This window comes from Tenrec ecaudatus, chromosome 11 (assembly GCF_050624435.1).
Source record: "Tenrec ecaudatus isolate mTenEca1 chromosome 11, mTenEca1.hap1, whole genome shotgun sequence".
NCBI classification, from domain to species: domain Eukaryota; kingdom Metazoa; phylum Chordata; class Mammalia; order Afrosoricida; family Tenrecidae; genus Tenrec; species Tenrec ecaudatus.
This window is the reverse complement of record NC_134540.1, coordinates 83,210,922-83,271,869: the sequence shown is the minus strand read 5'-3', so window position 1 is coordinate 83,271,869 and position 60,948 is coordinate 83,210,922. Positions and strand designations below refer to the sequence as shown.

The following is a 60,948-nucleotide window of genomic DNA, read 5'->3' as shown; positions in this document are numbered from 1 at the left end:
GTTATACCAGTATCACAGTATTTTGACCACCATGGCCATATAATAACATGCTAAAGTCAGGTAGAGCAAGCCCTCCCACTTTGTCCTTGAGGAAATCTCAATTCGGTGGGATCTTTGCCCGCTTTATGTTTCAGAGTTATACTAGCTTAATAGAAAGAGTTAGGGAGTTTTCTGTCTTTTTCTATGTTCTGGAAGAGTTTGTGTAGGATTAGTGTCATTTCTTCCCTGAATGCTAGGTAGAATTCTGCTGTGAAGCCATCTGGCCCAAGGGATTTTTTGTTGGTAATCCCTTGATAACCTTGTCTGTTTCCTCTACTGCTATGGGTCTGTTAATGTTCTTTTTTTGTGTGTGTGTTATTTGACTTTATTTCACACTAGGTGGTGTGGGCACAAGCAATCCCCTTAATAAAGTTGACAATGAGCTTCACTCAGAACATTTTTAATAATGCACACTAAAAAAGAAAGTATTCATCTTACAAATTGTTTTGCAATCCAAATATACAACAGCTTGGAAAACACCAGTTAGGGAAGAAAAGCCCATGTAAAAGACAGGTCAGAACGACGAGGAGAACGGCACAGGGGGTATGGCTCAGGCCTTACAGTTTTTTCACTGCGTCATCAATGTCAGAAGTCTGTTCCTTCAGCTGGCTCCACTGCTCGGGGTTTAAAGAAATACCTTTTCTTCCTGGTTTCATTTCACCTTCTTGGTCCATCCAATATTCTCTAATATCAATTAGGACTTTCCCTTTGAAGTCCCGAACACTGACATACCGCATTTTCCCAATCTGGAACATGTTATCGTCTCGGCTGCTGCTCTGCTTGGAGGACGACAGGGCTCTGGAAGTCTCCCCCATCTTCTGCTTCTTGATGGGCTTTTCTGGAGCAACCTGCTTTTTCCTCTTTAGCTTTTTGTCGACTTCACTATCAGAATCACTGCCAGATGAGCTTGAAGAAACAAGTTCCTTTGACTTAGGCATTGCTGTGTCCGTGCCGCCGAACGGTCTCCTGCCTGCTCGCTCGCGACTGACAGAGAAACGGAAGTCGGGTCTGTTAATGTTCTTGACGTCCATCTTGGATAGTCTAGGGAGGGATTGTTTTTCCAAGTATTTATCCATGTCTTCCAAATTGTTGAATTTGTTAGAGTACAGGCCTTCATAGTACTGTGTACTTATCCTTTTGATTTCATTAGGGTTTGTTGTAATGTCTCCTGAAGAAACACAATATTGAAAAAATTTTAACAACGACAGTATACCTTGAGATTGATGAAGACCTGCATTTGCAGACACGGACGTGGAGAGAAAGTATGGAGAGAGAGAGAGTCATTGTTTAGAAGGGGAATCCCCTTCCATAAAATCAACTGGTTGGATGGCTCCGCCCCCATACCAGCTACATGGACAACTGCCCCTTCCCCCAGAAGAATTTACTTGAGGGGATGGCACTGAAGCTGCAGCTAGGGGACAGGGGGCATGTCTGATCAGAGCAAATGGGAGCAAAGAAGGGGGAGGAAGAGAGAGTGGAGCACATCCTGGCCCATCAGGCCTGGAGGACGATATCCCCGCTCTGAACAGCCAATGGACAGAGTGGACAATATGGCTGATCCCATTGTGAGACATGCCATCCCTTGATGGCCGAGGGCCCTAAGAGGGACAACACTGGAGACTCAGTGTTGGGACTGGCCCAGACTGACCCTGTGACACCGAGGCAAACCACTAAAAGCGTGCGGCAGAGCAACCGTGGGAGCAGAGCAGGGAGCGCCTGAGGGCGTACACAGGACAGACTCGGGCCAGAGCATGGTACCCCATCGGATCTGACTGAAGGACACGTCTAGAGATAAAAAATCAGACCTTGATCTATTTACAGGTTTTCCTTTCTTTAACAATTTTTTTCTTTTAATTCATTTATTCTTCTATGGGTAATTGGTTTCCTTTTTGCTGTCATTGCTGTGTTTTCACTCATCGCCTATCTTGCTATGGCTTGATTTTCGGTGTATATTATTATCTCTACAGTTCTATCTAGATAAGACAGACTGGATGAATAGTCTGGAGGAGAAAACAATGGGACCAATGGTTCCGGGGGGACATGGGAGAGGGAGAGGCAGGGGTAAGGAAGTGATGCTGACCAACCAGGGACAGTGGAGCAACAAGTGATCCAAAATCAGTGACGAAGAGGGTGTGAGAGGCCTGGTAGAGATTCAGCAAGGGCAATGTAACCGAGAGAAATTACTGAAACCCAAATGAAGCCAGATCATGATAGTGGGACAAGAGGAAAGTAAAAGGAAATAGAGGCAAGAACTAGGTGACAAAGGATATTTATAGAGATCTAGAGACTGGAATGTACATATGTAAATATATTTATATAGGAGTGTGGGGAAACAGATCTATGTGCATATATTTATAGGTTTAGTATTAAGGCAGCAGATGGACATTGGGCCTCCACTCAAGCACTTACTCAATGCAAGAACACGTTGTTCTATTAAATTGGCCTTCCAGGATTCACATCTTCCCAACATGATTGCTGAAAAAAAATGTGTGCATAAGAAAATGTGGTGAAGAAAGCTGACAGTGCCTGGCTATCAAAAGAAATAGCATCTGGGTTCTTAAAGGCTTAAAGATAAACAACTGGCCATCTAGCTGAGAAGAATCGAAGCCCACATGGAAGAAGCACACCAGCCTGTCTCACCATGAGGTGTAGAAGGGACCAGTTATCAGACATCAAAGAATTAAAAATCTTATCAGTGGGTGCCCACCTTCCTAACATGATTGCTGAAGACAAAGCAGGTGCATAAGAAAATGTGGTGAAGAAAATTGATGGTGCCCAGCTATCAAAAGATATAGTGTCTGGGGGTCTTAAAAGTTTGAAGATAAACAAGTGGACATCTAGCTGAGAATAACAAAACCCACATGGAAGAAGCACACCTGCCTGTGTGACCACGAGGTGTTGAAGGGTTCAGGTATCAGGCATCAAAGAACAAAAAAATCATATCATTGTGAATGAGGGGGTGGGGACCCAAGACTCATCAGTAGGCAACTAGACATCCCTTTTCAGAGGGGTCAGACGAGCCAGTCAGGGTGCAGTGTAGCAACGAGGAAACATATAACTTTCCTCTAGTTCTTAAATGCTTCCTCCTACCCCCACTATCTTGATCCCTATTCTACCTTACAAATCTGGCTAGACCAGAAGATGTGCATTGGTACAGATAGCAACTGGAAACACAGGGAATCCAGGAGAGATGACTCCTCCATAACCAGTAGTGAGACTGGCGATGCCTGGAGGGTGGAGGGAATGTGGGGTAGAAAGTGGGAACCGATTACAAGGATCTATGTATAGCCTCCCCCCTTGGGTGATGGACAGCAGAGAAGAGGGAGGGGGGAGATGTCAGACAGTGTAACATATGACAAAACAATAATAACTTGTGAATTATGAAGGGTTCATGAGGTATGGGGGAGTGGGGAGGGAGGGGGAAAATGAGCAGCCAATATTAAGGGCTCAAGCAGAAGGCAAATGTTTTGAAAATGATGATGGCAACAAATGTACATATATGCTTGACACAATGGATGTATGGAATGTGATAAGAGTTGTATGAGCCCCCAGTAAAATTATTTTAAAAAGAATCAACTAGTTACTGCTTTTCAGGAGTTTTTTTTCTCTCTTCTTTGCCTTTTTAAAAATTAGGATCTGGCTGCCTTTCTCTAAAAAGATAAATCTGTTTTCATGTGGTCTGATGTTGGTGTTTCCTTAAGTGTTTTCTAAAAGGGTTTACAACATAGCCACAAAAGGTTTAAACAATGTGCACTAACAATGCCAGCTAACTTCTAGTGACCCAAACACAAAGTGCTTTTGTTTACAACAATTACGTGTGTTGGGTTGTATTTTAATGCTTTGCTCAAGATCTGATGAAAAATTTTCTCAACATTTCCGGTCGAAATACGCTTATGTTTTCTACTGATGCGTTCAAGTACCAGGTTCTTCTGTACTGTTTTCGTATGGTTTGTAATGTTTCATTTATTTTTTTACCAGTTTATGCTTGTAGTGTTTTCCTGAATTTTTAAGGTTGTTACAGTTTTTTCTTTGAAAAGCACAATGGGTAGATAAAGAAAGGAAAAGACAAAGCAAGCCACAACAACAAAATCAGAAGGGAAATTAAGGAGGAAAAGAAAGGAAACAAAGCCACCAAAAACCACCCAACCAACAAACAAATAAACAAACAAACAAAAAAAAAAACAAAGGAGAAAACTGGAGTTGGGTAGAACCCATAAGGGAAAGAAAAATGTTGCCCGTAATGGGACAACTGGTAGCTCGGACTAGATGACCGATTATGGAAATATTTCTAGCTGAGTACAAGTTGCCTGGTAGATGGATATAGCATGTTCTAGTGATTACATGAGGTAGGGGTTTATGCATATTCAGCTGTGGTGGCATGCCCCCAAAGTCTGATTCAGGAAGACATGTCTTTGACCTCAGGTGGAATGAATAGGGGCTGTTCAGGGAGGGTCGTGTCATGGGCTATTGGGTGGGTAAGGGTGCTGACAGTGCCTCTGGTCATTAAGAGGGTGTGGGAAAGCAGAGGAAGGCAGTCTGGTCACTAGCTATGAGTGTCACAGGATAGTGTCCTGATAATAATAATTCATAAACCAAACAATTGGGCACCATTGCCTAGCTCAGTTGACACACACAATTAGCTGTCACAAATTATTTTAACTTTCATTAATATTTTATTTTAATCTAATATCTCCACAGGTGTCTATGGTTATTGCTCAGATGTGATGAAGCACAGGATGTGTACATTGCATTTAAAAACTTTGATGTATCAGAAAGTTCCCAAAGTGCATGATTGTCATTCTCTGCTAAAATGGAAATAATGTTGATTTGAGGCCCAAATACATTAATCACCATTTAAAGAGTCTTGGTGATGCAACATGCTTCGTTGTTGGTTTTTTGGCCATAAATTACATTTATTATTACTCCATCAATTCAACATATTGAAGTTTTATATATTATCCCTTCTGGTAGATATATTTTACCTGTTGCATATGAAACTACTGTATTGCCATAAAATTAATTACACAACATTCAATGCATTACTTTACAAGCTTTTAAATGAGTTACTTTTAGGTGTCTCTAAGTGGGTTGGCGATGTGATCTTTAATGAACTCTTCTGCAGGAAAAAAGACTTGGTGATTTGTTTCTATAAAGATAAAACCTGAAAACAACCCATCAAAACCCAAAGAAAGCCAAAAAAAAAAAAAAACCTTGTTGAATTGTTTCACACTCATAGTGACTCTCTAGGAAAGTGTAGAATTTCCACATCTGGTTATAAGGCTGTAAATCCATACAGAAATAGACTGCCGGATTTTTCGCACATGGAGCAGCTAGTGAGATGAAAATGCCAACCTTACCATGAACAACGACGTGCTAAATCATTGATACCAGGCTTTATTCCATACAGGTCACAATCTGAGGAATAGTGTGGGGTAACTCTGTTTATGGTTACTATGAGTCTGAATTGATTCAGTGGCACACAATAATCAAAGTTCAAACACTCCCGAGAATCAGATAAGGGACGGCTAATTTGAATTGTGTAGTGTATTACATGTTGGGCTGCTAACTGCAACATGAGTAGTCTGTAACCACCAGCTTTTCCATGGGACAATGATGATGCCATCAAGATTTATAAACTGGGAACCCAGAGGCAGTTATACTCTGTCCTACAGGGGCACAGTCAACTTGATGGCAGTGCAATTGGTGTTTTTTTTTTTTTTTTTTGAGTTGGCAGTTAGGACTAGTTAAGTATTCAAAATACAGGGATTGACTTTGCTTGCTGTGAATGTGGAGGGTGGTTTAGAGGAAAAGGCCAAAAGACCAATAAGCAGAGCTGAACGCATGTATTTCACTGCCTGAGTTGACTGTGTGTATGGATCCTATTCAAAGTAATAGGGTAGAGTATGGACTTTATTTAGTCTTAGAAAGTGGTACCATGAGCACCAGCTGAGAGCTAAAATACAGCCTCAAAGATGCTGGCATCCCTATCAGGCTCTTTCAGGTCCCCACCCTGCCCAGTTGAATGAACTGGAGATGGAGGGTACTGCGACTGAGGTATAAAGGACAATTTATAGCTAGAATACAGAGTAGAACAGAGTGGGAGGCTGTTATGGTTTTAGGGCTCTGCCTATCTCTGAGCATTTAGCTAATGAGAATGGCATAGGCCTTTTAGTAAATTAGTTTTTAATGGACATAGTTCACACACACACACACACACACATACACACTGTATAATTCAATAGTTCAGTCATATTAAAAAAACGTGCAACCGCTGCCACAGTTTCAGAGCTTTTTTCTTTCTTGTACTCATCTACCCTGCCGGGCCCTTCGGAAACTTGAAATAATAGTTTTATTGCCATGTAAATACTATATCAGATAATTTAATATTTCAGTCACTTTTTAAGCTTCACTTGATCATGACTGGAAAAGAACATCTTGTCGTTCTGTATATTCATTGACTCCTCAACTGGATAGCAAAATCTTCAGCTCTATGTTAACCAGTGTGTACCTGCAGTGATAATGTAACAGGACCAGGAAAGGGGAGACTCCATTGTGAAGCCTCGGACCCCAATGGAAGTGAGTTTGAAGCAGGATTCTACTGTTTTCCAGGAGCCCTAATGAACAATTTTCGTAATATCTCTAAACCTGAGTTTTAGTTCTGACAGCTATAAAATGAGGATGCTAGTGCCAAGCTCAAAGAATTGTAAAATTGAGCTTTCGGAATAGAACTACTTCATAATACGCACTCTATAATATGAACACACATACCCACTTGTCACACGTGGCTATTAAGCACTTGATGATCTTGTCACTAGTACAAATGAGGAGTTGAATTTCAATCAAAACGTAAGGAGTCATACCTAGCTAGTAGCTATCATATCAGACAGCACTATTGATAGGAACTCTCTACTTGGAATATAGTCCGTGGGTGGTGCAAATGCTCAAGAGCTGGGCTGTTAGTGAAAAGCCTGGTGTATGACGCTAACCCGACGTGCCTCCGATAATAGATCTGGTGATCTGCTTCTAACGGTCGTGAAAACCCCGTGGAAAGCAGCTCTACCCTGGAACACACTGGGTTGAAAGAGACTTGGTGACAACTGGTTATTTTACTTGGGAGAGAAAAAGTGAGGTTTTTCAAAGGTTTTATTGATTGATGTATTCTTTCATTTACTTCTTTTCTAGCATGTAGAATGTGCATGTGCCGTGGACTATAGCAAAAATAAACAAATGGACATTTAAATAAACACAAATGATACACTATATGCCATGATACTTTTTTAATATTAATCACAAAGTAATTTTCTTCCAAGTTTAGAGAACATCAGAAGAGCAACCAATCTCTTTGGGTTGAAGTATTCATTAAAAAAAAATCTTCATTGTTTGATGAAAGTGTGAACTGGGAAATGAGCTAGGGAACAATTACGCTAGTCTAGGCAAGAGATAAAATGCTTCGGAACCAGGAGTATGGGAAAGCCTGCAAAGGTAAACCTGTGGAGACAGGAACTGGATTAATAATTACCTGGGTGCATGGCAGAGGAGGTTGGGGAAATGAACTAACAACAAATATGAGAAAGAAAACAAATGTTTTGTCTGAAATTGCTTATGGTGATGATTGCACAACTCTTAATATGATAGAACTTTTGTATGGCATTGAAAGTATATGCCTATTAATCTATTTTTAAATAAAGGTTAACTATTGTGGAGGGAAATCAGATGTGTTGTGGAGGTAAACTGCCAGCCTTCCCTCTTTGAGTGTCTTGAGGTAGGAGAATGAGTCTACTTATGTAGGTTGCAATGAGACGTATGGACACATATTATACAATGGTGGCTGAAATGAATTGGGTTGCTTATTGGGGAAACTGAGTCTCTTGACAGTTACGTGGGTGCCATGACTGTGCTATAAGGTGTAGTCACTACTTAAACATTTTAGTGCTATATTTAAATCAGTTTTCCCCAGCACCTAACTTGAAAACTTTAGTGGATTTTATGTGAGAGCTGAAGCATTAAAAAAAAAAAGATTCACAAGCATATGATTTGTAGAATGTAAATATAGTGATAATTAGCAATCAAATCACAATTGTCACTACTAATTTATTGAAGTTCTTTCCCCCTCCACATTCCCACTCCTGTCCGTTTTCCACTTTGCTTCCAGCCTCTGTTATCTTTCTTGCCTTTTTTCCCCAGGAAAGGGAGAGAAAGAAAACATAAAAAAACACAACTAGTGATTGACTCTGAATACAAGCTCATTTCGCTTGTGTAATAAACTATCAAATATGTGTCTACTCCTTTTTCCTCTTTTACTAGAACTGGAAGTTGAAAGTGAGAGTAGTATTTGCCATGTTTTTCTTGTAGTCTTCATCAAATCTTTCATTTTGCGCTACAGTGAAGTGGTTCTTCCAGTCTCCCACTGTTCCTGAAACAGAATATGGAAGAGAGTTCAGAGCGGTTGGAGGAATTCTTATTTCCCTGGTCTCCTGGTATCGCGTAATACTTCCTATCCTATCTTCTATGCTACGTAGTATTGGACAGCATATTTCTCTTGCTAGCCTGTCACGGGAAGAATTTTTATCTGATTTGTGAGACAGTAAGAGTCTTTTACTCACTGAGCCACAATTATGAGGTCATTGCGTTAAAGTGGCAGATCTGAGGGGTACCACCTATTGCCCTCCAGTCTGTACAACAAAGCGTGCTGAGTGCCTATGCCTGGCGCGTCCATGATGTAAGAAGACGGAGAAATGCCTGTTTTTGGAAGGTCCATAGGAAACGTTTTTGGTAAGCATCTTCATAAAAAAATCTTTTATTTTTAATCATTCTAAAATTAATTTAAGTCCTTCTAAAACTCCTGTTACTGTTTCCAGATTTCTTTTTCTCCGTGGGTTTTTTTAAATTAATAAATCTTTTTATTGGGGCTCATACAACTCTTATCACAATCCATACATACATCAGTTGAGCAAAGCACCCTTATACATTCGTTGCCCTCATTATTCTCAAAATTCGCCTTCCACTTGGGTTCCTGGAATCAGCTCGGTTTCTTTTTTGTTTTTCCCTCCCCCTCTCCATGGTTCTCACCACCATTTATTTTTCTAGGTATTTTGCTTATTTATTTTGTTGTACGAATATAAATTCTGTGGTGGCAGGGATTTTATGTGTTTTGTTCATGAATGTGAGCAGTGCCTAGGAACCATGTCTGGCACTTGGTAGCCTCTCAATAAATATTTATTGAAAAAATGCATATAACTGGTAGCCCAGAGTCATCTATAAAATTCATTCTTTCTTTCATCTGACTTAATTCTGTGTATTTTCACTCTTTCAGCCAGAAATGTGTTGTATAGAATGGGGAGGTAGCAGTTAGGGTTCTGGTTTAGACAGAAATCTCATCCCATCCTTAAATAACAACTAGAGGAATTCTTATTTCCCTATTTTGATTTATGTGAATATTGGAATTTTGGAATATCCTTCCAATTCCATTAGTGATTTCTGTGGTAGTTAGATAATTTCTGTGGTAGTTACATAATTGCATGTCAACTTGAAAACATATAAAAGTGTAGGGGTGCAGTCTAGCCTGTCAATCAGGTCCCGCCCTGATGGTTCCTCTTTGTAGGCGTGGGGCTCTTGTAAGGGGGGTTCTGGGAACCTCCCCTTCTCCCTCTGTCTTTACCTTCTGGCTGGCAAGCCACTCTGAAACCCTGGAGATGCATTTTTGCATGTGACTGTGTGAGCCTGAAGAGGATCCTATGGACTAGTACTGAACTTAGGGACTTGAGTTAGACCAGGCTGGGATGTACGAGTGTCACTGAATTTGTTTCCCTAGTCAACCTGGCCTAACACAGTTTCTTAAATACTTTCCCCAGAATCATTCATTAGGCACTTTAATTTTTCCAAGTCATAGAGAAATCAATTCCCAAATGTTCTGAAATAGTAGACAATTATTTTAGAATTATGACAAAAAAGGAAGCATAAAAACCTTTTCTCATGAATGGAGAAATGGAGTGGTTCATGATTTCGCTAGAGACCATTGAGTAGTTTGCCATCGGATTGTTCTTCATCATATCAAATGAAGTGTGATGGATAATTTTATCTAGAACTTTATCATCTAGGTCTTTTCCCATAAATGTTGCCATCTTCTGAATTTCCTGCTTAGGGTTCTATGGTCAAAGTCAAAAGAAAAGGAGGAATTTAATATAAAATAACTTATTTAAAAAGCATATCAAAATGGATTAATAACAGTAGACACTAACATTCCATGAGTTAAAATGGAGGGGAAAAAATCTTTAAAAGGTTCAACTTTCCACATATTATTTATTTTAATAAGGAGATCTAGATTGTTGCTACTATTAGGTGCTGTTATGACTTACATTGGACCCTCCCTTTTTATTAGTTGGAAGTATTAGCCATTTCTTTAACATTTAAGTATCAACAGGGCAGTATTAGTGGACTACATATATCAGCCACTGTATATACGCCCATATCTTGGAAGAGAAGGTAGCAGAGATTAGGTCTAAAGGTCCTTTTTAAATTAGTATAGGATGGGTCTTAGTCATCTGAATGACTAATGGGCAGACTAATAAGAACCAAGACATTCTAGAAGATTTAATATCTGACAAAAAGAAGAGTTAAAATTTTATTTATTTTTTAAAATTTGAACGTTGATGAGCGCTTCAGGCCATTACAGTGATGGCAGGAGGAGTGGAGAGAGTTTGTTGGAGTGAGTCAAGAGGCACCTCTGGTTCCTAACTATGGTGGCTGGCAAGACCAATGGTTTAGTTGGATCTTTTGGAAAGGAGCTCATTTCCAAAGTAGCAACTATTGTCCGAGGGACACACAAACCCGCAAAGCTGTGAAGGAAGCCCTCTGTTTCTTGAGGGGACAAGTAAGAGAGAGCCAGAAGAGGAATTAGCCCATGACTGTGTCTATAAATGGGCTTCTGTTTTAAAAATTGAATGTCAAAAGTGCTCAATTTAATTGGCTTCACACAGCTGGGGGTGAGGCAGGGTACTAAAAATCAAAACCACTAAGGACCATAAACTTCCTGTGAACGTTTCATAAGTCTACATACAAATCTTTAAGACTGCTTTTAATACTTTGAGTTTGACTCCTTATTTTAATAAACTCTCTTCCTGGCATTCAGAATCGATGATCGACATCAATAAAAAAGGTCCTGCTCCCCGGAATGCCTCATCTCTTTGACACTGAGCCATGGATCCTAGAGGATCCACATAAGATGGTGGGCCGTCATCCATGTGGGATTCTAAGTTTAAGAGTACAAATTCTTCTATGGCCCCTTCAGTTTGGAATATCTCATAAAAGAGTAAACTCTCTCTTATAATCTACAGTTCTATTACAGTATAATACTCCTTAAGTGGGTATCTGTATCTGAGACTCTCCACAGAGATGACTCTTTGAACTAAAACAGCTCATAGACCTACAATACATTCTTCCAGGACATGGATGTAGGCAATGGGCGTCTCCTTTTATAGCTTTTCTGTCATTTAGGGTTTTTTGGTACCTTCTATAGCATTTCAAAAAGAAAAATACAAAAAAATATTTAAAATTTTAAGATGTACAGAAATATCAAAACATAGAATCACTTGTAGGTCACAGGGCGGTGTAACCAGGGCTCTCACAAATCACCTAGAATTATGTAAAAGTAGACTTTAATGTAGTAGACCTGCGGTGAGCTAGTCTATGGACCACTTGTGAGTGTCAAACTTTCCATTACAAATGTAAGAACAGAGACTGTAATCTTTTGTAGATCTGCAGTCAGTGGATTCCTAGAAAGTGGCTGGATAGATGATCATTTACTGTGAACTTCCATCAACATTGTCTCATTTGATCCTGGTACAAAAACTTGGCGAGTGCTATATTACCCTTATTTTTCCATTAAGGACACCAAATCTCCAAAATGTGATGTGTCATTACTAAGAATAATTGACATGTGTGGTCAAGCCAGGTCTTGAATTCAAGAATTTTAACTTTAAATTATAATGTTAAAGCTGTTTCTTGAAACTATGACATTCTTCTAGTACTATTAAGAAAAAAAACAACAAACCAAAATAACCATCAATGATACCAAGACAAAGTCCTGTCGGGTACACATTGGACCTGCAAGATCAGTGGTTTGAACCCGTCGTTTGCTGCTTGAGAGGAAGCCGAGGGTACATGCTCCCATCAAGATTTACAGCCCCACAGAAACCCTGTGTAGGGTTGCCATGAGTCAGAATGGACTTTTCTGAGATTTGGTGGCAATCTTTTTTTCTGTTGTACATGAATTTTAGTATGCACGTGAAATAAAAATATGAGAAAAGTATCATGACTATTTTGCAGTAATCTGCCTAGAAGAGAGAAAGTAGCAGATCCCAAGATACCAGGAAGTTGCAAATAATGCCGTGTGATACACAAACGTATGGCGTCCCATATATACTTTGATGCGCGGACAACCTAAACAATCAAACACATCAATTTGTTTGCTCTCTGACTTAATCCATGAGTCCCTGATGGCTTAGTACATTATGACTCAAATGCTTCATGGTCAAACAAGAACAGTTTAGCTGATACTGTCTCCCACCTTCTTCATATCTTCATAGAAGAGATAGAGAATTTGATATTGGTCTTTGATGTCCCACCATCCTTTCACGTGACTGTACCACGAACCCCAGCACACTGAAAGACAGAGATGAAAAATAAGAGAAGTCATAGACTCCAACCAACACAAATCATCCACGGGAAGGAGAATTCCTGAAGAAAGAGAAAGTGTTATGCGCACAATTCCTTTATATTAAATAAGGCGACACCTCTGTGATTTTAAGGAAATGACTCCGTCTTCTGGAAGCATTTGCTATTTTTGAGAAATGAAGGAAATGAATGCAAATTCTCTCACCTTTCCCAGCCATAAAACTTTCAAAATACTCCTCCCAGGTTCCTGGGTCAGGAAGTCCTTTATTCATTCTCTGGAAATGGTAATAGGACACCATATTGTCCTTGGGGTTTCTTGCTACGTAGATTATCTGTGAATGGAGGAAGGAGAGGAAGACGTAAACACACAAGCAAAAATATCTAGTTGCCACCCAGACAAGTCATGTTAAGATGAATACAATTTATACCCACATTAAAAAAAATTTCACTGTGGTTTGAGCGAAAGTTGACCAAGCAAGTTCGTTTCCTATTCAACAATGTATACACATTGTGAGTCCTAACAGCACTTTTGCTACTCTCACCCAGTGTTCCCCGTTTCCATTTCCCCTCTTTCCTGCCAAGACCCGCTATCTGAACTCTGATTTTGGGAACTGCTGCCCATTAGGTCCTGTCTGGCTGATTGTCACAAAGATTATCTCCAGGAGTGAGTGCTGCACTAGGTTTGAAAGGTGTCTGAGGGTCATAGTCTTGGTATCTCCTACACATTAAAAAAAAAAAAAAAGATTTTGAATTTGTTCTCCTTTTTTCGACTACCTTTTTTTGCTGTCCTGATCAGAGCAGCCTGTGGTGGCAGCCAGACGTCATCCAATTCTTTGATCTCAGTCCTCTAGACAACTTCTTTGAGTCTTGGGCTGTGTTATGCTCTTCTTTGCTTCGGATGGGACAAGCCTGATGATTGAATGGTACATGGCTACTTGCAAACTTTTTGTTTGTTTGTTTCTTATTGTTCTTTCACTTTTCATTGTGATTTGGAGGAAAGTTTACTGAGCAGATTGGCTTTCCATGAACCACTTCATACATTTTTGGATTTGCTGCATTGACTGCGTTCTCCACAGTGTAACAACATTCTTCCTCCTCCTTCCCTGTGCCTACTGTTCCCACCCTTCCTTCTTTCCTCTCCCTCCCCTGTCTGTTTGGGAGAATGCTGCCCTTTCAGTCTCAGATAGTTGAGTGTTCTAAGGGATGGGTACCTTCCTGGTATCATTGCTCACCGAATAACCCTAACTATTATTTGGCTGAAAGTAGAGCTATGGGCATGAGTTCCGTTTCAGACTTGAAGGTTGACCAAGGACTACAGCCTTGGGGCGTCTGCTCAGACTTTATCGGACTAGAAAACCTGGTCTTTTTTTTTTTTTCACTTTTGAGTTTTGTTTCCCATTTTCCTCCCACTTTATGCATGACTTTCTATTGGGATGCCCTTCAGAGCTGTCAGCAGTACTGCCGAGTGTCAGCGGCACTGCCGAGTTCCTCTGGTTCTTTGTTTTTCAGCGTAGTGGATGCTGAGATTTGTGTGAGGATTCTTCCTTCGGGCTAACTGTTTGCATGTGGTTGATTTTGTCCAGTCTTCTTTGCATTGAAAAGGTAGTTGAACTTTGGGCGGCCTCTCACCCTATTCATTACTCACCGAAGCAATATGTAGAACCTTGTTTTGGGAACTATGTTATGTCCACTGACCTTGATGCCCCTGAGACTATGGTTCTAAGTCTCCCAAAATGACTCATTTTCTTAAGGTGTTTGGCTATGGCTAAGAAGTTTTCATAAGTGTGCCCTTTGTAAGCTCTACTATATACTTGCCTATATTTGTAGCATATACAAATACATTCAATGGGATTTGAAGAACCCCATGGGGTTTATAGAAAAACTCCATTATCTTTTAATTCTGTTTCCCACTACAGTGAAAAAGCCCCTTGGATATAGAAATATCCTTTGCCAAATCTTGCAAATTTATATGCTTGCAAGTGTATTCCCATATGCGGTCACACACCTGCTCGGTGTAGGTATTTGCCTATGTATCCACTTGTAAATTATTGTTTAAAAATTACTCTTATTGCAGGATGGTATAGGTAGCAGTTATTGGCCATGGTTGCCTTTTACTCTCCAGTGTCTTCTACTACCTTGGTCATTCGCTGCTGACCTCCTCCTTAGTGTGTATTGCTGTTGCCTTGACTGAAGCTAATATGAGGAACCTTTGAAAACTTCACGGAACATAGAATTAAAAGGTAAAGGAGCCCCATGCAGTTGCTCTGAATTGGAAGTGACTCAATGGCAGTGCGTTTTGGTTTCATTTGGTTTAGTAATTTTTCTTTAGATCCGTTCACATAGTAGTTTTTCTTTAGATCGGTTCCATCTGTCACCAGAATTGCATGGCACAAATGTACAGTTGCACCCATTGAGCAACTAGTAAAATGCAATGGATATGCATACTATTATCATGATGAACATGATATGGTAGAGAGTAAAATGTCAAGGTTATGATGCAATAATAAGCAGTAATAATAAAGGGGAAATGATACAGGAAAATTTCACAAACCTTTTGAAGCCCTATCTCCATTCCACAGATGTTTACTATCTAATGGGGGATTTCCCTCCTCTCTCCCTCCCATCCCTGGCAAACCTCAAAGAATGTTTCTTTTTGTGAATAACCTTTTTTTATAAAGGTGATTTCATATAATATTCTTTTGTGGTTTATTTATTCACCCAGCATGATGTCGCCCAGATTCCTTCATGTGTACATTAATTTTGTTTTTTAAATGATGAATTCTTGTGATCCTAGATTGTGTGGAAGATGACAAGGATTCACATCAATTTCATAATGATTAATATGAAGATGGAGTCCAGTTCCCTGCTCACCCCTTCTACTTTAACATCAAATGAGAAGTTCTAAGAGGAAATTGAAACCCCACTACATGGTCACTGTGATCAGAAGAATTGTGAATTTCTTTTGTTCCTTACCTTACAGTTTTTCTCTAGGAAGGATGGAGGTGTCAGCTCAATGGGAAGATGAGTTTTGAGAATCCGAGGTGAGGGCAATTCATTAGCCCTTTCCAAACCTGAAAAGTTGGTTTTGGTTATTTTTCACTTTTTTTCTCCATTTACTTCAAAATTGTTGCTGCTCTTCCATTATTAATATTTTAGGATCATTTCAAGGCAGCTGCAAGAGCACTGTCTCGCTGTAAACTCAATGCTGTCGAGTCAATTCTGACTCGTGGCAACCCCATGGACCAGGGCAGACCTGCTCTTGTGGATTTCTGAGATAATAACTCTTTAAAGGTGCAGAAACCCAAGCCAAACCAAACCCACTGCCTTCGAGTCAATGCTGAGTCCCACAGGTCCACCTGTGGGTTTCCAAGACTGTACCTATTTATGGGAGTAGAAATCCCAGTCTTTCTCCCGAGGTGCTGCTGGTGGTTTCGAACTGCTGACCATGTGGTTCACAGCCCAACACATAGTTACTATACCACCAAGGCACCCATAGGAGTAGAAAGCTATATCCTTCTCTGAGGAACAGCTGATAGTTTCAAACTGCTGATCTTGTGGTTAGCAACCCAACACATACCACCATACTTATCCACAAATCTTATCTACAAATCTGATCTGAGACTGCATTTAACTCAGAATAATGATTTTGGCTAGAGCAATTCCCAAACATTGTAATAAACCAACCAAATAAATAAAAACCTGAGAAACCAAACCTTTCTAGAAATTATCTTTCTAGAGATTGTTTTTCTAGCTATTTTCTTTCTAGCGATTATCCTGTTAGGGTCATCCTTATTGAATAAAATTAGCTTCTAATTCATAAAAATTTAGTTTCTCATGTTTATCTTACTTTAGTGATTTACTTTTAAAAATAGCTCTATTTAAGAGAAGAGCCAGTCAGGGTGCAGTATAGTTTTGAAACACACAACCTTCCTCTAGTTCTATAATGCTTCCGCCACTGCCACCCCCCACTACCATGATCCTAATTTTATCTTACAGATCTGGCTAGACCAGAGCATGTATACTGGGTCCGATAAGAGCTTTCAGCACAGGGAATTCAGAGCAGATAAACCTCTCAGGACCAATGAGGGGAGCAGAGATACTAGGAGGGTAAGAGTAGGTGGGGTGGGGTGAGGAGTAAGGGGAAACCAATGATAATGGTTGATGTATGGCTCCCCCACCAGGGGAATGGACAGCAGAAAAGTGGGTGAAATGAGACAGCAGTTGGTGTAAGTCATGGGGAAAAAAAAGATAAATTATCAAGGGGGTATAGGGGAGGGGCAGGAGGGGAGGGAGGGAGAAAAATGAGCTGATGCCAGGGGCTCAAGTGGAAAGAAAATGTTTAGAAAAAGACGATGACACATGTACAGATGTGTTTGACACAATGGATATATGTATGGATATACATATATCAGTATCTATATGTATATAGATGTACACATATGTATACATATATAAGTATACGTACATATATATGACTGTACATATACATATACATGATAAGAGCTGCGAGAGCCCCAATTAAAAAACAATGTCTGCAGAATGAAATGGCCAGACACAATTAAAACAAAAATCCATAAGGAATGTTTAGAATGCATGGAATCTTCAGAGGGATTTTTGTAGTGAACACCGTGAGTCTGTGCCTCGGACTGTAGGCAAGTGTGGCCAGTCAGTACTCACCAGATCCTACGCCTGGAAGTATCCACTCGATGAAAGGCATTCGTACAAAAGTAGGTGCTCGTTTGCTTTTCTCAATATCTCCATTATTTTGTATTAAGTCCACGATCTCCTGAGTCCATGTTGTTCCTTATTCCACATGTAAGATGAGAAAGCACAGTCATTTAGTGTGACACAGTACTCGCACTACAATCAGACACTAGCTAGAACTTTAAAGTTCTATGTATAAAGATTCAGAAAGCATCATTTCTTATGTATGTCTTATGCTTTTATAATTTGAATTTTCATAGGCCCTACGTTGGGCTGGACTGAGCTTGATAAATACACAGTGTATTTACTTTTTTCCTGTCACGACCACACATTTGCAGTGTCGTCCTCTTGAGTCAGATGCATTGTTCCTGAGGGAGAATGAAATGGTGGGAAGATTGTGATCTAGAGAGTCCTGACTGCAGGGTTTTCAAACTGTTTTCCAGAGTACAGAGCTGCGACATAAGAAGCACTTAGTACATGCTGGATGAGTGAATGATTGTTTCCTGGGTTTGATATTCAAAATAAGCACTCAGTTCCTATTTCCACCCTTTTCTTGGCTTTCCTCTTATATCAGGGGCCGAATAGTTAAAATGTGCCCTTCCAAAATGTCTTTGCCGCTGTGATTCTAGGTGCTAGGTAGACTTCTCCATTGCACGACATGAGCCTGACAGCTGGAAGGCAGCACGGAGGTCGAGGTCAAATGTTGTATAAAGAAGGTGGGCTCTCGGATAGAACATTTAGCAGAGACCTTTCCGCTGCCCAGTGCCCTAAGCATAGTAAGCTGCGTCGGCACAGCTACCACGTCCACAGAAAGAGGGACCACCGACTCTTATGTTTACTGTGTTTCTGTGCCTCTGCCATCTCCTGCTCAATTCCATGTGGGAAGTTAGACAGTTTATTTTAGTTACTTTTAAACCGAACTATAATTAAGGTATCCCACAATTCCATGGTTCAGTCCTATTAAGAAGCGCCGTGGAGTCATTGCCACAATCAGCTTTGGAATCTTTTCTACCTTCTTTTACAAGTTAATGATCTTCCGCCCCCTTTCCTTGCATGTCCCCAAGTACTGGTGATCATCAGTTCCATCACTGTCTTCATAATTCCACTCATCCCATTTTCCTATACAGGTAAATATGCAAGACGAGGCAGACAATAAGCAAGGATCCATCAATAATGACCATACAAACAGAGACCTCAATCTAAGAGAAAGCAGAGACTTAAAACTTTAGAATAATTTCACGTTGGTTCCATAAGGAGGTCAAATTCCAAGATATTACGTTTCAGTTGAAGTCCAGTTGCTAAAATCTACTTTACAATGCTCTTTGCTTGATATCTATCTGGTGGTTGATGGTTTGAGCCTATATGCGTTGGAGACCCAGCTGGAGGCTAATCTCACGTAGGGACCCGGCAAATGAATTTGGGGCTACCATTATTGTCCATAGCTTTCTGTAAACTGGGTCTTTAGGATTTAAACACTGGTATTGTTCCCTTCTCCAGATTTGGATTTTATTATCATCTTTGGATCACACAGGTTTGGTGTGCTTCTGCTGTATGGATTTAGCTGACTCCTCATTCAGCTGGCTGCTTGTTTCGAGAGAAGCCTTTAAAACCCTAGATCAGTGGTTCTCAACCTTCCTAATGCTGTGCCCCTTTAATTACAGTTCCTCATGTTTTGGTGACCCCCAACCATAACATGATTTTCATTGCTACTTCATAACTGTCATTTTGCTACTGTTACGAATCAGGCGACCTCTGTGAAGGGTCGTTTGACTCCCAGAGGGGTTGCAACCCACAGGTTAAGAACCGCTGCCTTAGATGATCTTATTCATGATAGCTGGGCACCCTCTGTTTCCACACTCTGGTATGGAACTCAGTTCTTCAGTGATCTCTTCATGAGGGCGAGTACCAGGCAGGACCATGGGATCTCTGACATTTTTATGGTTGCTTTCTGAAATAATCTTAGTAGTCCTGCTTCTTGGATATAGGTTATTTCCCCTATATTCTTGGATATCACCTCCCATTATAAATCTTGTTTCTTAGACACTCAATTCAGCACTTTCAAAGTCTATAGCAAGAACATTGATTAAAACATAGAAAACCACTGCCATAGGGTTTCTGAGTCTGTAAATCTTTACTGGAGCAGATCGTCTCATGTTTTTCACCAAGCGCTGCTGGTGGGTTTGAACCGCTGACCTTGCAGTTAACAATCTAAGCTTTGTCCTACATCACTACCAGGCCTCCTTAGATTAAAAAACAATGAATAATTATATTTATAGCCTTATATAATAAGTAATTAAATTATAGTCCTATATCTTATATGGGTTGATCTTCCATATTTTCTGTCATCAAATACTCTTTCACTATTGGATTAAAAAGCACCAAAAATTTTCCAGCCATATACTCAACGAAATTCGATGATTTGTACTTGTTTTATATTTAATTTTATGCATTTGCTTTATAAATTACTCTGACAGTTTCATGATGGGCTAACATTGGAGTAGATTTAGGAATGAGGTAAGCGATTTCGCATTTTACCCTTTAAAGGGCAAAATGATCTTTCTCCACTATCCTGAGCAGATGCCACTATAGCTTCAAAAATTTAGGTGTTGGATCATGACTTTATCACTGATGTTTATTTCTTCTTCTAATTAATAAAAATAACTTAATGCATGTATAAAGTTTTAGTGATGATTATTATAATTTTTACTTTAGCTGGCAAAGCATTTTGCTTTTGAATGTTCTATTTGGGTATTTTTCAAGGACAAAATGTCACTAATGCTCTGAACGCCCTTTGTGGAGCGTTCCTAATAGCAGATGCAGAAACGGTGAGCTTTTGACATCACACTGAAATCGTGAAAATCAAACAGTTGTAGGTTTCAGGAATGCAGTGGGATGTGATCCTAGACGGAGTCTACATTTAGGTGATGGGAAGCGTCCCTGCTGGCACAGTGGTCACAAGTTGGGCTGTTAACTGAAAGGCCAGCAGGAGATGGATGAGACTTTCCATTCCCACCAAGAGTTACAATCTCAGAAAACCAAAGGGGCAGTTCTACCCTGTTCTATGGGGTCACTGCGAGTTAGAATTGACTCGGTAGCAGTGAGTTTTAGGTGCTGACCTGCTAACAAGCACAAGGTGGGTGATTGAAACCCAGCAGTGTTTTTTGGGAGAAAGATGAGGCTGTCTGCACTTATGAAGATTTTCAGTCTCAGAAACTCTGCATTGGGTCACTACGAGACAGAGTCTGCATGATGGCAGTGCTTGTTGTTTTTATTCCTTCCCTCTTTCCACTAAGTGACAAGAGGAATTTGAACACACAGTACAAGAAAATACTTAGGTTTAGAGTTTTGGGGCAGAAGGGCAGGGGTCTTTGATAGGAAGCTTGATTTTATGAAGGGGAAAGGTATGTACATTTGGAGTTTGGATTGATAATCGTATTTTTAGTCTTATGTACATACACACAATTCTCTGTCAAAAACTATTTCCCTCTGCCGACCCAAAGGCTTTTATGATGCAGTGGCTGGACTCAAGTTAATCTCACTTCTCTCTACACCCGGACAATTCTGTTCATCAAATCATTTTTTAAAAGGAAGTAAGTTCACACGGTGGCAAGACACAAGCAGAAACCAAAAGAACAGTTTTATGACTCTGAGATAGGAGACTTTTACAGACAGCCAAACTAAAATCAGTCCTGCAGAACAAAAGCCTCCCCTGTCTTCACACTCAGAGAGCAGACTTCACACACACACACACACACACACACACACACACACACACACACACACACCCTCCCCTGTCTTCACACTCAGAGAGCAGACTTCACACACACACACACCCTCCCCTGTCTTCACACTCAGAGAGCGGACTTCACACACACACACACACACACACACACACACACCCTCCCCTGTCTTCACACTCAGAGAGCGGACTTCACACACACACACACACACACACACACACACACACCCTCCCCTGTCTTCACACTCAGAGAGCGGACTTCACACACACACACACACACACACACACACACACACACACCCTCCCCTGTCTTCACACTCAGAGAGCGGACTTCACACACACACACACACACACACACACACACACACACACACACACACCCTCCCCTGTCTTCACACTCAGAGAGCGGACTTCACACACACATACACACACACACACACACACACACACACACCCCTCCCAGGGGGACAAACTATGGAAACCATGGGGGAAGGAAGACCGTGATCAGTGTAAGATATGAAAATAAGAATAATTTATAATTTAACAAAGGATCATGAGAGTGGGAAGTGGGGAAGAAGAGGAGCTGATAGCAGGGCTCAAAGAGAAAGTAAATGTTTAGACAATATTGATGGCAACATATGTACAAATAAGCTTGATACAATTGATGTGTGCATTATTATAAAAGCTGTAAGAGCCCCCAATAAAGTCTTTTCATTAAAAGAAGCAGATTTATATAAGATCTGTAATAAAGGCCTACATTAGGAACAAATAAATAAACAGTTTTAGCTCTTGGCTTCGGCTCCTTGGTGTACTTTCTTCCAGGGAACTAAAAAGCTGGGTACCGCAGGATCTGTAAGTTCTTAACATTTTTGAATGCGTGACTATTTTTCGGTGGAGTTTCTTTTTCCGTTTTGACAAGTACCTTGCACTCACATCACTCTGCCCAATAAGCAAATTTACACCCAAGGCCCAGGAGAGCAGCTTCTTCATTTCATCATGATTGCATCTTTTCCACTCCCTTTCCCAACTCTTTCATCATTTCTGCTGTCCACATACCTGCTTTAGGGTAGGTAGAAATGAGCAAATCATCAGGCTTGGCTTGGAAGTTCCAGATCTGATCCCAAGATTCGCAGGTGGGTGTGGGTTGGAGAATTCCCTTTACATAGTCGACGGTTATACGTCCCTCTGGGGTGATATTCAAATCCTTAATTTTGTTTAAGTCCATGCTGTGAGAAGTCATAATTCTGAAAGAGAAAATAGTTACCTCTCACTTAGTACAAGGCATATGTTCCTGATATTTTATATAGAAAATCCGAAGTTGAGACCACAAACTCTGATGGCCTTTTGCTGAAGAGAAATAAACACAGCCGCAGGCCTGTGAGAGCCTGCAAGCAAGGAGCAATAACGACAGGCCTGCTGGGTGAAGTATTCCAGCCGCTATTGTTTGGGACTTTATACACAGGAACTTCTCTGACCCCTCCCTCTGTGAGGTAATACCAGAGGCGGTTACAAATCCTAACCTTTGTTTCATTTTCTCCTGCACTCCTCCTTCAGTTTAAGGAGAGTGAGCCTAACCGTATGTGTTCACAAAATAGTTCACAGATACTTGCACGAATTGTTTCTCCTGGGAATTTTAAACTAACTGAACAATCAGTGGGCGACTTGGCCTCTGGAATATTAGATTACAATATGGGCTAATGATTCTGCCCGGCTGAGGGGGCGTTTCTGTGATCTGTGGACAATGAGATCCTTGTTCCTGAACTTTCCTCGTGTTGGAAAGGGTCAACCTTAACTCTTCTTAAGTGTAAAATCACGAATGTTCTATCTGAGATGATCCTCATCGTTTCCTACCTGTTTTACAAAATAAAGAGGGATTTCTTTTATGTCTTCAGAAAGGTGTTGACACCATGGAGAGGGGCTCCTAAGAATTTGGATTTCCACCTGAGATACACGGAATCAGAATCTACATTTTTAACAAGGTCCCCAAGTATTTGTTATAGATTATTTGCTTATTTTCTAACTCCTTCACTGTCAGTTAAATGTTGAAATGCTAACTGCAGGGTCAGCAGTTCAAATCCATGACCCGCAATGTGGGAGAGAGATGAAGCTGTTTGTATTTTCTGAGACTTAAACTCCTGGAGTCACTATGAGTCGGAATAGACTTGACGGTAGTGGGCTTGCTAGACTCCAAGGTATATGAAACCAGGCCGGGGTCCTAACTTGCTTTTCAATTACATACCAGCAATATGCCCAGTCTTTTACTAGGTTTGATGTGTTCTGCTATAATGCACACTGTTCTAATTATACCACACCATATCATGCCACCCCAGACTAATTCTTGAGGTTGACGGAGAAGTAACATTCAACAAACTGTGAGAAGGTGGGCTCTTGGGAGCACCGTTATAGTGACAATTAGACAAGCTTGGTGACTGTGACTTGGCATTTTCTAGACAAGTCAGACTGCGTTTGAGTCCTGTGACAACTCTTAATTATAGGACTCCAAGCAACTTATTGAACCTCTCAACTTTACCTTTTCTTCATGTGTAAATTAAACATCATAACAGTATCTAGCTCGCTGTTTTTATGGGACCCCAAATAGTACACTGTGTTTAGCATGCTATCTATCAACCGGGAAACATTCAATAGCTTTTAGTTATTAGTAATATCAACTGGCGATTGTACACTGCGATAGTTAACATTTTGATGACATACACATACTGAACCAGGAAGAGGTGTGCTACACTCCAGAATAACGGCTGTTTTTTCTAAAATGTATAACTAGAACCCTGGGAATATCTGTGGCGACTAGGGGTGTGGGATGATGGCGCAAAGGACATAACCTCAGAACAGCGGTTCTCAACCTGTGGGTCACGACCCCTTTGGGGGGTTGAACAACCCTTTCACAGGGGTCCCTTAATACATCCTGCATATCAGATATTTACCTTACAATTCATAACAGTAGCAAACTTACAGTTATGAAGTAGCAATGAAAATATTTTATGGTTGGGGGCGTCACCACAACATGAGGAACTATATGAAAGGGTCGCTGTATTAGGAAGGTTGGGAGCCGCTGGCCTAGATCCTTCAGGAATGAATGTTTGAGTTATCTTGTCAAGCAAAGAACCAAAGTGAGCTGAGCTATTTATTGAGGGCAACAGGAATAGAGAATGGGTGGTGGAATCACACAGTTGTAAATATCAGCTTTGTCCATGAAGGCTATAATTGTTATGAGTATTTCTCCCTTGTACATATATAAAAACATTTTTTGTTACTTTATAAGATATTAGCTATCAGTGGGGTTCGTCTGGTCTCTGTTGTATGTGTGGTTGTTGTGTAATGTTAAGTATAAACATGGCTTTGTAATTTGCCTTGGTTTAGCAATCATGTATGGTTTAAGGAGATGTGTATGGGTGTCAAGTTGAAAAAGGGTGGAATGTGGCCATTCAGTTCTGTGTCAACCTGGCTGGACCAGGATTCTTAATGGCTTGGCAGTTGCTGTTGTTAGGTGCTGTTAAGTTAGTCCCGACCCATAGTGACCTCCTGTACTACAGAACGAAACACCACCTAGTCCGGGGCCATCCTCACAATTGTTCTTGTGTTTGAGCCCATTGTTGATGCCATTGAGTCAGTCCATCTTCTTGAGGGCCTTGCTCCCGCACCCTCCTTCCCCCAGCTGTCCCTCAAGTTTACCAAGCATTTCACCCTTTTTCAGGGACTGGTCACTCCTGATAATACAGCGGTTCTCAACCTGTGGGTTGCGACCCCTTTGGGGGGTCCAACGACCCTTTCACAGGGGTCACCCAATTCAGAACAGTAGCAAAATGACAGTGATGAAGTAGCAACAAAAATAATTTTTTGGTTGGGGGTCACCACCACATGAGGAACTGCATGAAAGGGTCGCGGTGTCAGGAAGGTTGAGAACCACTGTGATGATATGTTTAAAATATGTCAGATGAAGTCTCTCCATCCTCACTCCCCAGAAACATTCTGCCCGTAATTCTTCCAAGACAGATTTGTTTGTTATTTTGGCACTCCATTGTATTTTCAGTATTTTTTTTCGCAAGCAACGGAACTCAAATGTACTGATTCTTTGTCTGCCTTCCTATTCAGTGTCCAACTCTCATGCGTATATGAGAGATTGAAAATACCATTGCTTGGGCCAGGCACACCATAGTCCTCAAAATAACATTCTCGCTTTTGACTACTTCAAGAAGGTCTGGTGCAGTAGATGTACCCAATGCAATGTGTTGTTTAACCTCTTGACTGCTGCTTCGTGCACATCGATTGTGGATCCAAGCAGGATGAAGTTCTTTACAACCTCAATCTCGTCTCCATTTGTCATGATGTTACCTTTTGATCCAATTGTGAGAATTTTTAGTACTTCACACTGAGTTGTAGTCCATACTGAAGTCTGTAGTCCTTTATCTTCGTCAGCAAGTGCTTCAATTCCTCCTCACTTTCAGCAAGCAAGGTTGTGCCGGCTGCATGTTGCATATTGTTAATAAGCCTTCATCCAATCTTGATGCCACATTCTTTCTTTTTTTTAAGGTGCTAAGTTATTTTTATTAATAGATCACTTTATTATCCATACAGAAATAGGATCAGGCATATTTGTACATCTGTTTACTGTCATTCTTTTCTACTGAGCTGAGATAAACCCTTGGTATTAGTTCCTCTTTCTTCCCCTCTCCTCCTTTGAGTTGATATTATCTAACAGGACTAGTGTAAGTATTGATATATATATGGACAATGGGAGGGTTAGGCAGCTAAGGGAAGGTCTTAAGCTATCCATAGGTGCTTAAGTTAGATATCAGGCTGAGAAAGGGTAGATTTTGAAGAACTCGGAGCATGGGAGCAAATGTTTCCATGCGTAATCTTTACACTAATCTTATGATGTAGAAAGTTTTATTCTTAATATACAGACTTTAAAATGGACACTCAGATAAAAATGAGAGGCTCCATTTTAGAGGGTAAATTTCGTGAGGACTAACTTACTTTTGTGTCTGCTGCCGAGCCCAAGTACATTCCATTTCAAAGTTGTTGTTGTGTGTTGTGAAGTGAATTCGATTCAGATTAGAACTGCCCCATAGGGTTTCCCAGGTTATAATTTTAAGGGGACCAAATCAATTAAAATTGTGTTTCCTCTTGTAGAATTGCTGGTGTTTGAAGCACAGACTTTCAGATTAGCAACTGCGCTCTTACCCATCTGGCCACCAGGGGTCACTTTTCTGTTCCTGCAGAGCTCTACAACCTAGCGAGATGGGATGTGGGCAGAGGCTCCCTTTCAGCAATTGTGCCCTGCTGAAAATCTGCTTACTCGTAAACAGGTCAGTGCGGAGGTGGGTGCTCACTTTCTCCATGAAGATAAGGCTAGAGGTGGAGCTCTCCAGGCTACATGATCAGCACCTGTATCTTTAGCATGGGAACTCACAGCTCAATCAGTAGAACATTTGAGAAAGTTTTGCAATAAAACCAAAATTGACTACCAGCTATCTGGAATGTTTGCTTAAAATGAATGACTCACTTGACAAGGCGACTGTATAACATATATTGATAAAAGCACTTTCTAGCGGAATAAATTGGAAGCCTTTGCAACATGTGGCCTTCAAGGTCTTTAAAGGTTAGGATAATAAATTAAGATTACACATGCTAAATGACTATTACACATGGAGCTATTCCACTCAGGTCAAAGTTACCCACATCAGACCTTTGATACCTGGCAAGGTGTGTCAATTTTTCATAATGATACAACCAGACCTTCTAGAGCTGGAGAAATGAGTTCAAACCAATATCCTCTATGGAATTCAATTTTCCTTTGGGTCCACAAAAATTCAAAATTGAAGACCGTTAGTAAGAACTCTCTGGTTGACACTAATTGCTTTCAGGGCTTACATGATACACACATGAAGCACTAAGTTGGTCTCAAACCACACAGAGTCTTATTAAATGAGAAGAAAATATTGAATGTAAATAGAAACCTTATGGGTAGTCTTTACACTTATGAAGAAAGAAATGAAAAAAACATTGGTACTAATATTACTACTGTATTTTTACTAATGAAAATACTCATCTTATTTTGAAAATATGGTGACTCCAATTTTTCAGTAAAAGATTCCGCAATTAAGTAGAATGTTTAAGTGATAGAATCAATGAAAATTTGGTCTATTTTTTCCCCCCACAAGTCACAAATACTCGATTTGCTCTGGCACAGTTTTATCACCTTTGATAAATACTTATACAATCACCCAATAAATTGAAAAAAATCAATACTCATATAATCACCAGAGCAAGGGTTTCAATCTTTCGCTCTCTCTTCTCGTCTCGTTGTCTTCTCACTTTTTATCTCCTCCCAGCTCTTCTTATTCTTCTGAAATGGAGGGATCAACACATGGGCCCTTCTAGCCAAGTGGCTATGTTGGCGTATTTACCTGTCTGGATATCTTAAGTTGCTGGTCTCACAGCAACCAGGAGAGATGGAAATTAACAGGGTGCTTATGGGACTCTTTAATTCCCAGACATATCTCATTATTCCCTAACTAATGTCTGATGACTTGAGACAATGTACAGGGAATTGAGAGCGAGCAATGGATGATGGTCAAGAAAAGTAGCAACGTGGCTAAGTTCTGACAAGAATGCCGTTCCTTTTGACTTTATTTTCCTTACATTATTCGTACAGTGTTAACAGAAATGTCCAGCATGATTCTTGGGGAGAGCTAAGTATAAACTACTCAGGGGACTTCTAATTTGATTGCGTACCCAGACTTGGAAATAGATTTGTTATACAACTTTTTTATGGTTACTTGAGTGAAAGTACAAAGCAAATTAGTTTTCCATCCAACAATTCATACACATTTTGTTCATTGACAATGATTTCAGTCCCCACAGCATCACGGCACTCTTCCTACTTCTAGGACTTACCATTTCCATTCATCCTTTCCTGTCCATTCCTGTATTCTGAGATTTATCCCTGAAAAAATGCTGCCCTTTGGTTGATTGTTCTAAGGAGTGTGTACCACTTTCATGTTGGCATTCGCCCTCCAGACCTGTCAATTGGGGGGCTAAAAACTGAGCTATGAAAATGAGTTCAGTGCCAGGTTTGCAGTGTGACAAAGGGCCACAGTGTCAGGAGCCTACCAGTATCTATCAGAGCAGTCAGCTTGTCTGATGTTTTTGAGTTCTGCTCTGTTTTCTCCCTGATATACCGGATCTTCCCTTGTGATCTCTTTCAGAGCTGTCAGCAGTGGTAGCCAGATACCATCCGATTCTTCTGGTCTCAGGGTCATGGGACCTGAGAGTCACACAGTCCTTTGGCCTAATGTTGACAAGCATCTGTGATTTTTTTTCACTTTGCTTTGGACAGAAGAGACCAATAGTTGCAACCTAATGCGTGCTCACCAGCTTTCTTTTTAAAATCATTTTTTGGGGGGCTCATATAACTCTTATCACAATCCATACATACATCAATTGTGTCAAGCACATTTGTACATCCGTTGTCCTCATCCTTCTCAAAACATTTGCTCTCCACCTAAGCCCCTGGCATCAGCTCCTCATTTTTCCCCTCCCTCATGAACCCTTGATAAGTTGTAAATTATTATTTTGTCGTATCTTACACTGTTTGATGTCTCCCTTCAGCCACTTTTCTGTTGTCCATCCCCCAGGGAGGAGGTTATATGTAGGAGATCCCTGTAATCGGTTCCCGTTTCTACCCCACCCTCTTGGTTGCTCTCCAGCTTCTCAAATCCCACGTGTTTGCAGAACATTGTCTTGCAGTACATTGTCTTTGTAGCAACTGTGTTATGCCAATTGACCTTGATGTTTCCTGAAACTATGATCCTAAGCTCCAGGCCTGGCTAGATAACATAAGTTAATAACAACTGAGCATTCACTTCAAATTGAAGATGAGATCAAGTATATACCAGAGCATCAAGTAAAAGAATTTATCTCATAATAGTTCTATGAATTCTTTTTGTTTTTAAATAAATTTTCGGGGTGAATGATGGGACTTTCAACTTCTGTAAAGATGTACAGTCTTGGAAATCCACAGGGGCAATTCTATTCGGCCTGTTAGGTTGCTACGAGTCAGAATTGACATCATAGCAGTGAATTTTCAGGCTAAAAGTTGGAACTTGTATGTTGTCTTGCATAAGCCAGTAAACCCAGAGTAGCCCAACACGATCAGATAAACAGAGAGAGAGCGAGGGCAGATAAATGAAGTATAGTTTTAGGACATGCATTAGCCACTGCGATAAGTGTTTCAAGTGTGACTAATGATTTAAATGCGTTGGAATCTCCAGCAGTCACAGCAGGTAAGTAAAACTATTTCTATTTTATGGACACGGAAATTGAGACTCAGAAAATTAAGTCATTTTTGGAGATCCCATAGTTACAAAGTGGCTGAGCTGACATTCAAGCTCATCTTTGAAGGTCCTTGTAAGAAAAAGGTAAACCTATCTCTCTTTCCAGCATCCGTTACTCATATTTGCAATAATAGTGCTTATGTAAGTCTTGTTTTTCCATGAATTCCCTAGGTCACCTGCTTTACAATTGTTCCCAAAGGATTTTGGTTCCTTTCAGACTTCATTTCTCATAAACAACTCTGGGAAAAGTAGAAGTGAAAGAGCCATGTAGATTCCAGAACAAAACCAGTAAAGTCCCGGGACTGGCGAGTGCTGACAAACTGGTGTAAGTGTTGGGGACAGATAACAGCCTAACGAGAGGGCAGATGTGGGCAAGGTGGGAGGCGAGAATTGGCAGATGAGAACTGCTAAGATTCTGCTTTGTGTTTCTCATGTTTTGCCTAGAAACCATCATAACTGCTTCTCAACGGTGGAAATCAATGACAGCAATCTAGATAACCAATGCCAGTACTCTTCAAATAACCTTCCAAAAACCCAATCTCACTGTCGTTGACTGGATTAAAATTCCTAGTGACCCTATAAGACAGAATAGAACTGTCTACACAACCCACTACATCATAAGGGTCTATATGCATTCTCCTAGTTCAGAAAGTATTGTCCGGTTGTCTTTCTTATGAGAAGACTGTTCTTCAAGTGTCTGCTTGCTTGGGACTCAGTTCCTGCTCCGTGGGAGCCTCAGGTACACTGTCTGTGAGTAGGAGGGAAGGTCAAATCTCTGTTGTCTCTCCTAAATCAGAGAGATTTAGGAGAGGAGGGAGAAGATAAGTTTAGGGTAGAGGATATCCCAGTCACTCCTCAACTGTGAATCTCTCCAAATGACTGATTTTCTTACCTGTCAATTCTACTAATCACAGCCTCATGTCTTTTTTGTTTTCTTTACTTCCTTTCTTTTTTTCCCTTTTAATTGTGTTTTTAGTGAAGGTTGACACAGCAGTTTATGGTCCCATTCAACAATTTCTACATGAATTGCTCAATGATGTGTGCTTACATTCTTCCCAATGTGTAAACATTCCCATTGTTTCTGTTCTGGTCGTTTCATTCACAGCTACAACTTTTAAAACATTTCTCAGAATGCTTTGATTTTATAAAATGGTTATCTAACTACATTCTTGTAAAAATAAATTACTTCATGGAGAACAGTTACAGAAATACAAACAAGTAAAAATATCATGATTTCTCTTTTAAATCCCTTCAGAGGGCAATCTCTCTCTGCTCAGCTGCCAGGTATGGAGGTGAAGAGTGATAGGGTACCATTTCCAGTTAGGCAGGAATGGAGCAAGGTGAGGATTGCAGATGTTCAAGTTCCCATTTACACTGTGTACACCTGGCCTCAATCCCAAACAAGTGGACAGCCCCCTGCCACCTGCCCCATGGAAGAATTTACTTCAGAGGACAGCGCTGAAGCTAAAGTTCAGGGAGAGGGACATGTCTGATCAGAGCACACAGGAGCAAATGAACGGGGAGGAAGAGAGAGTGGAGCACATCCTGGACCAGCAAGCCTCGAGGACGATATCCCTGCTCAGAGCAGCCAATGCACAGAGAGGACAATAAGGCTGGCCCCACTATGAGACACCACATCCCTCACTGACCCATAGCCCTATGAGGGGCAACACTGGAGACACAGTGTAGGAATTGTGCCCGATCTGATCCCACCACACCGACGTAAAACACTAAGGACATGCAACAGAACAGCAAGGGGAACAGAGCAAAGAAGTCCCCAGGAAATACCAAAAATAGACTTTGTGGCTAGGGTGTGACACCCCATCCCAGAAAACACTTCTAAGTGTCAACAAACAGACCTTGAACTATTTACTTTGTGGCTAGGGTGTGACATCCCATCCCAGAAAACACTTCTAAGGGTCAACAAACAGACCTTGAACTATTTACAGACTTTTTAATTTTTTTGTCATTGGTTTTGTTGTTGTTTTCTTTGATTTGCTCTGTCTTGTTTTTTGTGCATATTATTGTCTCTGCAGGTCTATCTAGATAAGATAGGCAGGATAAACAATCTTGAGGAGAAAACCAACGGGACCAAGAGTTCCGGGGGACATGGGAGAGGAGGAGGTGAGGGAAAGGAGGTGGGTATTAACTAACTCAGGGACAAAGGAACAACAAGTGATCTAAAAATTGATGGAAAGGAAGGTGTAGGAGGTCTGGTAGGGCTTGATCAAGGATAATGTAACCGAGAGGAATTACTGAAACCCAGTGAAAGCTGAGCATGATAGTGGGACAAGAGGAAAGTAAAAGGAAATAGAGGAAAGAACTAGGAGGCAAAGTACATTTATAGAGGTTTAAATACAGGCATGTGCATATGTAAATATATTTATATATGATAATGGGGGAAATAGATATATGTACATATATGTATAGGTTTAGTATTAAGTTAGCAGATGGACATTGGGCCTCTACTCAAGTACTCCCTCAATGCAAGAACACTTTGTTCTATTAAACTGGAACCCCATGATGCACACCTTCCTGGCACAATCACTGAAGACAAAGCAGGTGAATAAGCAAATGTGAAGAACGCTGATGGTGCCTGGCTGTCAAAAGATATAGCATCTGGGGTCTTAAAGGCTTGAAGATAAACAAGTGACTGAGAAGAAACAAAGCCCACATGGAAGAAGCATACCAGCCTGTGTGATCATGAGGTGTTGATAGGATCAGGTATCAGGCAATAAAGAACAAAAAATCATATCTTTGTGAATGAGGGGTAGTGTGGAGTAGAGACCAAAAGCCCATCTCTAGGCAACTGGACATCCCCTTACAGAAGGGTTTCAGGGAGGAGATGAGCCAATCAGGGTGTAGCAATGATGAAACATACAACTTTTCTCTAGTTCTTTAATGCTTCCTCTTCCCGCGCTATCATGATCCTGATTCTACCTTACAAATCCAGCTAGACCAGATGATGTACACTAGTACAGATAGGAACTGGAAACACAGGGAATACAGGACAGATAAACTCCTCAGGACCAACGAGAGTAGCGATACCAGAAGGGTAAGGGGAAGGTGGGGTAGAAAGGAGGAACCGATTACAAGTATCTATATATATCCCCTTCCTGGGGAACGGATGGACAGCAGAAAAGTGGGTGAAGGGAGACGTCAGACAGTATAAGACATGACAAAACAATCATAATTTATAAATTATCAAGGGTTCGTGAGGGAAGGGGTGGGGCAGGGAGGGAGGGGAAAATGAGGAGCTGATACCAAGGGCTCAAGTAGAAAGAAAATGTTTTAAGAATGATGGTTGCAACAAAGGTACAAATGTGCTCAACACAATGGATGTATGTATGGATTGTGATAAGAGTATTACGAGCCCCCAGTAAAATGATTTAAAAAAAAGTGTGCAAGCATCAGCCTCACAACGTGATCCAGTATAAAAAGGGCAAGAATTCCGTGTATGCTTACGGTAAGGAGCAGAGTGGGTATGGCGGGCAGACAAAGCCAATTTTCTGGAAGAAGGCTAAAACCACAAAGAAGATTGTGCTGAAACTTTAATGTGCTGAGCCTAACTGCAGGTCCAAGAGGGTGCTGGCCATTAAAAGATGAAATAATTTTTAACTGGGAAGTGATAAGAGAAAGTTTCCATCATTCCAGTTCTATGGCTTGTTTTATCTTTTTAATTTGAAAAATTACTGAATCAATAGAAGAATTATCAGTAAGAAAACACAGTGATGTTTACTGGGTGAGGGAGGGGAGTGGTGGGGTAACGATGCCTGAGAAAGGCTGGTCTGCATATGCTCTCATCAACACATACTCATAGCAGGGCTTTCACCTGCCTTAAGGTTACTTGAGCCCTGGCCAGTAGTGTTTTACTCATTGTGCTGCTGACCACAAGGTGAGCAGTTCAAACCTATCAGCTGATCCACAGAAGAATGATGGAATAAGATATCACATGGGAACCAACATTAGACATGGAAAATAGAATTTTAAAAACACAAAATACAATAGATGGCATCAAATGTACCCCACATACATTTGAAGAACAAATTATTAATGAGGTTGAAAGTAAGATGGAAGGATTTCTCCCGGATAATATGAGGAAATGATAATAAACAGGAAATACACAGAGAAGGAGAAAGGACAAATATGTAAACAATGTGAAAAGCAAAAAATGGGGAAGAGCAATTATTTGATAAAGTAATAGGGATGATAGTACCACAATCTTTTTTAAAACATTCGATTGAAAGAGCTCACCAAGTGATGGGCAGAGTAAAAAATGGAAAAAAGCACATGGAGACAAATCTACATGTTTAAAAACAAAGCTAAAGACAAAATTTTAAAAAATTCCTGAAATATTGTAGAAAAAGAGCTGTACTATAAGCTGATGTTTTTAGGTATCATTGAGCAGGTTTCAACCTGTAGCAACTCCATGGACAGCAGAAGGAAACACAGCTTGGTCCTGAGTCATCCCACAATCACCCCTGTCGGAGCCCATTGTAACCACCTGTATTGGACAGGGTTCTCTAGAGACACAAACCAGATTGCTAGTAATTATATATAAATATATTTATAAAGATAGATAATTCAAGAAATAAACCGTTAAATAATATACAGATAGATAATACAAGAAATTAACAGTTAAGTTATAAAGCAGTGAGACACTAGCAGTCCTTCAAGTTTTTGAGAGCTGCCAGTTACTAGTTTTCTTCTGTAGAGAGAGCTGGGCTATATATACCCAGGCAGCAAACAGCAAGGCAGGTCCCCAACTGTCATCAACTGTCAGTCCCCATCTCCAGAGATGAACATTCCAATCGTGTGGGCTTAAAGGGACCTCACCTTACAGCGACACAGTCCACAGGCTAGGCATCACACAGGTAGTGTACCCCTTTAAACTGAGGCACAGAACAACCAAGGTGAGGCTCACCGAGCCATTTATCCCTCTGCCCTTCAGTTAATCCTACTTGTGTTTATCGGCCAGGCTGGCACAATAAACCAGAGCAATCCACCCCTTGCCAGCCTGGCACCTGTACACAATTCTTTACCAATACATACTTATATAATTTCCAGATATTAATGAAATCACACTTATACTTATCATCAATCATCTATCATACATATAAATGAAAACCCACTGAGTCAAATTATATCTGATATAACATACTTGAACAAAGGAAATATACACAATAATCACATACAAAGAAAATACATTGACAATTACAAGCCTCGCTTTTGCAATTGATCACGTGGTCGTAATTGATAGGTAGAATTACCTTCTGCTGCTACCCATTCTGTATTACCTTTGCCCTCAGCAAGCACCTCAGCTGGCTGTGGTTTTTGGCCTGGAGGGGTTACTCAGACCTTCATTCCTGAGGGGTCTGGGACATTATAAGTCCTGTTAGGATTGGGTTACTGCAACTTACCATTTACTTTAATCACAGGGCATGGTAACACTAAGAGTCGGCCTATGGGATCTCCTGGATTCCAGACATATTCTTCTTTACCTCCATTATGTAGTACCAGTCCAATTTCTCCTTGGTAATCAGGATCAATCACACCACTTAGTACGGTGACACTCTTCCTGACCTGTTGATCCAAAGGCATGAGAAGTCCAAAGTGCCCAGGGGGCATTCTCAGCTGCCAGTTCAGTGGAATCCGTGCTGCGTTTCCAGGTGGGAGAGTTCCTTTCTTCAGGACCAGGACCTCCAGGCCTGAGGAACACAGGGTTGCTGGCACAGGAAGCAAAAATGCTGCAAGGGGATCACTAGGAGTAATAGTGGTGCCACTCCAGCTTCCACCCCTTGGTTCCTGGACCCATGAATTCTGGCTATTGGAGACACAGCACCATATATTGGCCGCTGGTTTAGAGCGTATACAGCTTCCTGGAGAACATTGCCCCAGCTCCGCAAGTTGTTGCCACCTAGTTGGCACCATAATTATGCCTTTAGGAGCCCATTCCATCATTCTATCAAGCCGGCAGCTTCAGGATGATGAGGAACATGATATGACCAGTGGATTCCATGGGAATGGGCCCATTGCCGCACTGTATTTGCTGTAAAGTGAGTTCCTTGATCTGAAGCAATGCTATGTGGGATGCCATGCCGGTGGATGAGGCATTCTGTAAGTCCACGAATAGTAGTTTTGGCAGAAGCATCACGTGCAGGGAAGGCAAATCCATATCCAGAGTAGGTGTCTATTCCAGTAAGAACAAAACGCTGTCCCCTCCATGATGGAAGTGGTCCTATGTAATCAACCTGCCACCAAGTTGCTGGTTGATCTCCCCGAGGAATTGTCCCATATCTTGGACTTAATGTTGGTTTCTGTTGCTGGAAAATGGGACACTCAGCCTGGCGGATAAACACAAGTACCACTGTACAAGTCCATCTCATTGAGGGCCTTCCTCTTTTTCACTGACTCTACTTTGCCAAGTATGATGTCCTTCTCCGCGTGACATGTTCAAAGTAGACGAAATCAAGTTTTGCCCTCCTCACTTCTAAGGAGCATTCTGACTGTACTTCTCACAAGACAGATTTGTTCTTTTGTCAGCCCATGGTGTATTCCACATTCCCCACCAATACCATAATTCACCATACTACTAGTACAGCTTCCAAATTAATTTATAAATGCAGCACAGAATGGTCAAACTTAAAAAAAATCAATCTAAATTGTACCTGCAGTAATAAAAGGTTCATAAATAGCTAAGACAACCTTACAAAGAAGGTATGTCTCCCATGAGACAGCAAGACAACTGCAAAGCCAAAATAGTCATGAGAATAGACAAACAGCCTGATGGCAAAGAGCAGAAAGGTCAAAGAGTTGTGCTTGTTTGCAAATTTAATGCCACTATCATCAGAAAACACATTTTCAAATTTAAATTCTTTCAGATTTGTTAAGGCTTGTGTTGTGAACTAAGATACCCTTGTGGATGTTTTGTGTTTATTCTGCTTAGTGGTGTTAGACATCTGACTTTAATCATGTTGATGTTAGCTGAAATTCAGGACAAAATAAAGAAAGCTAGTTGGCGGAGGGATTGCTCATTTTGTGTCTAATTCTTTATGAAACAGCTGGGAAACTTTCATTGTAAGTATTGTACTGTTTGTTGTTGTTGTTGAATATTTTGTTGTGTTCTAGGTGAATGTTTACACAGAAAATTTGTTTCCCACTCGACAATTGATATAAATTATATGAAACCAACAGGCAGTATTGCCCCAAAAGGCAAAGATGAGAACATGCATGGCATTGGTTACTGTCTCCCCCAAATATAGCTGTACTCTCTTCATTTGCATTCTGCCTTCCCTGTTTTCATCCCTCCTATTTTACTACCCCTTCTTATGTTCTCATCTTTGTTGGTTTCATATAATTTATTATTCTGAGAAGTACATTTTTCATGGTGTTATTATTTTGTAGGCTAGTCTATTATTTGGATGAAAATCACTCCAGGAGTAGCTTCTCTTCCAGGCTAAAAAGATGCCTTTGCTGAAGATATGGGCGCTATGACAAAGCATGGTGAAGAAACTAGATGGTGCCCAGCTATCAGAAGGAATAACATCTGGCGTATTAAAAGCTTATGCTCAAACAATCAGCTATCTAAGTGAGGTGTTACCTAAGTCCACATGGAAGAAGCAATCAGCTCGTGTGTTTCAAGGATCATAAATACTACGATCCAAATCTAAAGTAGAGAATGGTATCATAGCTTGAATTGGGCACCCCTGGTTTGCAGAAGGCTGTGGATAATATAGCTGTTTGCAGGGACCACAATGGATTAAGCCTCTGGTGAATCCCCTCTGACCATAGTTGAGGGGTGTGGTATCCAGTTCCACAACCGATTTGGTCCTTAGGAGAGATGTGTGCAATTGAGGAAAACAAAGAAGACAGAGAGTGGGGCACAGGGATCTGATCTCCATCTGGAGAAGAACACCTCGAATTTATGCAGCAATGGGCTTATATAGCAAGGAGATCTGCATGCCTCCATGGAACATATATACAATAGAACGGGCAGTGTCTTAATCTTGGATATGCTGAACTCTCTAGGGAAAAACCCATGGTAAGTACGGGGTATTTAAGAGACAAAAGGAGTAGATAGCTCCTTGAGTGGGAGGGACTAACGAATCAGAATGCTCTTAAAGACAGGCATTCGTTGGTATCTGCATGGTGAGTAGCAGCTTTGTGCCAGCATTTTAATGGAGGGCCGTTGTGGAGAAGCCTTGCTATCTGGAGGATGTGTACTTGGCACTTATCAATTGTCTCAAGACCTGTGGATGTCTTGCACTATAGTCACAAGAGTAGAGAATAGGCCAATTATACTTCCTTTCAGCTCTCACCTGAATAGCCCTATTTTCAGACAGAGTATTGAAATGGTGATTATGGTAGACGTAGTTATGTCAAAATGAAGTATCATTTGATCTCACCTTCGATCCATTTTAAAGCTATTTCACTTTCTTTTTTAAAAAATGAGGGAAAATACATGTGGACTAAGCCCCTGGGGAATCTCCTCTGACCAGGGACCAGGTTTGTGAATAGCCCTACTATCGGACAGAATGCATTGGAAAGCAGATTGTTGTAGACGCAGTTACCGTATATACTCATGTATATGTGCTGAAGAACTGGGGTTTGGCTTATACACGGGTCAGTGGTACCCCAGTGAGGTGTAACATCTCGCAGTTGATTGCTGTTCCTACACTGTTCATTCAAAGCCCCGCTGACACTGCGGGGATTTGAATGTTTGTTTACTCACATCTAACCAATCAGAGCTGTCCTATGACTTGGACGGCTCCAATTCACAGAAGAAACCGTAGTGGTTCACTTACACCGGCAGCTGAACTGGTTAGGATGTGTCTGTGGTTGCGCTCTGTCTTTTCCCTCTGGTCTCTGTGTTAATTCACATCCTGCATTTCCCACCCTAGGCTTATACTCGAGTCAATCAGTTTTTCTGGTTTCCCAGATAATAATTAGGTACCTCAGCTTATACTCGGGTCAGCTTATATTCGAGTATATATGGTAGGTTAAAAATTAGTACCCTATCTTTGATCCATTAAATTTTGCTGTAATTTTTAATATCTTCTGCTTTCTTTTCAATTGAGACTTTTGTAATTTTGTAATTGTTTTTAGAAAATGTTTTTCTGTATATGAAACCCAGGATAAGTAAATCTATAGACAGTAACTGGATTAACAGTTCCTTGGGCATATGGCAGGGGAGGTTCAGAGGAGATGGGTAGCTAATAATGATGAGTACAAGAATGAATAAAATGTTCTAAAATTGATTTTGGCTTTGTCAGTTTTTAAACACCCAAGAAATGATTCCTATATGTTATTATTACTATAGTGAGAACCACGTATTGTCGAATGCTCCAACTTTATAAGACCAATTTAGTCTTTAATATGCATCTATTTGAGAAATCATAAGTCTTCTGGTATGAGTTGAGTCCCCCCAACAATTGTAGATTAGATGAGTGAAACATTCATGGCATCAGACATTTCTGCCTTTAGAGATCGGTTGTTAGCATTCATCTATTCCTTAGAGAATACTGGATTTCTTAAAATGTACTGCTTTAGTCTTTTTCTTTGCCATTACTTGGGTAGACATGCCAACTATTTCTATCTGTGATTCCCACCCTGCATCACCCCTGTTCCTTATTTATTGACTCACTTCTTCTTAGGTACATGATCTTCTTTAGATATGCTAATATATTGAAGCAGGTTACAGTCAAACCTTGTAGGCCTAGGATAACAGTCTGTTCCTTAAACTAATATTTTACATCTCTTCTGAAATACTGATCTCAGTTTAACCCTAAATTGTAGCCCATTTGTTTAATTCTCCAAATTCTTGGGAGATATCCTTTTTCTTATGCTTTGGAACTTTTTATAAAAAGTAGGCCTATTTGTCATCAAAGAACAAAAAATCATATCATTGTAAATGAGGGTGAGTGCAGAGTGGAGACCCAAAGCCCATCTGCAGGCAACTAGACACCCCCTTACTGAAGGGTCACTGGGAGGAGACGAGCCAGTCAGGGTGCAGGGTAGCAACGATGAAACACAACCTCTAGTTCTTAAATGCTTCCTCCCCCCCCCCACTAGCATGATCCCAATTCTACCTAACAAATCTGGCTAGATCAGAGGATGTGCATTGGTACAGATAGGAACTGGAAACACAGGGAATCCAGGACAGATGACTCCTTCAGGACCAGTGGTGAGAGTGGCAATATCTGGAGGGTGGAGGGAAGGTGGGGTAAAAAGGGGGAACTGATTACAAAGATCCACATATAAGTTTCTCCCTGGGAGATGGACAACAGAAAAGTGGGTGAAGGGAGACATCAGACAGCGTAAGATATGACAAAATAATAATAATTTATAAATCATCAAGGGTTTGTGAGGGAGGGGGAGCAGGAAGGGAAAGGGGAAAATGAGGAGCTGATATTAAGAGCTCAAGTAGAAAGCAACTGTTTTGAGAATAATGATGGCAACAAATGTTCTTGACACAATGGATGTATATATAGATTGTGATAAGAGTTGTATGAGCACCCAAAAAAATGATTTTTTAAAAAGGGTAGGCCTGTTTATGTTCTGTTATGTATCAATAAATGAGAAATAAGGAGAAGCCACTTAAAATATGCATTTCTTAATCCTAATTAAGAAAAATTAAAGTTATGGTTAAAAGCAGACAAGAATGATGAAGCAATCAGAAGAAAAATTAGGGGGACCAGATGGGCTGACATAGCCTTTTTATCAGGGTCAAGATTTATTAGTTTATTTAACAAACATTTATTGGCTACCAGTGCTATCATAGAACAAGTTGTCATTTTTAAGGGACTTACAGTCATTGATATGTAAAAATTATTAGAATCTCACATATCACAGAAGAATAGAAGAACAAACCATAATGATACTACTTTACACCCTAATGGGTACTATTCCAAAAAAAACAAAAAAGAAAGAAAAAATAACAAGTGCTGGGAAATTAGTTTTCTTAAACAATACTATCTACCTTTTCATTTAGGTTCTGATATTCATTGCAATGGCTATACAGAATTCACAGACAGTATTAATGATTACAGGATTTACTACTGAAATGAACAGGTTTAATACAAGTGAGAAATACTCAGGATACTCATTTGTTCATCAGGACATGCCACAAAGTTCTTTCAGGGTTACCAATACATGATTAAAAGGCATACCACTCTACTGTAAATCTCAAACCGAAAGCATTCACCTCAAGCTCCGTGGATCAGCAAGTCCAGCTCACCCATTCAAGTGCTCAGAGGCACCTCCTCACTCCACAAGCCAGCTTCTTGACCTAAAGCACTCAGCTTTACTAGCTCAATGGGCTGGGAAGTCCACCACTCTATGTCATGCTCTGACTTATGACTCCGTTGCGGCTGCTCTGATGTCACAGCTCTCTTCTGGATCTAGGAGGTTCACTGTGCAAGGATCCTGAGGTCCATAGGATACATTCCATTCCTGGCTCTTGCTGGCAGTGAAATCCTCTCAGAGGGTTCATTTTCTCCCCAGCAGAATGGCATTCCAACGAATCCTGTTTACAATTACTCAAAGGTGAATCCTATCAGTACCTTTGCCTACCTTCTTGCCCAGCCATATGCAGGAAAAGGTCTTTTCATGGGAGTTAGAGACTCTGGCTAGAAGAGCCACGTTAAATAACTTTCTGACGCAGCAAAGGGGATATGGAGAAATTGGTTCATCGCTTTGCATTTCTGGAGGCAGAAGAGGGTGTGTAAAATAATGCAGCCACTACAGAGATGAGTTTGCTGCTTCACCAAAATATTAAACATAGAACTATTATTTGGCTCAGAAATTTCACTCCCAGATACTCTAGAGATTTGAAAACAATGCTACAAGCAAGTACTTCTATACCAAAGCTAAGTGCAGCATGATTCACAACAGCCCAAAGATGGAAACAATCCAAATACACATAAACAGATGAATGGATAACCAAAATGTGATATATACATATATTGGGATATTATTTATCTATAACTGTAAATGGAATCACTGGTTAGAAAAGTCAAGTGCTCGATTTCTAGTTAAATGGTTGGTGGTTTGAACCCAAACAAGGCTACCTCAGGAGCCAGGTGTGCCTGCAGAGCTGCTGGGAGAGTTCACCCACTAACCTTCAGTTAGCAGCCAATCACTTCACTGTTGTGCCACCGGGCACCTGGAGCTCTTGGTTACTCTATCATAACTGACCTGTACTGACAAATATAATTTCTTTCCACAGAATATCATTTGAGAATATACATGGTCTTCTACAAGCAAGGTTCAGTAGACTTGGGACTCTGTCTAGATCTCCCAATTCAAGAAAAATATGTAGTCATTCGCTATGACGCTCATCTCTGAAACAAATATTAATTTATGTACTTCCTGTGTCCTCTAAAAATGCTTATGGAGAAGCACAAAAATAAGCAAACAAGCCATCTTAAATGCCTACATATTTTCATTCCCTCCATCAGCTTCTGTGAGCTAAACATCTCTCTAATTCATTTCCCGTGCTCCCTGTCTCTCCAACATGTGTGGTAAGGAGTCTTGGTGGCTACTCCTTGGGTAGCAGGTCAGCAGTTGGGTAAATGTTGTATTGCTAACCAGAAGTCCTAATTAAAATACATGTCGTTCTTTGTGTGTGTGAGAGAGACTTGCTCCCATTGCATTAGCAAAATTTTCTGTTATCTATTCCCATTGTCTCTACATCCTTAATTTATTTTTAATTTATTGTGGTGAAAATTATTTATCAAAACATTTGTCATGTTAGCCATTTTTATCTGTCTAAATTCAGTGATATTAATTACACCCACCATAACCATCACCACTCTCAAGTTCCAGAAGTTGTTCATCATTTCTCATTTAAAGTCAGCAAGCTTTAAACAACAACTCCTTCTTCCCACTGCCTCTCAGGCCCTCACACCCATTAATGCTTTTTGTCTCTATTCATTCTCTTCTACTGGATAGTTCATATCAAAAGCATCATGTGCTATTTGTTCTTTAATGACTGAAGCACTTTTACTCATAATATTTTCAAGGTTCACCTGTAACATAACATGTATCAGACCTTCATTTATATGTATGTTATTATGTAAATGTTATATAAATGGCTCTCAATGGTTATTACTCACTGAGGTAATCAAACCAAATAACTAAATGCCTATCTGTACTTCTTTTTAAAAATCATTTTATTAAGGGCTCCTACAACTCTTATCACAATCCACACACACCTCGATTGTGTAAAGCACATTTGTACATTCATTGCCCTCATCATTCTCAAAACATCTGCTCTCCACCCAAGCCCCTGGGATCAGCTCCTCTATCTGTACTTCTTACTCTATATACCAGTAGACCTGCTTCAAGTAACACTCATTCATAATCAAAGTTTCCTAGGTTCTCTAAATCTATTGATTCAAAACTATATACAACTAATACCCTCACTCTGATGTTCTAAATTCTTATTAGTCTGTGCGATAGCCTTTATAGATTACATTCTCCCTGACCCCTGGCAAGCTTTATAGCATTTCCCTTCATAATACTTTACTTTGGAGGCATAGTTATGACCAGCTCTATCTGCTTATGATAGACAGATTTACTCATCCCTTAGCCATATAGCTCTAGTTATTATGACTATTTTGATTCACCCCCCCCCCCCCTTGAAGTTTTATAGGAGCCGCTGCTTTTACAATTGCCACAGATAAACTTCCGCTACATGATGCTGCCTTGCCAGTAACAACTATGAAAGCATCCCCAGCTAAACTATAATCCAAGTTTGAGGCCTTCAAACTTTCTCTGCTCAAGAGCAGTTTGGTAAATATTAGCTAGTTTAATAGCATAGCCCTGCTTCCCACAAGTAACTTACTTAGAGAACCCTTTCGTAATTCTAGGTTCATTTTCATGATCTTTTTTGCCATGTTATAGATAGTTCTAAATATATTAATTACTCTGTATGTACGCATTATAGCCCAAGGAGGGAATTTTTCCTATCATAGTAATATAATTCCTCCTTCATTTACCTGAGAAAATACTCTAATAGAAAGACATCTAATTCAACTTATTTTGTCTCTTAATCCCCAAATCCTTTTGGGTTTTACTGTAAATATAGTTTGAACAAGATACTAGATTGTGAATTTAATGACAGAAAATCACCCCATTTTACTTACCAAGAAAGATGCAAGAACTGCTAACCCCACCTTCATACTGAAAAACATGGTTTTCTTACTTTTCAATGATAGTAGTAAACCATTGGTTTTAGGAAGGAAAAAATTGGTACAATTCCAAATAAAAGTAATAAATGTATTTTCTGACTTCACTTTTATTAACCTTTTGATTATAACTTTACCTAATTTCATATGAGCTACAAATATTTATAAATCTAATTTCAATTTTAGGTAAAAATATTGATCTGTATACAATCTTCAATAGCTCTGTCCCAGCTATAATCTTGACTTTATCAAATAAGTAATTATCTCTAACCAAATTGATTAACTATTCAAACTTATACAATTAAATCTTGGTTTGTTTGTTGAAGTCATTTTATTAGGGGCTCATACAACTCTTATCACAATCCATATATACATCAATTGTGTAAAGCACATTTGTACATTCATCACCCTCATCATTCTCAAAACATTTGCTCTCTACTTAAGCCCCTGTCATCAGGTCCTCATTTTTTCCCCTCCTTCCCTATTCTCCCCTCCCTCATGAGCACTTCATAATTAATAAATTATTATTTTGTTATATATTGCCCTGTTAGAAGTCTCTCTCCACCCACTTTTCTGTTGTCTGTCCCCCAGGGAGGAGGTCACATATAGATCCTTGTAATTGGTTCCCTCTTTCCAACCCACTCTCCCTCTACCCTCCCAGTATCGCCACTCACACCACTGGTCCTGAAAGGATCATCCGCCCTGGATTCCCTGTGTTTCTATCTGTACCAGTGTACATCCTCTGGTCTAGCCAGACTTTCAAGGTAGATTTTGGATCATGATAGTCGGGGGTGAAGGGGAGTGCGGGGGGAGAGGAGGAGGATAGAGAGGGGAGAAAGCATTTAGAAACTAGAGGAAAGTTGTATTTTTCATCGTTGCTACATCATCTCCTCCCCTAGACCCCTCTGCAAGGGGATCTCCAGTGGCAGACAAATGGGCTTTGGGTCTCCACTCTGCACTCCCCCACTCATTCACTATGGTTAGGGTTTTTTGTTCTGATGATGCCTTATACCTGATCCCTTCGACATCTCGTGATCGCACAGGCTGGTGTGCTTCTTCCATGTGGGCTTTGTTGCTTCTGAGCTAGATGGCCGCTTGTTTACCTTCAAGTCTTTAAGACCCCAGATGCTATATCTTTGGATAGCCAGGCACCATCAACTCTTGGTTTTAAATTAGATTATTTCTCATTGAATTTTACATCAGTAACAACAATTGTTATATCATACATTATGGAGTTCTCCATATAATATGTACATTCATGAAATGGGCTCCAACAATCTATCAGATTTAATTGTTGGCTCAGATAAAATCCCATTCTACCTCTACAGCACGATTTAAGATCTTTTAGGCATTTTTATATTATTTTCCTTCTTACTAACACTAGTCCTTTTTGCCCTTGATATGTTTCATGACCCAGACAACTACCTCCACTTAACACAGCACCTCGTGTTAAGCCTGAATGATATTTTCTATTTGCAATGCCATCTAGTAGTCACTTCCTGATGAACTTGGACCAGTGCTAGCCCTTGTCTGCTCAGTTCTCAGCTTTGCCATTTTCACATATCAAGAGGATGTAGCCTGATATCCCACTCACTTATATAGAAAATATTTTGAATTTTAGTGACAGATTTACTCACCCTAACGAATTGGTGGTTAACCAGTTGAATATCCATTCATTTTCATTATCCAGTTAGTCACAACTTTCCTCTAGTTCCTAAATGCTTCCTCCCTCCTCACTATCATGATCCCAATTCTACCTTACAAATCTGGCTAGACCAGGGGATCCACACTGGTACAGATAGGAACTGGAAACACAGGGAATCCAGAGCGGATGATCCCTTCAGAAACAGTAGTGAGAGTGGTGATACTGGAGGGTGCAGGGAGGGTGGGGTAGAGAGGGGGAACTGATTACAGGGATCTACATATAACCCCCTCCTTGGGGGATGGACAATAGAAAAGTGGGGAAGAGAGACATCGGATAGTGTAAAATATGACAAATAATAACTTATAAATTATCAAGGGTTCATGAGGGGAGGTGGCAGGGAGGCAGGGGGACAAAATGAGGAGCTGATGCCAGGGTCTTAAGCAGAGAGCAAATGTTTTGAGAATGATGAGGGCAATGAATGTTCAAATGTGCTTTATACAATGGATATATGTATTGATTGTGATAAGAGTTGTATGAGCCCCAATAAAATGATTTATTAAAAAGATCTATTGTCACTTTACACAGACATAATCAGCTTGATTGGACACAGCATATCTCTTAATTAATCTCTGTCATTATGCATATCACCTCTGTTACCTTTAATTAATCATTTTCATTAAGTGTCCAGAAATCAGCAATCTACTCCGGTTATACATCTCTTCTTGCTCGGGGCACATAGCATAGGGGTTTGATACTGAAATTTGACCAGGCATGTGGTTCTTTCTTCAAGACCTAATGTCTCACCTAAAGTCTCCACTCATTCTCTTTAAATAAGACATCTTGATGGGTTTATAACTAATCAACACGACTGGGGTGTCATGCATTTGGTATTTTTATATTTTGGAGATGTTTTGATCAAACTAAGCCACTTGAGGCTTTAGCTCAGTCAACGTATATGTAGCTGAGCATAACTTGCACTGTTATCAAGCCACTTCATTCCCAATAGATGTATATCACTGAGATAGTTAAGGTTTATTGTGCCAACCTGGCCCATAAACACATGTGGGGTTAATTGAAGGGCAGAGAGATAAATGGTTCGGTGAGCCTTGCCTTTCTAGATCTTGGGTCTTTTGCTTTCTGATGGTCGCACTAGGTTGTAGCTGCCTTAGCCAGTTCCCTGCTTCAGCTGGCAAGGCTCACTTCCTGCAAGACATCCCTGAGGAGAAGCCACATGGACCTATCCCCATGTAGCGCTGGGTGCTGGATAAGCTGTGTGGAGATCCCTGCCAGTGCTGAGATGCTTACATGTTCACTGATTCGGTTTCCTCTTGAAATTGGTGTCATTGCACCTGTTTGGTGAGATTAAGGAGGACTTTGTAGATCAGTGTTGGACATATGAGCTAATGTTGGACTTATGGGCTTGGACAGCACTTGGTTGGGATGCTTTCTTAATGTACACTTATCCTTTATATAAAACTCTGTCATACATATGTGAATTTCTGTGGATTGTTTCTCTAGTCAACCCTGACAACACAATCACTTATTCCTTTGAGGACATAGTATATTTATATCAGATTTCCTACTCATAATGCACATAAAATAATACTCAAGTATCAGTGAAAACCTGTCTACCTCCTAGCATATCAAATCTGTACTTATTAATATTTCTGGCAAAATTGCCAAATCAAGACTGTTAATAAGACTGAAGATCTATTAGTACTTATCAAGCATTGCACTAATACCAATATGCTACTTTACAAAATTAATTTTCTTCTTAAAAGCTATGTTCTTAGATCTAGAAAGTAATTTAATGTAGCTGAATAAGCAAAGCAGGCACTGAAAATGCCTAGATTAAAAAAAAGAAAAGAAAATGCCCTCTAGATCCTTGAGAATCCAAAGAAGCAGGTATCAGGATGCATCCTTAATAGTCATGACACCTTGCCAAGCCACACCCCCACGCATGACAGAGTAGCAAAAGTTAAACAATGAATTTAAGCAGTGGACTAAAGTTCAACGAAGTTATACTTCCTATGATTGGTTACTTTTGTGCTACCCACCCAGGTCATGGATTAACCCACATTTATAAACAGCAACATTAAGTGTTCAGGAAATCATTACATAATAAAGTTAATTTTTTTATGCTGGGAAAAGCCCAAGGCAAAATAAAAGTATACTAAGAAAGTGAATTTAATTGTTTTGACCACAAGGTAGCTAAGAAACAAACTGGGATTAGATAACCTACTATGCTTAGCCCTAACCTTAGATTTCTACAAACAAATATATCCATATGAGAACAATTAGTAACTGCTTAAAACTTAAATGACTTAGCAGTGCCTCACTCCACCCAGAGGGACATGTTGTGTAACCGATAAGGCTCGATATACCTCACTCCCACTTGCTAATACAGGCTGTACACCACCTTCTTTGGTGAACCCTTAAAAGGAGTAATGATAAGTATAATAATAATCATAAAATGTTAAGTCAATGAGTAACCTATATGATGAGAATTAATGGGCTGCAACAATATTCTTACATATGTCCTTAGAAAATTAATGACCAAAGGAGAATTTAGTAATAAAATAGGAATAAAATGTTTAGTTGAAATTTCTCATGAAGCACACACACCACCTGCCACTCTCCACAAATACCTATAACTTAACAAAACCTATACAACTTTCCTCCATCTCCTAAATGCTTCCCCCCACCCCCACTATCATGATGCCAATTCTACCTTACAAATCTGGCTAGACCAGAGGATGTGCACTGGTACAGATAGGAACTGGAAACACAGGGAATCCAGGACGGATGATCCTTTCAGGATCAGTGGTGAGATTGGCAATACAGGGAGGGTAGAGGGAGGGTAGGGTGGAAATGGGGAACCGATTACAAGGATCTACATATAACCTCCTCCCTGGGAGACGGACAATAGAAATTGGGTGAAGGGACACATCAGACAGTGTAAGATATGACAAAATAATAATTTATAAATTATCAAGGATTTATGAGGGAGGAGTAGGGGGGAGAGAGGGGGAAAATGAGGACCTGATACCAGGGTCTTAAGCAGAGAGCAAATGTTTTCAGAATGATGAGGGTAACGAATGTTCAAATGTGCTTTACACAATTGATGTATATATGGATTGTGACAAGAGTTGTATGAGCCCCTAATAAAATGATTTTAAAAACTTATAAAAACTTAACAAAACCTATTTCTACTCCATACTGTATAAGAGAAGACAAGATAAGCATACTGGAAACATGTGCTTGCATAACTCAAGGTATAGCTTAATAAAAGCATCTGGCCCACACCAGATGATTTCAATAAATAATGACCACTTTGAACTACACTCTAGCCCATAATTCAATAATTCAAAATAATTTACTATCTTAAATAGAATCATTTACATATTTTCTACAGTATAGGAGATAGAAAATTTAAGATAGAGACAGTACAGCCAGGGAAAAAATAAAAACTTGACTCAAAGTACAACATAGCAAAGATTAATCTTTTCTCCTCTTGCATAATGAATTGACTGGAATATGTTTGACACAGCCAACTTTAGTCTCAAATTTCCTGAAACCAGACGAGCGACCTATGAGCAGTTATGAAGAATCAATTCATGTGGATGAAGTGCTAATAAAATTATTTTTTAAATGTCCTTGAAGAGCTGATAACAATGAGTACAAGAGATTGCAATATGTTCTACAATTGACTTTGGGGATGATTGTATAACTCTTTTCAATATGATTTATCTGTTGAATTGTATGATATGTGAATTACATGCCAATAAAACTGTTAAATAAAAAAATATACCTACAACAACAACAAAAATATCAACAGGTAGAGGTGAAAAGCCAACTACGGCTTCTGAGACCTGGTTGTCCAGTAACAATGTAAGTACAACCTAAAATCTTGCCTAGAGGCCAATAAACTTCTAATGTGAGTTTTAGATTAAGTTAAAAGGTGTATAGCTATTCAAATACCAGACACAACTTTAATTAGAGAGTAAGCCCCAATAAACTCATAGTTGGCCCAGTTGGAAAGTGATCAATTATATTACAATGAAAACCAAAAACTCTTCCTAATTCCTAAATTAACCATTGCCCTACTCTGTTATTATATAGAAACAATACTGCTAAATATCAGTAACAAGAATAACTTTCTTCTTGCATTCGATTATATCAGAATGAACACTCACCGACAGTTAACAATTCAGTAAAACTATCCCACATACAAATTCCTTATTATTTCTAGCTTTACCCCAATACAGTCACTAAAGGAAAGATTAAAAAAATGTAAACAGGAATGATTTTAAAATGCAAAAGGGACTTGGTAAGTAATAATCTCACCTGTTTACCAAAAACAGCACTTCCAGCATTCCTCGTGTCAGAGGCACTGCCTACCCATTGGCAAGTTGAATGGCGGGGCTACTCTGATTGTGTGAAGGTAGCATCATCATTTGTCCTCTAGAAAAGGACTTGAATGAATGCTCATAAGAAGACTTAGCTGTCTCTTGCTTTTTATCAGTGGAATTGACCTCCTCATGAAGAGGTGGGATCAACTCACAAGATGGGAAGATCCTACGGAGCTTTAATTACTTAGTTCAAAAACCAATAAATTCCCCTTTGAGTGCTAAAAACAATTATGCACATGAACTAACAATTTTGATTAGGGTGGCATTGGAGAATAAAATAGCCTCTGAATGATGCTATATACCTAGGCTAATTTGCCAGGGTTTCTAATACTTACTGACCCAATTAACTGATCAATGTACTAAGTTACCCTAAGGATAACAGTGCCATCCTATTAAGTGAGTTCATGTTGACAAGAGGACTCATGTCCTTGATGTTTGATAAAGATATCCTGATGCTAGAGTAGCTAGCAAAGGGTTATTAGTTCATCAGCTAACAAGTCCTGCACGATTTGAGGTCAGACTAGGGTATTGCAGATTGGTATGGAATGATTTCTCCCAGGATAAGGGAAATAAGGTAAACTTTTCTAAGACGCCTTCATCATATTAACATAAAATAACATATTGACCAATGTGTTAGGCAAGGTTCTCTAGAGAAACGAAACCAGGACACTTATGATTATATAGATAGATAAATAGGTTTATACATTGAGACGGAATGTAACAGCTAATTAGTTCACAGAGTAGTACAGAGGGTTCAGCTAATTTCACTTTCATGGAATAGTTACTGTACTAGAAGCCCTTCAACTCACGTGGGCTGCCGGGTCTAAGGTCAAGGAAGCAGACAGCAGAGTCCTCCCTGGGGCAAGCAAGGCGTTCAGAATCTGCCCACAGACAGCAAGCAGCAGGGTAGGTTACAGTCAGTAGCTCAGGAGCTTAGTGATGCAGGCCTGGATGGGATATCGAATGCAGGCAATGCAAGGCAATGGGGTCTGCCAACCTCAAGCTCAAGCTCTATATGCACCAGCAGCATGGTGAAGCAGGTCTCAAAGGAGCCTCAAGCTCTAGCAACAGTATCCATGGGTTGGCCTGGTCCACAGGTAGTATATAGCTCACAGGTTGAGGCAGAGAACTAGCTACAGCAGCAGGACTCAAGCACACTACTGCATGCTCAGATCACAGAGAGCAAGAGAGGGTGCAGGGGGCTAGCAGAGCCGTTTATCTCTTTGCCCTCCATTCAAACAGACCGGATTAATCCCACATGTTCCTATTGGCCAGGCTGGCACAATAAACTTAAATATCATACCCAAGAACAACACTTGTTAAGATGGCAGAGCCAAGTAATTGCATAAGATTTAAACATTTATAATTAGAGGTTCAATTTCTCTTCTTAAGAGTGTTTTAAATTAACCATCTAGCACTCATTGTCTCAATTACTTTGACTATTGCATTTTTAACTCTAATTGAATATAAAGTATTAGGTGCAATACAATTTTGTAAAGGACCCAGCATTGTTGAACCTTATGGTCTTTTTCTTTTTTCTCATATTTATATTTTTCGTATTTATATTCTTTTCTTATTAAATACTTTTATTGGGTGCTCTTACATCTCTTACCACAGTCCATACATTCATCGTGTGTCAGCACATTTGCACATATGCTGCCCCCGATATCAGCTCCCCATTTCTTCCCCCTTCCTCCCTCCCCTGCATGCCCTCCCTCACAAACCCTTGATAAGTTATAAATTATTATTTTCATATCTTACTTAATACTCTGTTGCTCCTCACCCACTTTTCCATTGTTCATCTCCTTGAGAGGGGGTTATAGGTTGAACCTTTTGATGAATTTCTCCTTTGTCCACCCACACTCCCCTAATCCTCCTGGTAATTCTACTCTCATTGTTGGCTCTGAGGGGCAAGGGGGGCCAGTTGGGGTTGGGGTTATCTATCCAGGATTCCCTGTGTTGCAGGCTCTTATCTACAGCAGTATGCATAATCTGGTCTAATCTGATTTGTAAGGTAGAATTGAGGTCATGATAGTGCAGGGAAGGAAGGACCAAAGAACTAGAGGAAAGTTGTGTGTTTCATCAGTGCTATACTGCACCCTGACTGGCTCATTTCTTCGCTATGATCCCTCTGTAAGGGGATGTCCAATTGTCTACAGATGGGCATTGGGTCACTCCTCCATGTTTCTCCCCTTATTCACCTTGGGTATGATTTTGTTCTGGGTCTTAGATGTCTGACACCTGACCCCATCGACACCTCATGATCACATAGGCTAGTGTGCTTCCTCCATGTGGGTTTTGTTACTTCTCATCTAGATGGCCACTTGTTTATCTTCAACCCTTTAAGACCACAGAAGCTATATCTTTTGATAGCCGGCCACCATCAGCTTTCTTCACCACATTTGCTTATGCACCCATTTTGCCTTCAGTGATCGTGTTTGGAAGGTGAGCATCAGAGAATACTGGATTGTTAGAACAAAGTGTTCTTGTGTTGAGGGAGTACTTGAGTTGAGGCATAATGTCCATCTGCAACCTTAATTCTTAACACATAGATATGAGTATATAGCTCTATCCCCTTCTTATATATATTTACATATTCACATGCCTCTATTTAGACCTCTATAAATGTCCTTTGCCTCCTGGTTCTTTCCTCTATTTTCTTTTACTTTCCTCTTGTCCCACCGTCGTGTTCAGCCTTCATCCAGGTTTAATAATTCCTTGCTGCTACATTGCCCTTGATTAAGTCCCACTAGGCATACTATGCTCTTCTCTCCATTGATTTTAGTTCATTTATTGTTCCTTTGTCCCTGGGTTGTTTCCCACTCCTTCCTTCCTTTCTCCCATCTCCCCTTGTCCCATATTCCCCCGGAACCATTGGTTCCATTCTTTTTCTTGCCAAATTATTTATCCTGCCTATCTTATCTAGCTAGACATGCAGATACATTAATAAGTGCAAAAAAACCAGCAAAGCCAAATAAAACAATAAAGGAAGTCAAGACCAACAAAACAGTAACAACAACAACAACAACAAGAAAGCCACTGACAAAAATGGAAAGGCCTATAAATAGTCCAAGGTCTGTTGTTTGCCTTTACAAGCGTTTTCCAGTTGAGTCTGATGGGGTGCCACATTCTGTTTCCAAAATCTATTTTTGGTATTCCCCGGGGAGTTCATCACTTTGCTCCCCTTGCTGCTCTGTTGCATGCCCTTAGTGTTTTGCCTCAGCGTGATGGGGTCAGATTGTGCACAATTCCTGCACGGTGTCTCCAGTAGTGCCCCGCAGTGCTATGGCTTAGTGAGGGATGTCATGTCTCATGGTGAGGTCGGCCCTATCATCCTCTCTGTGTGTTGCCTGCTCTAAGCAGGAATACTGTCCTCGGGCTTGGTGGGCCAGGATGTCCTCACCTCCTTCTCCATCCCTTTTCATTTCTCCCGTGTGCTCTAATCAGACACGCCCCTTTCCCCAAGTTGTAGCCTCAGGGCTGTCCTCTAAAGTACATATTTATGAGGGTGGTGGGATGGGGTGTTCACATAGTTGGGATTGGGGCCAGCCCTGCAGACTTCTCTAATGGTTGCCTGTTACATGCTGGTATGTTGTGTTCACCTCTCAGCTCATCGGGTTGAAGCCTGGTCTCTCTCTCCTTCTGTAGAAATATAAACAATATCCTGCCCTTGGGTGGGTTAGTGCCCTGTTCCTCCCCTGCCCATGTCTTTTCCCCCCAATCATTTTATTGGGGGCTCATACAACTCTTATCACAATCGATATATACATCCATGTATCAAGTACATTTGTTGCCATCATCATTCTCAAAACATTTGCTTTCTATTTCAGCCCTTGATATCAGCTGCTCATTAAAAAAATCATTTTATTAGGGGCTCATGCAACTTCTATCCCAATCCATACATACATCAATTGTGTAAAGCACATTTGTACATTCGTTGCCCTCATCACTCTCAAAACATTTGCTCTCCACCCAAGCCCCTGGCATCAGGTCCTCATTTTTTCCCCTTCCTCCCTTACCCCCCTCCCTCATGAACCCTTGATAATTTATAAATTATTATTTTGTCATATCTTGCTCTGTCCCATATCTCCCTTTCCGCACTTTTCTGTTGTATGTCCCCCAGGGAGGAGGTCACATGTAGATCGTTGAAATAGGTTCTCCCTTTCCAATCCACCCTCCTTTTGCCCTCCCACTGTCGCCACTCACACCACTGGTCCTGAGGGGATCATCTGCCCTGGCTTCCCTGTGTTTCCAGTTCCCATCTATACCAGTGTACCTCCTCTGGTCTAGTTAGACTTGCAAGGTAGGATTCAGATCATGACAGTGGGAGTTGGGGGAGGAAGCATTTAGGAACTAGAGGAAAGTTGTATTTTTCATCATTGTTACATTACACCCTGACTGTCTCGTCTCCTCCCCAAGACCCTTCTGTAAGGGGATGTCCAGTGGCCTACAAATGGGCTTTGGGTCTCCACTCCACACTTCCCCGCTCATTCACTATGGTAAGATTTTTTGTTCTGATGATGCTTGATACCTGATCCCTTGACACCGTGTGATCGCACAGGCTGGTGTGCTTCTCCCATGTGAACTTTGTTGCTTCTGAGCTAGATGGCTGTTTGTTTATCTTCAAGTCTTTAAGATCCCAGACGCTATATCTTTTGATAGCCGGGCACCATCAGTTTTCTTCGCTACATTTGCTTATGTACCCATTTGTCTTCAGCGGTCATATCAGGGAGGTGAGCACAAAATGACATGAATTTTTGTTCTTTGCTGCCTGATAACTGATCCCTTCAGCACCTCGTGGTCACACAGGCTAGTGTGCTTCTTCCATGTGGGCTTGATTGCTTCTGAGCCAGATGGCTGCTTATTTACCTTCAAGCCTTTAAGACCCCAGACACTATCTCTTTTGATAGCTGGGCACCATCAGCTTTCTTCACCACATTTAGTTGTTCACCCACTTTTCTTCAGCGGTTGTGTCGGGAAGGTGAGCATCATGGAATGCCAATAGAAGAAAGTATTCTTGCATTGAGGGAGTACTTGAGTGGAGGTTCAATGTCCCTCTGCTACCTTAATATTAACCTTATAAATATATGCAAAGAGATATATTTCCCCATCCTCATGTATAAATACATTTGCATGTGTACATGTCTTTATCTAGACCTCTATAAATGCCCTCTGCCTCCCAGCTCTTTCCTCTATTTCCTTTGACTTCCCTCCTGTCCCACTATCGTGCTCAGTCCCCACCAGGGTTTCAGCAATTCCTCTTAGTTACATTACCCTTGATCATGCCCAACCAGGCCTCCCACACCCTCCTCACCACCGATTTGGATTGCTTGTTGTTCCTTTGTCCCTGGGTTTATTATCACCACTACCTTTCCCCCACCTCCCTGTCTCCCATGTCCCCACGAAACTATTGGTCCTGTTGTTTGCTCCTCCGATCGTTCACCCAGCCTATCTTATTTAGACAGATCTGTGGAGATAATAACATGCACAAAAACAAGACAGAGCAAAACCAAGCAACAATATACAACAAAACAATGAGAAAAACAAAACAAGAAAGAAAAGCTTGTAGTTAGTTCAGGGATTGTTTGCTGGCCTTTAGGAGTGTTTTCCAGTCCTATCTGTTGGGGCACCATGCCCTGGCCCCAAAGTCCACCTTCAGTATTACCTGGGGCCCTCACCGCGCCATTCCCTTGCTGTTCTGTTGCAACCCCTTAATATTTTGCCTCGGTGTGGCGGGATCTGATTGGGTGCAATTCCCTCACTCTCTCCGGTGTTGTCGTCTGTAGGGCTGTGGTTCAGTGAGGGACGTCATGTCTCATAGTGGGGCCGGCCATGTGGTCCTCTCTGTCAACTGATTGTTCTAATTGGGAACATCGACCTCCTGGCCTGATGGGCCATGATGTGCTCCACTCTCTCCTTCTTCTCCTTCATCTGCTCCCATGTGCTCTGATCAGATATGTCCCTCTTCCGGAGCTGTAGATTCAGTGCCATCCTTTGAAATAAATGCTTCTGAAGGGAAGGGCAGATGTCCCCTTAGTAGTTGCAGTTGGGGCCTGCCCCCCAGACCTCCCCACTGGTTCCCTACTCCACGCTGGCATTTTGCATTCACATCTTGGAGCATTGGGTTGAAGTCTGTTCCCTCTTTCCCTGTGGAGACACAAACAATACCCTCCCCTTAGGTGAGTTAGAGTCCTGTGCCCCAGCTACCCTTTTCTTTATTATCATTATTATTTTTCCTTTCCCCACCTCCTTTTTAGTTGTCTACCATGTGCATCCCTGTATTTGGTCTGGTCCCTGTCATATTACCTGGTCATCACCCCAGGAATATTTATATACCATTGCTTTTTCCCTTTGCCCCATTTGCCTTTTTTTCTTTTTAAAAGTTTACCTCAGCAGCCTTTCAAGTCTTTCTGTATTTAAGTCAATGCTATCTTGGGTCTGTTTTCTCTTTTTTGCCCTCTGGGTGAGGTTGTTCTATGTGGTGGTCTCTTATTTATGCTTGGTGAGTATTGTTCTTCTGCCCATGCTGGGTCGGTAAGGATCTTTTGTAGGGCTGGGTTTCTGCTAACATATTCTTTGAGTTTTTCCTTGTCTGGGAAGACTCTTACTTCTCCATCTATCTTGATCGATAATTTTGCTGGGTAGAGTATTCTTGGGTTTGCATTGTTTTCCTTAAATTTTTGGAATATGTTACTCTACTCTCTCCTCTTCTTCATAATTTCTGCGGATAGGTCTGAGCATATTCTTATTTGGGAACCTTTATATGTGATTGCCTGTTTTTCCCTAGCTGCTCTCATGATTTTCTCCTTTTCCTCAAAGTTGGACAATTTAACTATTATGTGCCTTGGTGGCTTCTTGTTGGGATTCAGTCTTGCTGGGGTTCTTTCAGCCTCCTGAATGGTTGCCTGGTTTTCATTCACTACGCTGGGGAAGCTCTCCTCCAAGAATTCTCTCACAATTGTTGCAGATGACTTCTTTGTTGTGTCTTCCTCTGGTAAGCCAAAAATTCTAATGTTGTTCCACTTCATAGCATCAGACATAGCTCTTAAGTTTTCTTCAGCTTCTCTGATAATCTTATTAGATTTTTGTTTACGTTTGTTAAAGTCTGCTTGGCTGTCCTCCAAGTCACTGATGTGGTTCTCTGATTGCTCCAGTCCCTTCTCCAGGTCCATGAGTCTGCTACTGGTTTTTGTTATCTTCTCCCTAAGCTCCTGTATTTCTCTTTGATTTATGGCTTTTACCTCTTCTATTATTTCATCCATTTTCTATATTGTTTCCCTCATATCCTCTATGACTCCAAGTAGCATTCTGAAAATTTCTTTCTGTGGCAACTCAATGTCTGCTTCGTCTATGCATGTCATTATGTTCAGGACATCTTCTGGCATTGCCTTTTTTTTTTCTCCCATTTTTTTGTTGAGGTCGTTGGGACTGATGGCTGTTTGCATTGCATTGTTTTAGAGGATCCAGGTGCCATTTCCAGGGAGTCGAATAGCACTGTCTCTCTCTCTCTTGGAGACTTGTAGGAGTGCTTCTTTGAACTGCCTACAGCTTATTTCACTATGGAATTAACCTACCACTTTATTCTCCTGTGGCTTCCCTCTGAGGGGAGTGACCCAGAAAGGTTGCCTGTTGGTGTTGCGGAGGTTGGGCAGAGGTTCCTGCATTAGCTTGGAGCATTGGGGAGTGTTGGCCGAGCTGCCTTATGCCCCCAGGCATACAGGCAGGAATTCCCCAGTAAGAAGTTGAGCAGAGTATCCCCTGATGGAGGTCAGCAGGACTCCCTAACTACACATGGTGGAGATCACCTAGCTGGATGTGGCGCAGGCATAAATGCCCTCGGCTAAGGGGAGTGGTCTGGAGGTTAACAATAGAGTGTGAGAGACCAAGAAAGAGGCAAAGAGGAGAATAAAAAAGTTATAAAGCAAGCCCGATGGGCCTGTGGGGAGTGAGGTGGGGGAATATAGTGAAGAGATAGGAACAAAGCAAGAATGTAGCTGAGTCCCAATCCCCATCAATGGAGCTGCAAGGTTTAGTCCCTCCTCCGAGGTGGCAATAGCCAGCTGTGGCTGTGTTGAGAAAAGGCCCCTGCGCAGCCCTCCTAGATCAAGGGGGACACACAGAGGAGATACAAGGGTCTAGTCCCTGCCCCGAGGTGGGTGGTGGCAAACTGGCTGTGTTGAGACCAAGCCGCCCTACAGGCTCTAAATGGTCCCAGCTCTGGCAGAGACAGTGGCGGGACCAAGGTCAAGCCCAACCTGCCTCCACTGAGGTAAGACAAAAGCCCTCAGCCCCTCAAAACCCCGTGGGTCTGTGCCTACTTATCTTTATGATGCTCCTCCTGTGTTCCAGCAGTGTTGAATTTCCCTCCAAGCAACTCTCCTGGGCTGAATTCTGCGGAGTCCCTCTGGTATGTGTTACTCTGTCGCCATCTTGCTGGAAGTCCCCTACCCATGTCTTTTCCCCCCCTCTTATTAGTTGGCTGCCATATGTATACCTGGATTGGGTTTGCCCCCTTCCATAGTTGCTGGAAACACCCCAGGGATGTATGTATATAGTATCCTTGCCCTTATGTCCCCCCCCCACCCTTTTAACATTTACCTCAGTGGACTAATGTTGTACTTGTCCTTTTGTGCTTGGCTTACTTCACCTAGCATGATTTCCTCCAGTTCTACTCATGCAGCAATGTGCTTCATGATTTCATTGCTGCTTTGGGGGATGCATTGTATGCATGTACCAGTTTTTTTATCCATTCATCTGTTGATGGAAATTTGGGTTGTTTCCAACTCCTTGCAATTATGAACTCTGCCTCGGTGAACTTTGGAGCACAGATGTCTGGCTGTGGTTCGTTCTTGCCTCTTCTGGGTATATACCCATTGGGATTTCTGGGTCTTATAGTAGCTCAGTCTCCATATGTTTTAGATATCACCATATCAATTTCCATAATGGCTGTACTGACCTATGGGCCCACCAGCAGTGGACGAGAGTTCCTAGCTCCCCATAGTCCCTCCAACACTTGTTACTCTCTGATTTTTTGAATGGGACTATCTTTGAGGGTGTTAGGTAGTATCTCATAGATGTTTTAATTTGCATTTCTCTTGTGGCTAATGACTGGCAACATTTTCTCATATGCTTATTGGTCATTTGGAATTCTGCCCCTGTGAAACTTCTGTTTAAATCCTTTGCCAACCTCCCTAGTGGGCTGTTAGTTTTTTCCATATTGTAAGCTTGCAATGTAATGTAGATTTTAGTAATAAGGCCTTTGTCTGATGTGCCATTGCTAAAGATATTTTCCCAGTCTGTGAGCTCTCTTATTACTCTCTTGGTAAATGCTTTTGATGTACACAGGTGTTTTATCTTCAGTATATCCCACTTGTCAATTTGTGACTCCTCTGTATTTGTATCCTTCCCTATTTCTGATAGCCTATGTATTTCCTGTGCCAAGGTTCTCAAGTTTGTCCCAGTTCCTTCATTAATGGCCCCAATAGGTTGGGGTTTTACCTCAAGGTCTATGATCCACCTTGAGTTTATTTCTGTGCATGGAGTGAGGTAAGGTTCTTGTTTCATTTTTCTACAGGTAGATATCCATTTTTTCCAGCACCACTTATTAAAGAGGGCATCCATTTCCCATTTGATATTTTCGGGCCCTTATCACACATCAGTTGTCTGTATGCTAATGTTTTTATTTCTGGGTTTTGAGTCCCTTTCCTTTGGTCTGAATATCTGTCGTTATACCAGTGCCACACTGTTTTGACCACTGTGGCCCTATAATATGTGCTAAAGTCAGATAGAGCAAGCCCTCCTACTTTGTTCTTCTTCTTGAGGTTTCTGCTAATTCTGGGCTTCTTCCCTCTCCATATAATCAGTTTTTCCAATTATTTGAAGAAGGACGATGATATTTCTATTGGGATAGCATTATACTTATATAGTGCCTTGGGCAGAATTGACATCTTTATTGAGTCTTTCAATCCTTGAGCATGGGCTATTCTTCCATTTGTTGAGGTCACTCTTGGTTTCTTGTGATATTGTTGTGTAGCTTTCCTCCTACAAATCTTTTGTTTTTTAAGTCAGGTATATCTCTAGATATTTCTATTTGTGCTTGGCTATTGTAAAGGGTACTACCAATTTAATTGCTTCTTCAGTGATTTTGTTTTATGTGTATAGCAGTCCAATAGACTTCCGTTTGTCGGTCTTGTATCCTGACAGTTTGTCATATTCCTTTATCTCTTCCACACTTCTGTTGTAGAATTTTGGGGAGTTTTGATATATAAAATCATATTGTCTGGACCCAAAATGGTAGAGAGGGTGGAGTGGCAGGCCTGGTGGGAATGATCAAGGGCAAGGTTGCATAGAGAAGAGGTATAGCTGTAGCCCAGGTGGTGACGGAGCATGGTAGTAGGGCAGGAGGAAAGTCAAGGAGGATGGAGGAAAGAGCTAGGAGTCAAAGGGCATTTATGGAGGTCTAAACAAAGACATGTACATGCAAATATATATAGGAGGATGGGGAAATAGATCTATGTGTCTATATTTATAGGTTAAGTATTAGGTGGCGGAAGGACCTTGGGCCTCTACTCAAACACTCCCTCAATGCATAAATACTTTCTTTTATTAAATTGGAACTCTATGATGCTCACTGTCCCGACACAACGGCTGGAGCCAAAGTGGGTGAATAAGTAAATGTGGTGAAGAAAGCTGATGGTGCCCGGCTATCAAAAGAGATAGTGACTGGGGTCTTAAAGGCTTGAAGATAAACAAGCGGCCATCTAGCTCAGAAGCAACAAAGTCCACATGGAAGAACACACCAGCCTGTGTGATCGAGTGGTCCCAAAGGGATCAGTTACCAGGCATCAAAGAACAAAAAATCATATCATTGACTGCACACCTCCATGATAGGATCGCTGAAGACAAATGGGTGCATCAGCAAATGTGGTGAAGAAAGCTGATGGTGCCCGGCTATCAAAAGAGATAGTGTCTGGGGTCTTAAAGGCTTGAAGGTGAACAAGCAGCCATCTAGCTCAGAAGCAAAAAAGCCCACATGGAAGAAGCACACCAGCCAGTGTGATCACGAGGTGCCAAAGGGACCAGGTATAAGGCATCATGCAAAAAAAAAAGATATATGTGTGTATATGTATATATATATATGTGTGTATATGTATATATATATGTGTGTGTATATATATATATATATATATAT

The 60,948-nt window shown here is 40.8% G+C and overlaps 1 protein-coding gene and 1 pseudogene across 1 annotated transcript; both read right to left on the bottom strand.

Annotated features, from left to right (window-relative positions):
- Positions 1-335: 335 nt before the first annotated feature.
- On the bottom strand, positions 336-1,036 carry LOC142460797 (activated RNA polymerase II transcriptional coactivator p15 pseudogene; annotated as a pseudogene).
- A 6,265-nt stretch (positions 1,037-7,301) lies between these two features.
- SULT1C4 (sulfotransferase family 1C member 4) lies at positions 7,302-22,591 on the bottom strand. The gene is made up of 7 exons (XM_075563353.1): positions 22,211-22,591; positions 17,389-17,514; positions 15,685-15,782; positions 12,917-13,043; positions 12,605-12,699; positions 10,004-10,184; positions 7,302-8,452 (listed from the first exon to the last, which is right to left on the bottom strand). The coding sequence occupies exons 1-7, from the start codon at positions 22,392-22,394 to the stop codon at positions 8,340-8,342; spliced, it is 924 nt and encodes a 307-aa protein (XP_075419468.1). The 5' UTR covers positions 22,395-22,591; the 3' UTR covers positions 7,302-8,339.
- Between the last annotated feature and the right edge of the window lie 38,357 nt (positions 22,592-60,948).

Bases quoted from the DNA above. Each gene is read 5' to 3' on its own strand.
- SULT1C4 (XM_075563353.1), bottom strand. From the start codon at position 22,394: ATGACTTCTCACAGCATGGACTTAAACAAAATTAAGGATTTGAATATC. The intron at 17,515-22,210 runs GTATGTGGACAG...ATGTGGAATAAG, and splicing joins TTCTACCTACCCTAAAGCAG to GAACAACATGGACTCAGGAG. The intron at 13,044-15,684 runs GTAAGGAACAAA...CTCCATTCACAG, and splicing joins TCCTAGAGAAAAACTGTAAG to ATAATCTACGTAGCAAGAAA.